Consider the following 72,089-nt stretch of genomic DNA (forward strand, 5'->3'; position numbering starts at 1 on the left):
TTGGCTCTGTTTTTCCCTGCCTGGAAGGCTCTCCCTTCAGACTGTTTCTTACAGGAACACTGAAATATTTTCTTTCCCTTTCTCCCCCGTAAGGGCAGAAAGATCATAGGTGCAGGTTTTAGCACATGAACTTCCTCAGTAAATTTGACTTATCCTTTTGACCCTTAAGCATCTGTCATTAGATACTCTTCTGAGGTTGCTTGTGTTTTTCAATAAAAGAACTGGAGAATTCATACCAGAATTCCTTCAGAATTTTTACTATGTTTAGTGAAACATAGAAGTAGTAGGAGTAGGAGTAGAACTTAATTTGAACATGGGAAAATCTAGATGGTCACTCAAGATGATTATAGTAATCACAAAGCAAGAGTAAATTGTACTTTTAATATCAGATAAGTTATTTTAAAGGAATGTAAGGATTGTCTGCATATGCATTTTAAAACTGTAATGCAACAAGGAAACTTCTCACTATAATCTGCATCAAATCTTCCTAAGGGACAATATTTCAAACAGATGTTCTTTGATATTCACAACATTTTCCCCTCATTTAAGATATTTGTAGACCAGAGGTAGGCAGCAAAGGATTAAATCAACAGTGTGTTCAGCAGCTTTTCAAAATAGCTCACAATGTATGAAGTGTCATATTTGCCCAGTGATTCAGTAAATTACTGAATGTGAGTGATTTGCTCACATTTCAAGTGAGTAAATCACTCCTTTGATTGAGTGATTTCAAGAACGGCTTTTTAATCTCTTAATCAAAATGCTTTCATTATAAGCAAAAACTCTCCACCAGGAATTGGGAGATTGCCTGTTCTAAAAGCTTAGATCATAGCTTAGATGATCTAAACCAGGGGTAGTCAATCTTTTTATACCTACCGCCTACTTTTGTATCTCTGTTAGTAGTAAAATTTTCTGACCGCCCACCGGCTCCACAGTAATGGTGATTCATAAAGTAGGGAAGTAACTTTACTTTATAAAATTTACAAAGCAGAATTACAGCAAACCCCCACCGCCCACCATGAAAGCTGGAACGCCCACTAGTGGGCGGTAGGGACCAGGTTGACTACCACTGATCTAAACTATTTCCCCCCACTTATGCCCAGATAGCTAAGGATTGATTTTGTGAGGGGTTGGTATGAGTGCTAATTGTACCCGCCCTTGGTTAAAGCAATTTTGGTCATGGCCAACTACACTTTGGTTGATCCTAATCTAATTATTGCAAGGCATGTATGTGGAATGACTTTTGAAAAGCCATTTGGAATCGCAAGTGATGAAAAGTGAGGATGAGAGTGCCCGTGTAGTTACCACTGGAAAATCCAATTTGGAATAGATTCCAGTTCTTTTCTGGATGCGATTTGAAGTGCTGATAATTACCTGTAATTTAGGGTTAGAGGTTTTGAAGGGAAATTGCCTGACATACAGTTTTGCTTGTCCACTGCCTTCAACTTCGGAGGCCTTGTTGGATTTATTGCATTTTTCCAATTTCATTCTAAGCCACTGCGGGGAGCTTCTCGGGGATACAAATGATTTTATAATTGAATTTTGGTTTTAATATCCATGCACATATTTTGGAGTATAAAGAACTTCTATATTTTATTTTATGTCTTTATTAATCAAATTTATATAGCTTGCCCATTTCACCCAAGGAAATTTTGAGCCTAACCTCTACATTCTAAACAGAGCAATGGCTTTTTATTGCACTGATATTGCTCCACAAAGCATGTTCATCTATGGGTAAAATCCTGCAGTCGTCCTCCATTCTCTGGACCAGAGTTCTCCAAAGTGGTCAACATAAACCTTCAAGGATCCCATCCAATAACATCAACAATCCATTATTGTTGATGTTATTTATAGTACTACTAGTTAAAGCAATATTTAATAAATAATTTTCATATGTTGATTTTTTGTTGAATGTTGATTTTATTTATATGCCACCCTTTTCCCCCAAAGGGGACTCAGGGCGGCTCACAACTCAACCAGGGAAGGGGGGATACAGACAAAATTAAAAACGACACAAAACAATGCATGGTTTAAAACACACAACAGTCATACCATTCGAGACGGGGGCAATGGTTCTTTAGCCCCAGGCCTGTCGGAACAGCCAGGTTTTAAGGGCTTTGCAGAAGGCCTGGAGGGTGGTGAGGGTTCAAATCTCCACGGGAAGTTCGTTCCAGAGGGTCGGAGCAGCCACAGAGAAGGCTCTCCTCCGTAATGAATGGTTATGGATTGATCATTAATCTGAAACTTCATGAAGGGCTCAATGACTTTGGGACTCAATGAAGGGCTCAATGACTTTGTGGACTTCTTCTCTAGACTATATTTTGGTTTATTCATTCAGACATCCAGCAAATGACTCTGTGCACTCTCTGAAAGGTATATTCAAGATACTGTGAGTAAAAGGTTTTAACTAAGAGTCAGTCTATATTTTGTATAGTCTATACAGTATAGGTGGTACCTTGCTCAATAGTAGTAACTGTGAGAGGGATCTTGGAGTCCTAGTGGACAACCATTTAAATATGAGCCAGCAGTTTGCTGCAGCTTCCAAAAAAGCCAACACAGTTCTAGTCTGCATAAACAGAGGGATAGAATCAAGATCACGTGAAGTGTTAATACCACTTTATAATGCCTTGGTAAGGCCACACTTGGAATACTGCATTCAGTTTTGGTTGCCACAAAGATATTGAGACTCTAGAAAAAGTGCAGAGAAGAGCAACAAAGATGATTAGGGGACTGGAGGCTAAAACCTATGAAAAATGTTTGTAGGAACTGGATATGTCTAGTTTAATGAAAAGAAGGACTAGGGGAGACATGATAGCAGTGTTCCGATATCTCAGGGCTGCCACAAAGAAAAGGGAGTCAAACTATTCTCCAAAGCCCCTGAGGGTAGGACAAGAAGCAATGTGTGGAAACTAATCAAGGAGAGAAGCAACTTAGAATTAAGGAGAAATTTCCTGACAGTTAGCACAATGGAACAACTTGCTTCTAGAAGTTGGGAATGCTCCAACACTGGAAGTTTTTAAGAAGATGTTGTATATCCATTTGTCTGAAGTAGTGTAGTGTGTCCTGCCTAAGCAGGGGGTTGGACTAGAAGACCTTCAAGGTCCCTTCCAACTCTGTTATTCTATATTCTGTTATTTGTATTATCCATGTAGCAAGGCTGCCCTTTCATTAGACAGGCCATGGACAAGCCTCTAAACCAGCCAGCTTGTAGAACAGGAGTGTTCAAACTCATGATGACATGTTGTCGTCGCATGATGTGTTGCAACTTTTTCCCCTTTGTTAAACCGGGAGGGAGGGCCTGCTCGCGAGCCATGAGTTTGACACCCCTACTGTAGAGAATTCATTTTTTTCTTCCAAATTATCTTGTCTCAATAGGCAGAAACTGTCCTTTTTGTTTGAGTCCCCCAGAACAGGGAAAACTCTGAAATAAAAGGAGCTTGGTTGGAATTAGTTTAACTTTAAACTTCCCTAATCTGTTTAAAGTAGGTCAAATCCAGATTGTGACTCTGCACAGTTCCCTTTAAGTAAAGTAAAACTAGTCATATCAGTGGTGGGTTGCAGGCGGTACGCCCCGGTATAGGCGTACTGGAGGCTGCCCGGAGCACAGGGTACCATTCTGGTACGGTGCTCCGGAGGGCCCACCCGCCCAAACTCCTTACCTGTATTTAAACTTTTTAGCACTTCTGCACATGTGCATGGTGAATACAGCACCTGTGTGACACTCCGCCGAGCAGCTGGAGCATCATGGAGGCTCACTGAGGCGTCGCTGGATGGTAAGACACATGCGCGCGCTGCACGTCATTCATGTGGCGGACGTTGGAACCCACCACTGGGTCATATCCTCTCCATCTATAATGTGTCATTTGGTCCAATATTGAACATTTTTATTTGAAATGATGTGCATGTGATCTTCTTCATCCTACTATGTTCTCTGCCTTCTCTGATGTGTTGCCTGTCCTGTGGGATAATCTCCCCCCTGAAATGTGAATAGTCCTGACCCTGTTAGCCTTTGCAAAGGCTAAGAAGACCTAGTTGTTCCATGGGTGTTGTTGGGACCAAGATATTTCTCTTCTAATGCATGACACATTATACAGTGGAGCATTATTTTATACAGTGAGCTTTGTTATTATGTTTTGGGGTTATTTTTTATGATGTCTATGAAGTTCTTCTTTGATTGTTAGATGTTGAGTCACATTTTGAGAACTGGGCAGCCATATAAAGTTTTAAACAAACAAATAAAAAACCCTTTTCTCCCATTATTCCAAAATCTGTTGTTTACAGTGTGCAAGTCTTCAAAGCTGCTAAGATATTTTTCATGTTGATTGTTTCACAAGGTCTTTTTTTTTACCTTGTTAGGCAAGTTAATCTAACGTCCTTTTCTTAGATCAGAGAATTTCTTGCAAACAAAAAAAAATCTTTAAAAACTCTTCCGGTAATTAGAGTTAATAAGATATGGCAGTAGCTCCTCAATGATGCATGGGAGCTTGTTGTGATATTTTTGGGAGAAATAGTCCTTGTCAAGGACAAGTTCAAACTCCTATAGGGAAAGCCAATTTGTAAATGTAGGAAAATGCTGAGAGTCAGCTTTCATTGGTAGTGCAATCCTAAGTCACTTAAGTAACCAATCAGTATTGGTTACCATCAGGGGTGGGTTTCTCGCCCTGTTCCAACCGGTTCGGTTGGAACGGGACCGGCAGCGTCCTCGTGCACGTGCGCGGCGCACACATGTGTACTAGCGTCTGTGCGATGCTCCAGGTGCTCCTGGAGGATCGCGCAGGCGCTGTATGCGTCCTGCGCATGCATGGAAGCGCAGAACTCGTCAAAACCGGGTAAGGAGCGCGGGCGAGTGGGCCCTTTGCCGTTCCCGGAAGTTATTTACTTCCGGGTTCACTGACCAATCGGTTCGCAGGGACCGCCACGAACCAGTTGAAACCCACCCCTGGTTACCATCCAGCACTTATAGAACACATCAGTTTCCTTGGCATAGACTTTTAGACAAAAAGGCTCCTGTTTTCTGACCTATTTCACTGAGTCATCATTTTGCTGGCAAGAAAAAAAAATATAAACCTGGACATATTGACATTCTATATGTAGAGTTTTTTTTTAGAGCAGACACATTAAATATTGTAGAACATTTCATTATTGGTCCTGCAATTTCCCTGTTTTATTACAAATATAAAAAGTGAATAATTATATTGACCGCTGTGCTTTAGATGATCCATTGATCACTGTTACTGCACCAAGGAATGGAATGCATATATCTTCTAGCATTCTGAGACATGCCATTATGCATTTTATTTTTAAATGCCAGGCTATTCCCCCCCCTTTTTTTTTGCTTCAAGTTTTTTTTATTTTCTAACATAAAAATTCCATTTTCAATTAAGCAGTGTGTTGTCTGGGTACAAATAGTTTTAGGAAATAATAATCAAAATGTTTACAACAATATTCATTACATTAGTATTGATGTGATGATGATGATGATGATGATGATGATGATGATGATGATGATGGCGACAATAACTTAACCATTTTAACACACCTTCTTTATATCATTGCTCCGTTCCACATATTTCCCTGTTTCTAACTCTTGTTTCTGTCAGCTAACCATTATAAAATAAGTCCCAGGTCAAAAAGTATTCAGTTTCTTTCTTTTCCTTAATTGTAGGTGTAAGCCTATCCATTTCTGCACATTCTAATATTTTTTAATCACATTTTCATCTGTCGGGATCTCTTCACTTTTCCATTGTTGTGCAAATACAATTCTAGTTGCTGCTAGTACATGATCAAATATGCATTCCCTTTATTATACTTATCCACTAAAATGCACATCAAGATTATTTCTGGTTTCATAGCAATATGTTGTTTTACCATTTTTTCCAACTATGTATGTAATTTTGTCCAATTTTTTTTTGTTGCTTTTGGGCATGTCCACCACATATGATAGTACAAACCTATAGCATTTTCAACATTTTGAAATGTCAGGCAACTTGATCTACTAAAAAAACCATGGAAAAATACTCAGTTGACTGGATGATTTTCAATCAAGAACTGTGATTATATTGCCACTATAGAAACATTACCTAAATTAATACTAAATCTTAAATCTTCCACTAAATCTAAATGTTGAAGTCCATCTCTCTGGCCATAACCTCTGCACGCAGGAGAATATTTCCCATATTTGAAGACTGCATCATTCTAAACCAGAGGTCCCCAAACTTGGCAACTATGCTGGCTGGAGAATTCTGGGAGTTGAAGTCCACAAGTCTTAAAGTTTTCAAGTTTGGGACCTCTATTCTAAACCCTGGGGTGTCTATTAGAGAAGAAAAGCAATATTATCTTAATTTTATTCATTCCTCTGATTTTTTTATTCTGTTCACTGCCCTGTGTAACCATTCTTTATTTCTTCATTTAACTCAGTGAACCATTGACCACCCAAGACTCTCATTGGTTAGCAAAAAAACAAATCTATTTTTAATCAAATAAAAACAGTTAAGATGAAAATTAAAAACACTATAGATGGTGTTTTTGTAAAGTAAAATAAATACTAAAAATGAACAATTGACTAACGGGCAAATCCTGTTTAAAGGGCCTTTTTAAAAGCAAATAAATGTAACAGCGTTGGAAGGTGTCATGGAGGTCTTCTATTCCAACATCTGCTCAAGCAGGAGACCTTATACCATTTCAGACAAATGGCTGTACAGTCTCTTCTTAAATGTCTCCAGTGATGGAACAAATTTTGAAGGCAAGCCACTCTACTTAACTGTTCTCAATGTCCAGCAATTTCTCCTTAGTTCTAGGTTATTTCTCTCATTGATTAGTTTCCATCCATTGTTTCTTGTCTCTTACTTCTGGTGCCTCTCAACATTGTGGATAGTGCATTCCATTGTGGAAGAGTTTTTACCATTTAATATTCAGGACATGAGGAAGGACAGAAGTACAAAAATCTGAAATTGCTAAGATTACATAATGATGGAGATATTAATATTCTTTTTGGTCACTTGGAATCATTTTTGTTTATTTGAGTCTTTGAGAATGGAGTTCAACTAAAGGGAACAAGCTAAAGTCTCTTTTTCATCCTAATTATTTATTAGATAGGCTTATGGAAACCTCACAGAATTGCCCTTAAAACCTGTCATATTCACAATCACTTTTAATATAGCAAGCCACCAATTTACAGTTTGAAACACTGTCTTATGAAATCCTACTTAATTAAATGCATCGTTGGACAACCAGATAGTACATCATTTTTATTTTAATAACTGCCTAGCCTTTATATGGCCAAAAGTGTTGTATATGTTGGACTGACTAAAAATGCTAACATGAGCATGTTCACTAGTTATATCTTTAAAATGATTACCAGCTGTCTTTCTCTGAAATAAACTATCTGCTTTTCCTCTCTCCATAGAATGTTTCTGGTTGGGTTTTTTTTCCCCTTTTAAAATATTTGAGTCTGGTGTTTTTTTTTTACAGAACACATTGCAAATTAATAATAAAATTTCATCCAACATTGGCTTGGTTAGACAAAGGTTGCATAAATATCTAGAGCGTTTCCTTCAGTATTCCAGATTATGAAATAAATATCTCAGATTTGAAACAGCTACATTAAATTTTCTATTATAGTTATCTTGGCCCTCTGTAGTGGCAGGATTAAATCAATAGGATGATGTTTCTCAATCTTGGCAACTTCAAACTATATGGACTTCAACTCCCAGAATTTCCCAGCCAACATGGAATTTTGAGAGTTGAAGTCTACACAGTTTAAAGTTGCCCAGGTTTAGAAACCACAAGATGAAAGACAATAGGTTTTAAACCTGTACTTCCATGTTCATGTTTGTCTGCATTTCTTATCTAATGAGAGACTGGGGAATGAAGATGGAAGAGACCCAGCTGCAGTCTAAGTGATACGTCATGCAGAGAGAATGTCAGTTTTCTCAATTGTTGATAAAAAAAATATATCCACAACTTGGATATATCTACTGGATTCTGCTTTGATTCAAGACATAAAACTAAATATAAGTACACAGCTTTATGGAGTTGTAAATTTGGCACTGTTTTTTTTTTTTTTTTTAAATGATAAGGAATCTTGTTCCCAGCCATGTGAATGCTTAGCAGCCAACATTTCTCTACAAAGATGCCTCGGAAAAAATCAGCCACATCATTTTATAACCAGAGAAATCATAGCATTTTCATTATGTAAGAGTCTCTATGAAAAACAAATTCATCAGCAAAGCTGTAGAACAGTGTTTCTCAACCTTGGTGACTTTAAGTCCTGTGGCGCAGTGGTTAGAGTACAGTACTGCAAGCCACTTCAGCTGACTGCTAGTTCAGCGGTTCAAATCTCACCGGCTCAAGGTTGACTCAGCCTTCCATCCTTCCGAGGTGGGTGAAATGAGGACCCAGACTGTGGGGGGCGATATGCTGACTCTGTAAACCGCTTAGAGAGGGCTGAAAGCCCTATGAAGCGGTATATAAATCTTAATTGCTATTGCTATTAGAACTCCCAGAATTCTGGAAGTTGAAGTCCATAGGACTTCAAGTCACCGAGGTTGAGAAACACTGCTGTAGAACATTGAGAGGGGGGGGAGGGAGGGAGGGAGAGAGAGAGAGATGTTGCTCATAAGCAAATCTTTCTCTTTTGCCTTTATTTATTGTATTTATTTTTTATTTATTTATTTTACTTCAGGACTTCCTGGGAGGAGCTTACTGGTGGGGGCAGCAAAAAATCAGCTGCCTCCGAATTCCTGGCTACGTACCTGTTTAGAGGATCTTCCATCTGACGTCTTATCAGGTTTTCTTATCCTTCAGGCAAGAGGGAAAGAAGAAACTGTTTTGCTGGCAAATGCTCTTCGATTTTTGCAGCTTTTGTGCTTGCAAGGAAAGGGGGGCTAGCCCAAGGCAGAACGGCTGTCCGTGCTGGGAACTTCAAACTGCCTTGTGCAGGACAAAGTAGGTCTCTCCCACTCTGCTCTAAGTTTTGTTTGATTTAATCTTATCACGAGCTGAATCCGTTTACTGCGAGGACAATAATTGCTTATCAACATTTTAGCTTCTTCTCTTTTTCTCCTCCGAAAAATTATTTACTCAGAGGCTTTTAAAATGGCGCCGAGCAGGCTGGTTTCTCCGGTAATAACGAACACTTTTTGCTAATTCTCACAAGACTTCAAAAGAATTCAAAACAAAAGAGATAGCTTATCAAATGTTTTGGTTTCACAATAGAAGAATTTTACTCCTTCATTAACTTTGCTTATTTGGAAGTTAAATGGTGATGAATCTGTTGAACGGTCTTGTTACAATGTTTACTCACTGAAAGTTTTGCCAAGCCTTAAACTTCAAAATAAAAGCCTCTTTACTTAAAGCTGCATATTTAGGCGATAGAGTTTTATTAACTGCAGGCAGACAAATTTTGAAATGGCCTCAAAACCAAATATTAACTTGAAGTCGTCACCCTCTACTTCCAGGGGCACATCCTCAGTGCCTGGCACAAAGCTGCAGCCTCCGCTTCCTACGCCCCCTGCTGGGGATGTGTTAACGAAAGAATTTTTTCTGAGTAATCTAAGCGAGGCTCTTAATGCACAGACAATTAAAATGGAAGATAAATTTAGAGATAATAGAGAGGAGAGAAAAGGGGAAATAAAAGAAATGAAAGAAGAAATTAAAAGTGAAATTAAAAGTGAAATAAAAGGACTTAAACAGGAGTTGTATGAGAAATTTGAGGCTAAGGTTGATAAAATTAGAGACGACATGCTGAGTCTTGTAACTGTATTAACAGAACATATTTCTGGAGTGGAAGATACTCTAGAGGTTCTTAATGATGCCAATGCTAACTTGACATTGAAAACAGAGGTGGTGGAACAAAAAGTGGAAAATGCTGAAAAAGAAATTATTATGATACAGTACCGACAAATGGAGCTCGCATTAAGAGTAAGGGGGCTGCGTGAGGAGAAACAGGAGAACCTGAAACAGATCCTATCGGAAGCTTTTGACCGCCTGATGGGAAGACCAGGGACCAACCAAGGCTGGCAAATTGACAAAGCTTACCGCATTAACTCCTGGCTGGCAAAGCAGAAGCAGCTTCCTCGAGACATCGTTATATATTTTACTACAAGAGAGTTCAGAAATATGGTACTGCAAGCGTCTTATAACACTAAGCTTCAAATTGGCGGTCAAGACCTGGCTGTTTTGAAAGAGATACCACCTCAAATGTTAAGAGCCAGAAGAGACTACGCTTTTTTGGTCGAAGAACAAAGAAACCGTCAGATACAGTATAGATGGGATGCACCATTCGGCATCATATTTACATTTGATAAGCAAAGGTACCGCCTCAACTCTGTATGGAAAGCCCGAGATTTTTATTATAATATATTGAAGGCCGGACACCCTGCACCATCTGGACCTAGAGAAAGACCACAAGAAGGACAGGATAGACAGCAAACTACACAACCACCAGACAAGATGGAGCATCTCTCTTCTCTAGAAGTGCAAGGTGCTATGGAACCAAGACCTAGCCGCATGACTACTAGACGTATGGAGAAACAAGCTAAGAAGCAACAGTATCAACAATCATCGGCCATCGATCAAGGAACTACAACAACAAATCTGGAAGCAGTGGGAGGAGCTAAACCTAAGGTTAAACAGGCCGTGCAGGAAGCTCTAAAAATGCTTCAACCAACCAAAGATGACAACTAAGATTTTAACATGGAATGTCAACGGACTGAAATCTCCACAGAAGAGGAAGAAAATATTTCATTATCTTAAACAGTTTAAGAACGATGTAATTTGTTTGCAAGAAACTCATATCAAGTCAACTGATCAAAAATATTTGATCAACTCAAAACTTGGTCAACATTTTGCAGCTTCTGCTATGGAAAAGAAGAATGGTATAGTTGTATACTTAAGAAAAGATATGAAAGCTGAATTAATAGAAGCAGATCCCTTCGGAAGATATATTGCTTTAGACTTAATCTTAGAAGGGAAAAAGACATTACTTTTGGGAATTTATGCACCCAATCAACAGCAAGATAGATTCTATAGAAATCTTCATGCTAAATTAGTACAGTGGGACTATAGTTCCTGTATACTATTGGGTGACTGGAATGGAGTGATAGACACTAAGAGAGATAAGAAGATTTCCCGCCTAAATACCAAGATGCGAGCAAAGTTACCCAAATCCTTCTTTGACATTATGGATGATTTTGAATTGAGAGATATCTGGCGAGAAAGAAATGCAGAGGAATATGACTTCACTTTCTTCTCGGACAGGCATCAATCCCTTTCAAGGATTGATTTTATTCTAACCACTAATGATTTGCTTTCTAGGGTCAAGAAAACAAAGATTGCAGCTAGAGTCCTTTCGGACCATAACCCAGTTTGGATGGAGTTGGGAAGGGTAGTGCAGGCAAGAAGGTTTTGGAGACTGAATGAAAATTTATTTAGATATGAAAACTATATTAATGATTGTAAAAAATTACTATCTGAATATTTTGTTTTGAATATGAATAAGGGTACATCTATGGAATTTGTATGGGATGCAAGCAAAGCGTATATGAGAGGAGTTTTGATGAATATAAATAAAACACATAGAAATAAGCAAGGGTTAAAACGAACAGAACTGGAAGAGGAAATTAAGAGAAAAGAGCTGGAGTTAACAAGGAAACCAGACGATACAAAGGTTAAGGAAACTATTAACATATTAAAATCTCAATTTGACATGTTGATCTCTGACCAGGTAGCTACTAATTTATTATATGCAAAACACAATACTTTTTGTAATGCAAACAAACCTGGCAGATGGTTAGCTTATCAGATTAGGAAAAAAAGGAAAACTCGAAATATATCTAAACTGATTTACAGAGGGAAGGAGGTGTTCCAACAGGAAGAGATTCAAAAGGCTTTCTGGGAATTTTTTACAGAACTGTATAAAGGGGATAAAATTAATGGTTTAGACATAGACAAATATTTAGACAAGGAGAAAATACCTTCAGTTAGAGAAGAACACAGGCAAAAATTGAATCAACCAATAACCTCGGGGGAAATCCTGCAGGTAATTAAGCAATTAAAGCCAGGGAAAGCACCAGGTACAGATGGCTTGACAGCGGTTTACTATAAAAACTTACAGTTAGAAATGGTAGAACCTCTTAGAGAATTATTTAATATGATTCAAACGGAAGGTAAAGTCCCTCCATCTTGGAAGACAGCGTTTATATCTTTGATACCCAAAGAAGATCAAGATACTACTCAACCCAAAAATTATAGACCCATTTCATTACTGAATGTAGATTATAAAATTTTTACTAAAATATTAGCAAATAGGTTAATGTTGGTCATTCAACAATTGATACATACGGACCAAACAGGTTTTATACAAGGGAGACAGATGAAAAGTAATGTCAGATTAATTATTAATGCATTAGAATATTTGGGAAAGAACAACCAGATCCCTGCTGCGTTTATATTTTTGGATGCTGAGAAGGCCTTTGATCGAGTTAACTGGCAATTTCTGCTGAAGATATTGCAAAAAATGCAGATAGGAGATAATTTTTTACAGTCAATTAAAGCAATATACCAACAGCAAACAGCACAAATCATAGTCAATGGAAGTTTAACAGACTCTATTCAAATTGGAAAAGGTACAAGACAGGGTTGTCCTTTGTCCCCATTATTGTTTATTATAACTTTGGAAGTATTGTTGAATAAAATACGGGGCTTGGATGGTTTAAAAGGGATCAAGATTAGGCAGCAAGAATATAGAGTCCGCGCTTTTGCGGATGATTTGGTCATAATATTGGAACAACCGCAGGAATCCAGTATGGTTTTAATGAATACGATTAATCAATATGGTCAAGTGTCTGGCTTTAAAATAAACTTAGGAAAAACCAAAACATTAGCTATAAATATGAATATTAAACAAAAGGAAGAATTAGGAGTGATGCTAGGATGTGAGGTAGTTAAAAAAGTCAAATATCTTGGAGTTAACATTTTAACTTCAAATGGGAAGTTATATAAGCATAATTATGAACCACTTTGGCATAGCATACAGACAGAGATGAAAAAATGGGAGAAATTGCACTTATCTTTGCTGGGCAGGATAGCGGCAGTGAAAATGAACATTTTACCAAAATTTTTATTTCTTTTCCAAATGTTACCTATACTTAAAAAAGATGCGAACCTTTTAGAATGGCAGAAGGGTATCAACAAATTTGTGTGGGCAGGAAAGAAGCCGAGGGTAAAGATGAAAATAATGCAAGATGTACGTGAGAGAGGAGGACTGAAACTACCTAATTTAAAACTATATTATGATGCAGTGGCATTATCTGTAATTAGTGATTGGATTCATTTAACCAATGATAGAATATTGAACATTGAGGGACACGATCTGGTATTTGGTTGGCACGCTTACCTGTTATTCAACAAAAAATTGGATAAGAACTTTAAAAGTCATATTTTAAGAAATGCTTTATTGCGGGTTTGGAAGAAATACCAATATAAATTAAATGACAAGATACCCATGTGGGCAATTCCTAGACATGCAATTGAAAATATGAATACAGCACAAAAACAGGACAGATTTACTTACAGACAGCTTCTTACCTCGGAAAGGGGGGTATTACAATTAAAATCTTTAGAGGTATTAAAAGAGGAGAAGGTAGTTCAAACATGGTTCCAGTATGGGCAATTACAGGCTAGGTGGAAAATAGATCAAAAAATTGGTTTTATTCAAGTTGAGGATAATCTGTTTAAACAAATAAGAGATCAAAGCTTAATGCATATAAAGAGGATATATAATGTATTAATACAGATGGATTCGGAAACAGAATTAGTTAAAGATTGTATGATAAAATGGGCTCAAAATATTGAGGAACCAATAATGTTGGATACATGGGAAAGAATTTGGGTAAGAAATGTGAAATTTACACAAGCTCAAAATCTGAGAGAAAATTTTTACAAGATGTTCTACAGATGGCATTTAGATCCTAAAAAGTTGGCTTCTATGTATCCGAATGTACAGCCTAAATGTTGGAGGTGTGGTTCTCTCGATGCTACATATTATCATATATGGTGGACCTGCCAAAAGGTTAAGGCATTTTGGATAAAAACATGGTGGGTCATGCAAAATGTTTTTAAAAGAAGGATAAAGTTTATTCCTCAGTTATTTTTACTAGGTATATGTACTGATTTTACAGTGGTAGAGACCAATTTGATTCTGCACCTGATAACTGCAGCAAGACTGTTGGTGGCGCAATATTGGAAGAAGGAAGACTTGCCTACAATCCAAGAATGGACATTGAAAGTAACAAACTTAGCTGAAATGGGTAAAATATCGGCATATCTCAAAGATCATTCAAATGAGAGATATAAACGAGACTGGAAAAAATGGATTGACTATATACAAAATAAATACGGGACTAAGAAATTCCAGTTAGCCTATGCTTAAGATCAGAAATGATTTAAACTGTTAAAAGTCAGTTCAGTAAGAAGAAGCTAAGTTCAATCTAGAATGTCATTAATTTCTTTATTTCTTTTTTCTCAATAGATTTTAGACTGTGTTAGTTAAAAATCCATACCGTGTACGGGTTCTGGGAAGTCAGGGGGGGAAGGAGGAGGGGGGATGGGGGGGTGGAGGGAGGGAGGGGTATACACAACAAAAAAAAATTGTACCTCAATGTCTTAATGATTGACAAATGATGACATATTTGTGTTTTTTTTTTTAAAGAAAAAATAAAAAAGTTCTCTTAAACAAGAGACCATCCAGACATATTTATTTTACTTCAGAGTTCTGAACTACCCATCTCCCTCAAAGAGGGACTCTGGACAGTATTATTCATTTATTTAGCAATAGCAATAGCAATAGCAATTAGACTTATATACCGCTTCATAGGGCTTTCAGCCCTCTCTAAGTGGTTTACAGAGTCAGCATATTGCCCCCAACAATCCGGGTCCTCATTTTACCCCCTCGGAAGGATGGAAGGCTGAGTCAACCCTGAGCCGGTGAGATTAGAACCGCTGAACTGCAGAACTGCAGTCAGCTGAAGTAGCCTGCAGTGCTGCATTTAACCACTGCGCCACCTCAGCTCTCTTAATAAATTTATTTATTTATTAAATCGATTTATAGGCCGCCCAATCCCGCAGGACTATACAAAAAACAAGATGGAAAACAATATATAAAATTAAAATGTTGAGAGTTAAAATTTTAGATCTAAAAACTTTTAAATATTTTTAAAGGAGAAAATAATAATCAAGCCCCATTAAGAAATAGTTGACAAAGGCAAAGGGAAGTTTTTCATGATACAACCAAGCACACAGGGCCATGTTTTAAGCACTTTCCAGAACACCAGAAGAGTGTTGACTGTTGACAAGATATTAGAAAGCGTGGAGTATTCTTGTTCATCTGGTTTTTAGAACCTATTTGTTTTTTATTCAACCCCTCCCACATTCTGAACTCTACAGTTTTCTTGTTAGCTAGATTTTTGACTTGCTCTCCTCAGAGTTCCCTCAAATCTATTTTTCTGGCCAATCACATTAGGACTATGCTTAAAGTTCTGTCTTTCGTGGGCGACTTTCATGTATATGTGGTACTAAAGCAATGTTTCTGTTGGGAGCGGAAGTAACAGGTCAAGGCTGTTTGTAAATGTGTTTTTATTACTTAAAAAACCATAGAGCACATACTCAGCTACATTATGCCTGCAACACATAAGAGGCATCAATGCAAACTGTGGTGGAGGAGTTTGATATAATCCTACACAAGCAGCATCTGCTTAAGACCACCATGAAAAAGATGTTTTCATTCAGTGTTACAAATCACTAATTAAGATCACCTGGGAGTCTTAGGAGAGAATTGTGCTCCTGCTGGACTGTGAGTTTTCAGCAGTGAAAACCAACATCACCTCCCACTGATCCGCACCATTTTCCTTATTTAAAAGCCCACCCCCCAAACAAGCCTGAGAACATATAAATTTTTCACAGAGGAGAAAAGTGCTTCTGCTATTTTACTACAATGTGAATAGAAGGGCTTTAATCTTGTTTTTATTTGGATAAAGTTGTATACAGGCCTAGTGTTTATTATCTCTTAACAGAAACCAGAATTAAAACAAATAAACAAAAGAAATGCATCCATTTGCACCTGCCACATGTGGGAGGTTACACATTCCTGCTCCTTGCCAAGAAGACCTTAGTAACACTTCCTGGAAAAGCCATGTGACAACACAACACTGAGAGTCCAGGACATCCTGTTGAAAAGAAATATTTTTGTGAGGAGCCCCCAAAGGTTGCCATTTTCTGCCAAAAATTTAGGAAATCAAACCATTCTTTAATAAGATTTAGCATAATGCTAAAAAAATTATGGACGTACAAAGATACATATAGATATAGATATAGATATAGATATAGATATAGATATAGATATAGATATAGATATAGATATAGATATAGATATAGATATAGATATAGATATAGATATAGATATAGATATAGATATAGATATAGATATAGATATAGATATAGATATAGATATAGATATAGATATAGATACAGATACAGATACAGATACAGATACAGATACAGATACAGAGATCTAGATCTAGATCTATCTATCATCTATCTATCTATCTATCTATCTATCTATCTATCTATCTATCTATCTATCTATCTATCTATCTATCTATCACAATTTTTACCAGATTGTAAAACATGTTATAAGTAGCTGTCCTAATTCTAGATATAGATATAGATACAGATGATATAGATATAGATATAGATATAGATATAGATATAGATATAGATATAGATATAGATATAGATATAGATATAGATATAGATATAGATATAGATATAGATATAGATATAGATATAGATATAGATATAGATATAGATATAGATATAGATTTAGATTTAGATTTAGATTTAGATTTAGATTTAGATTTAGATTTAGATTTAGATTTAGATTTAGATATATCTATCTATCTACCTATCTATCTATCTATCTATCACAATTTTTACCAGATTGTAAAACATCTTATAAGAAGCTGTCCTAATTCTACATGTAATCACGGCAGCAAGAATCACCTATGCAAAGAATTGGGAAAATAAACACATACCAACGGAAGACAACGTGATTAAAAAAAATATTGGAATGCGCCGAAATGGACAGGCTCACAAAAGAGCTACAAGACAAAGATGAATCTGAGTACTACTCAGTATGGGACTTATGGTATAGTCGACTAAAGGAAAGAGGGGAAAAGTAGGAAAGCAATGAAGAGAAGAAGAAAGATTAAGAAACTACAAAACAAACACAAAACCATAGAATGAATAAAACGGGGAAATACAAGATAGACTGTAGATAAAAAAATACTATGAAATAAGAAAGATAAGAGGATTAAAATCAGTGGTGGGATTCAGCCAGTTCGCACCTACTCAGGAGAACCGGTTGTTAACTTTCTAAGAGGCTCAGAGAACCGGTTGTTGGAAGAAATCTTATTTTGGTTTTTTTCCGCTTTACAGGGCTAATCCTGTAAGGAAGGCAGGAAGGAAACATTCTGGTGTTGTTTCTAGCTTAATCTTTATTGCCCTGCTTACAGAAACTGCCTCTCCGGTAACCCTTATTACATTGTAACAGCTAAGGCAAAGTGCCCATCGACCTGAGTAATGTTGAGTTGGCCACACCCATACGGTCACATGACCACTAAGCCCCGCCTACCCACCTGGTCATTAGGACAGAGAACCGGTTGTTAAATTATTTGAATCCCACCACTGATTAAAATGTATATAAAGGATGTTGCGTACGGAATTAATAGAAAAGATATGTAAAATAAAATATGTATATATGTATAGATATTTATATAAGACGTATACGTACTGTGAAAGGAAACACAGCAGATATGTAAATGATGTAAAATATGCTGCAAATAATGATATGATTGTATAAACAAAAATAAAAAAAGAAGTTGTCCAAATTGGAAAGCTACTCTTTTTTTCTGTACAGTAAAACATGGTACTTTGTTCATCCAAAGATATAATTTATATAAGGGTCGTTTTTTATTTATGTTAAATATATACCACATCTTTCTTCTTATTGTTCAAGGAAGGTTATAATAATAATGAAGTGATAAAACAGCAATATATAAGAAATCAACAAGGATAACTATAAAAATCCACTATAAAACCACTGCAGCAAAAGCATGAAACGTAGCTGTAAAAAAAGCTTTGTTGAAAGATTGGAAAAATACTCTCCGTCCTGCAGAGTAAAGCCAAAACTATTTGAGAACATTAAAAAGCAATGTACCATAATATTCACAATTTATTAATCATTAACACGATACAGACTGACCACTTTTCGTCTTACTTGAAAAAAGAAACCTAGTGGGGAAAAATCATCCTGTACAGCTTAAAACTGAATAAATAAAGGAATTCCGAAGCAAAATACTCCAAGATAGTGAGGATAATATTATTTTTTTCCCGAGAATGCCCACTATTTTATAAAGGGAACAAAAATGGGATGAATTAATTTGGCTTTTTATGAAGCATGATAGTTTTGTATGTTCTCACTTAAAACTCCATTCCATTCAATTTTTTCATCAGTCCATAATTAAAAACAAAACAAAAAATGTAAAAAAAAAATGTTGAAAACAGATTATGTTCCAAGAATGTCCACTATTTTATAAAGGGAACTTTATCTCATCTCCCTCTCAGACTGAGGTGGCTGAAAATAATCCGTAGTTCTGCTAAAACCTATGGTTTCATTATCGATAAGATCTGATATTGCTTCTTTGATGGAGGACACAGTCAGGAATGGGGATGTGCCTAGATTCTACTGGCTACTTGAGCTTGATGTGGACATTCCCTCTGATCACTGGGCATTGCCCTCCATGGGCATTTTGGCTCAAGCTGCAAGAAATGTTGGACTCTTCATTTTTTTGATTTGAACCAGAAAATAGAATGGTATTTACCAGCAGTATATTACTATTTCTGCAACCATCAAAAGTGGCACAGTTGTAAGAATGCAGGTTAGAATGCAATACTGCAGGCTACTTCTGCTGCCTGCTGATTGCCTTCAATTTGGCAGATCAAATCTCACCAGGGTCGGAGCGGCTACAGAGAAGGCCCTCCCCCGGGGAGCCGCCAGCCAACATTGTCTGGTCGACGGCACCTGGAGAAGGCCCACCCTGTGTGCTCTTATCGGCCATTGGGAGGTATGTGGCAGAAGACGGTCTCGCAGATAACCGGGTCCTAGGCCATGTAGGGCTTTAAAGGTAATAACCAGCATCTTGAAACACGTTCGGAGACTGATAGGAAGCCAGTGCAGCTCGCGGAGGATAGGTGTAACATGGGTGTATCTTGGTACACCCAATATCGCTCGCGCAGCCGCATTCTGGACCAATTGTAGTCTCCGAACACTTTTCAGGGGCAGCCCCATGTAGAACAATGCAAACAACCGTAAACAAACCTTACTCAGAACTTTAGTGTACAGGCATACTAATAAATAAATGTTTTATGATACTTGCTCAAAAGCACCAGTGCATTTACTGTGGTATTTTAACCATTTGCTGGTATTTTCCTTTAAAAAATAAAAAAGCAAGAAAGCAAGCAATTTTTTAAACTAATCTTTAACGAACATTCTGAATTGCAATACTCTATCAATACATCAAGATATTTTTCCCGCAGGAACTACAACAGACTACTGCTGTTTCCAGCAACAGACTGGCACCAGGGAAATAAGCAGAAAAATAAACTTAGTCAGAAATTGAGACTAGAGTACAAATAGAGGGAAGGAATTTCAAACACTGTGCCCTTCAGTCCTCAGGTTTTCTGAAGCTTTTAATGTATTACTCTGACTGATTACTCTAAATATGCTGTTCATTCACACTTCTGGGCTCCCTTTCTACTTGCGTGGGTAAAGGAATCCTTCCAGGGAACTTTGACGATAGTGGCGAATATCTGTAGCTCGGGTGTAGCGGGAGGGTGAAAGTTCGTTCCCACAAGCTTGGAGAACTTCACCCTCACCTTTGACCATGGCCAGGCTGATAAACACGTGACCCGTCAAAACCGCGGTCCACTAAAGCGTGCCTGATTAAAGCGTGTACCTGACGTCATCAGCAGCGCGACAAATACGACCGCGGAGAAAAAAGGGCGCTTTAAAAAGCGCTTTTAAAGCAAGCCAATTCACATAAAGGTAAGGGTTAGGTTTAGGGTTAGGGTTAGGGTTAGGTTAAGGGTTAGGGTTAGGTTTAGGGTTACATTAAGCGTTAGAGTTAGGTTTAGGGTTAGGTTAAGGGTTAGCGTTAGGTTTAGCGTTAGGTTAAGGGTTAGGTATAGGGTTAGGTTTAGGGTTAGGTATAGGGTTAGGTTTAGGGTTAGGTTAAGGGTTAGGCTTAGGGTTAGATTTAGAGTTAGGTTTGGGGGGTTTAGGTTTAGATTTACGCGTTAATTTTAAGTTTACCGCTCACAGCGTGCCGTTTTCGTCGCGCTGTGATGATGTCACGTACGCGCTTTCGTCGAGCACGCTTTAGTCTACCGCGGTTTTGTGGTGGAACCGATAAACAGGCTATAAGGCCGTGATGGCGAACCTATGGCACGTGTGCCACAGGTGATATGCGGAGGCATATCTGAGGGCACGCGAGGCATTGCCCTATGTCAGCTTCAGCGCACCTGGCCAGCTGATTTTTGGCTTTTCAGAGGGTGGCAGCTGTTTTCATCATCCCCAGGTTTCAGGAAAGCCTCCGGAGCCTGTGGATGGCGAAAAATGGCCCAAAAATGCACCAAATAGAGAAGGTACATGCAGAAAACCTACATTTGTGTTTGTGTGCATGCTCACACATAAATGTGCATTGTAGAAAAGCATTGAAGTCAAACACTTATTTATATAAATTACAAAAAGCTATTCTGTTCAAAACCAGACCTTCCTTCAGAGGTTGTCTGAATCTTCAGAATAGTTGTGTGCTTTCTTGAGCAGCTAGAAAGGCAACATCCTTCTGAGCACCAATCTTGACTTGCAATTTGAGACAAGCGTTATATCCTAGTGTTGCTCCTAAACCCCAAATACAAAAACAAATCCCCCTTCTCCGTTATAATCTAAGCAAAATCTGGTTTTAAAGAATCCCGGGGTTTCAATTTCTCTATTCGATGTGGGTAGTTTTAAAACCGAGGCAATTTTTAAAAGCCGTTTAAATGTAAATTTTGTTGTAGTAGTTGTTCCAAGGATACACATTCTCTAGAAAGATTCTAATAAGTGGCTCCTAAAAAGAAGAGACACTTTGCATCCAGAAATCAAACAATGGGATAAAGTGAAATCCTATATACTGTACACATTTCTGTTCCGCCAGGTACAAGGTCATGAATACAGTGAATCATCAGGACTTGTGTACTTTGAAAGCTGAGAGCCAGTTTGGTATAGTGGTGAAGGTGCTGGTGTAAAAACCAGAAGTTTGTGAGTTCTAGTCCTGTCTAAGACATGAAAGCCTGGTGACTTTCTTCTTGGTAGAATTCTTCAGAATCTTTCAGGGTATGATAGCACTGCAAACAGTGGTGGAATTCAGCCAGTTTGCACCTATTTGGGAGAACCGGTTGTTAACTTTCTAAGCAGTTCGGAGAACCAGTTGTTGGAAGAAATCTCATTTTGGTTTTTTCCCCACTTTACAGGACTAATCCTGTAAGGAAGGCAGGAAGGAAACATTCTGGTACTGTTTCTAGTCTAAATCTTTATTGTTCTGCTTACAGAAACTGCCTCTCCGGTTAACCCTTATTACATTGTAACAGCTAAGGCGAAGTGCCCATTGATTGAGTGATGCTGGGTTGGCCACACCCACCCAGTCACATGACCCCCTCCCAAACCATACCTACTCAGCTGGTCATTAGGAGAACTGGTTGTTAAATTATTTGAATCCCACCACTGACTTCAGGGATGGGTGTTTACAGCGCTGGGAGAAGAGATGGAAGTCAGATCATCCTCAGTTGCTCTTCCACTTTTCTCTATCATAAAAGAGATATAATCAAACTAATAAGGTGAGAGTTTCAAATGACAAGAAGACAGGGACAGCATGACAAATTATGGTTGCCCAAATTCTCCTTCAGCAGAAATTATGCTATTTAAACCAGAATCTTGACACAAAAGATAGATAACCTGAGCTTGCAGAATGCTAACAGATGATAAGAATCCAAAAGTGCTTTTTCAAGATGCAATGTGAAGACATTTCACCCAAAAAGCTTCTTGCTACTCATCTGACTATTTCAAGTTACTCTGAGTGGCTTACAATAATATTATATAATACTTTTATATTAAGAGGAAGTGCATAGAAATGAAAAATATAGAATAACAGAACTGGAAGGGAGCTTCGTGGTCTTCTAGTCCAACCCCTGCTCAGGGAGGAAACTATATATCATTTCAGTACTTCCTGTAAGAAATATGAGGACTGGGACAGACATTCTTCAGAACTAAAGCTGCGCTGAAAGAGACACCAAAAAGCTCATGGAGACAAAATAAATAAAGTTTGTAGTGGTAGCTCATAAACTGAAACAGCTCATATTCATCTGCAGTAGTGGCCAAAATTATGGAAACCTTTTAAGAAAAGTGTATTTTCTAAAATTAGCTAATAATGTCATTTTTTTTTGGAGTAGTGCCATAAAATTATATATCAATGGAAAGATAATTTAATCAAGAATGCAATGCAATAACATTTATGAAGGATTTGCTATAAGAATAGCAGTTATAAAGAAGAAAAGTGAAATTATCACCATGTCAGTTAATACTTAGTTGGGTAACCTTTAGCATGAATTATGGCTTTACAATGTCTTCCCATAGAGTGAACCAAGTCTTTCAGTTCTGCAGCTGTCATAATGTGAAACCAAGATTAAATGATTGCTTCTATTAACTGGGTTTTATTGCTAGGTCGCTTCTGACTAACAAGTTTCTTTAGTCGCCTCCATAGATTTTCAATTGGGTTAAAGTCTGGGCTATTCCCAAGCCATTCCAGTAGTGGAATATGATTATCTTGAAACTCCCCCCCCCCAAAAAAAAGTGGTGTTGTTAGCCATCAAACCTCAAAAATACACTTTTCCCAAAAGGTTTCCACAATTTTGGCCAGTACTGTATATGTAAACACAACCAGTTATATTCTATGAATTCTTAAAAGTTGTAATAAAAATATTAATGGGAAAATACTGGTGGCAAATTCATATCTTGAATCTATTTAACTTTTTCAAAGGATATGAAAAACCAAGGAATATAACGGTATTGTACATGATTTAATGTGAAAACTCCTCAGATTTTTTTCCAGAAATTATTAGCATATGGAATGATTATTAACAATAATCCTATCTTAGGCAATGCCTTATTTCTTTCTTTCTTATCTTGTTAGGAAAGGGAATATCTTAAATCTTTTTAGTAAATAGATAACTAATTATGTGATAACATTTCTTCTTAGGCAAATTAGATTGGAGAACTGCACCTTATTGTGAATTACTTCATTTTACAGGCATCAAAGACTAAATGTGGAATGTGAATTCAATAAATGCTTATATTTACGCCTTCTGCCAATTACCTCCCTCCGTCCCATCAGATCGCATAGAGTAGGCCTCCTCCGAATTCCATCCGCCAGTCAGTGCCGACTGGCGACTACGTGGAGGAGAGCCTTCTCAGTTGCAGCTCCGACGCTATGGAACAATCTCCCCGTGGAGATCCGCACCCTCACCACCGTCCAGGCCTTCCGCACAGCCCTCAAGATCTGGCTATCCCGTCAGGCCTGGGGATAAGACTCTACTCTCGCCCCTCCCGAATGTTGAATGAATGTTGTGTTTTTACTGCCAATTATCTTTATTCACATTTTCTTTTTGTGTTTTGTCCTGCACTCCCCTCGCCTATTATTGTAAGCCGCCCTGAGTCCCCTCAGGGAAAAGGCGACCTATAAATGTTTAATAAAACTTAAAAAAAACTAAAATATTGTAATTATAAATACATTATTTTTATATCAGAGATACATTACATATATCGTTATATGTAAACTTTCAATTAAAATAAAAGCCCTGAAATGACAATATACTTCAGGGTTACAAAATTGCATTGAAGCAATAGAAAAGGTGAAAAATAAATGCCAATATGATGTCAAACTCTGTACTGAGATGTCACTTTTATATTAGGCCCAAGTGTTTAATTAATCGGTTTCTTTTTCTAGCTTTGTGTGAAGGTTTGACTTTTGTTATAAGAAAGATTAGTACTTTGCCCTTTAGGTTTCATACAAACAAAGCAGTGGTGGGTTTCAAAAATTGTTCAAACCTAGTCTCTGGGTGTGGCCTCCTTTGTGGGAGTGGCTTGCTGCCCATGTGACCGGATATGAAGATGCCGACGACTCTTGTCAGAACCACCTTAAATTACCTCACACACAGCACTGGCATGTATAAGAATATGATGTAAACTTGTTTTTTAAAAGGCATCTTTGGTTTGTGTTAAAACAACTTCAACACACACAATGTTCTGATTGCACCACAAATGCAGCAGTCATGCTTAGCTTTCACAGAAGCACTGAGTTTTATAAATATGAGCATGATAGTGTAGAATAATCACATCCAAAGACCAGTGTGGGGTTTCAAAAAAATTTGGAACCTCTTCTGTAGGTGTGGCCTGCTTTCCGGGTCCACTGGTGGAACCTCTTCTAACCGGTTTGGTAGATTTGACGAACTGGTTCTACCGAATAGGTGTGAACTGGTAGGAACGCACCTCTGAAACAAAGGCAAGAGAAGTGATTGCTTGAAATGCCGGCTTCAGTAACAGTTTTCATCCTGGAGGTAAAATCGCTCTCTAATTACTACCCAGATTGAGACTCCCTTTGAAAGATGTGGGCAGGAGAACGAAATACTAGCTGTGTAGTCTTTTCCAAATAAAAGAAGACTACGGTTGCAGGTTTGTTCCAGGAATGAAGACTGCATTAAATTGACAACCACAATTACTCTTCTTCCATAGATTGGCCTCCTTCTCTATAATCCATTTCTCTTTGGTTGCAACATAAATATTTAAAAAGTGGTGGTTTTACAGAATGTAACTAATAAAGTGTTATAAACTGTGTTCCTCTAGAATCTATGAGGTTTTCCCCATAGCTAGTCAACCATAATAGGAAAAACTATAAAAGCGAAATTAAAATTAATAAACAGAATGAACATATAGATATCTAAGCAGAGACACGGTATTTTGTGGTTTTGTTTAACTCTACAGGGTACTTTTTTTTAAAGACGAAGATGAATCACAATTACAAGCTCACGCTAATCAAAGGAAAGACACCAGGGATGCATCAGGGAAAAGAGTTAAATTGACATTAAATATAAATGAGATGGGATGTAGGATATATGATTATTGTATATGATTTTCTCTTATAAGTGAACCATCTTTCTCAACTTGACACCTCAAATGTGCTGGAACAACTACTTCCAAAGTCCAGCTGGAGGAGGATAGGTTACAAAGGTTGCAGTTTGTTGGTTTGTTTGTTTGGCATATGACAATGCTCCATTAGATGGGAGACTACAGTGCTAATGTAGAGTAGTAATTTGGCTGCCTAAGACTACTAGCCCTGTCTGTTTCACACTCGCACACTTTCCAAGGTGTGCCACGGGGGGCAAGCTAGTTCTGCTTGCATAAATTCCATCCATGAACATAGCATTTAAAAAGTAAGATAACCCACTGTCAAAAACCATTCAAAGCTTAATTCCATCGCTTATTTCTTCTGTTCTCCAATTTAAATTAATTTTAAGTTTTTTATAGGCAGTCTCTTTTAAAACGGTAAAAATTCCTAACCAGCTGCAAACACTTTCTCTTTCCATATCCTTCCATTCTGGAGCAGCCCCGACTTCATCAGCCTTGGCTGGATTTTTTGTTGCCAGCTTGAAGAATTTCTCTTGTGTTGATCAGGGACTTTGCGATGTCCCTGAGCTCAGCAAGACGTATGCTTCCTATTTACCGTCTCTGCGGGACGGTTTAGGTCCGATTGGATCACCCAGCAGCAAAAGTATCAGCTGCAGTCTCAGAGCATCAAGACCACACGTCCGTATCGTCTCCCACTCTTCCTCCCACTCATGTTCCTATTGAAGTGATACCTATTTAACTACTCACGTATAACGTGCTTTTGAACTGTTAGATGTGCAAAAGCTGATGCAAGTGATATGAGCTCACCTTGCCACGCAGTGCTAGATCTTGAATCATAGGAGCAATGACTTCTAGTGTCACTAAATCACTGAGCCACTGTGCCTTCTCAAGGGTTGTGATAAAGTACTGGGAATGACAGTAGTCTAGGTTTCAAGGAAAGTTAAATTTGGGAAGAAATATGCCTTCAGCTATACTGAAATTTACTTAAAGAATACTCTATCTCAGCTGTTAAAGTTTGAGAAAGTAAACTCCCTTGAAAGAATTCTGAAAGCAAATTCTTTTCCATCCACTGGATGAAAACTAGTAGGAAAAATTCAGAATTTAAGAAGACTAAAATTTAGAACATTTGCATGTAAAAGAAGGTGCCCCAATTACATAATTTATTAATCTTCCTCTACAAATACCAGCCATTCTCTAAAAAGTATACACATTTTTCCTCCCTCTTTTTCTCCTTTGTCATTCCAGGGGTGGGGGGGGGACAAAAGAAAAGATTCAGGATTGAGATGTGACAACAAGAAGCTGTGCTTTCCAGCAACATCATCTTATGGTATCTGCATCAGAGGTGGTATTCAGCAGGTTCTGACCAATTCTGGAGAACCGGTAGCAGAAATTTTGAGTAGTTTGGAGAATCAGTAAACACCACCTCTGACTAGCCCCACTCCCATCTATTCTCTGCCTCCTGAGTCCCAGGAGGAAATGGGGATTTTGCAGTAACCTTCCCCTGGAGTGGGGAGGGAATGTAGATTTCATGGTATCCTTCTCCTGCCATGCCCACCAAGCCATGACACGTCCACCAAGCCACGCCCACAGAACCAGTAGTAACTTTTTTTAATCCCACCACTGATCTATATTCCTTTATTTGGCAGACAGTTGTCTGGGATAAAGGCTTGTCTTCCATTGGGTAAATGCTATCTCTGTTTTTCTGACTGCCCAGCTGTAAAAAAGATTCCCTATAAATCAATCCCACATTCAATCTTTTAAAAAAAGCATTAACTGGCCTATATGTATACGAATTTACAACCTAGATGCTGGAGATGTGATTGTCTCGATGCTACATATTACCATATATGGTGGACTTGTAAAAAGGTAAAAGCATTTTGGATAAAAATATGGTGGATTTTGCAAAATGTTCTTTAAAAAAGGATAAAGCTTCCCCCTAAGTTATTCTTGTTAGGTATAACTATTGATTGTACTGTTATAGAGACTAACTTGATTTTGTATTTAATAACAGCAGCAAGATTGTTGGTGGCGCAATACTGGAAGAAGGAAGATTTGCCTACTATTCAAGAATGGACATTAAAAGTAACAAACCTAGCAGAGATGGCTAAAATATCAGCATATCTCAAAGATCACTCAAATGAGAGATATAAACGGGAGTGGAGAAGATGGATTGACTATATTCAAAATAAATATGGGACTAAGAAATTCCAGATAGTTTACGACTGAAGAAACAAGGAATGATATAACCTGTTTAGAGTTAGCCTAGCAAAGAGGAGTTAAAGCTCAAATGAAAGATGATACTAACTTTCTTTAAGTTTACTTTAGAACATCGTTGTTAAAGATTTGTACCCTGTATTTGTTCTGGGAAGTCGGGGGTGGGGGAAGGTTGGGGGGGTGGGGTTTGGGTGGGGAGGGGAGGGGGGGAGGTAAATATTTGTAAAAGTTTTTTTTTCTAAAAATTTTCAATAAAAAAAAGGCTTTAAGTTATTATTGTGCAGCAATTGCAGTGGAAGAAATGGATTTGCCTTAGCTATACAGTGACTCCCATTTTTGAAGAACACTGTTGAGTTATGCTTTCTGAGACAAAAATCCAGTCCATCCTTGATTCGATCCCTCACAGGATTCCCACTGAAACATCATCAACAATATTTGCTGAGTGGTCTCCTCGTGTACAGTTGTGAGACAGAGAAAAATGCTCAGAGCAAAAAAAAAAATTAAAACCTGCAATTGAGTGAAAACTTGACAGGTCATCTGTGGATTCTACTATTAAACTCCTTATCATCTGTTTTTTTTTTCTGAAAAATCCTCTTCATTTTAACCAAACACCACTTGCTTTTACAAAACGCCTCTAGGGTGATCTTGAAAATTGTTTTCTTGGCAATGACTTGGACATGCTTTTTTTTAATCTACCTTTCAAGAGCTTGTCTTGGGAAACGCAGCCGCAAATGCAAGCAGCTGAAAGAAGATAACAGATGTGTAAGAAGAGAAATTTATTTTATAGAGCATTGCTTGACACTGGCTCTTATTTCATCTTTGGACACATTTTCTGCTTTTCCTTGGAAACATTTTGGGGTGAGCCATTCTATTTGGCCTTCTTTTTCAGCACTGTCTAGAAGTAAGCAAGAAGAGATCGTTCCCCAAGCCCCTCTTTTGTGGGGTGCCACAAAGTTCTGTCTCTTTTTCAACATCTACCTGAAACCACTCAGTGAGATTATCTGCTGGTTTAGAGTTCAGTACCATCAATACACTTGATCAGGAGGAAGGAGGTAATATACCATCAAGACAGCTGATTTCTTTCAATTCAATTCTGGGCTGACTAATTAAAGTTATCAAGGTTCTGCCTAGTGCGGGGGTACTGCGTCATCATGGTGGCATCACGTGACGTATCACAACTTTTTTCCCTTTGCTAAACTGGGCGTGGCCCCTGCATGACACATCTGGTCCACGGCCCGGGAACTTGACACCTCTGGCCTGGAGGCTGTGTGGGTTTGGATTGCAGAGCAACCATCTCTTCAACCCTACCAAGACCAAGAGACTATGGGTTTTTAGACTGGTCAAATGTGGGGATATTCCATTTTTGACCTTGGATGGAGTGGCATTTACCCATTTAAAGGTGATGCTCAATTTTGGGATCATCCTGAACATACAGCTCCTGCTTGTGGCAGGTGGCAACTGTGACCAGGAATGTCTTTGCACAGTTTTATCTAGTGCACCAGTTACAGTCTTCCCTAAATCAGGAAACCCTGTAGATAGTCACTCATACCTGGTCACCTCATGGCTTGACTATAGCAACAACTCTACATGGGGCTGCCACCGAAGACCACCTGGAAGCTTTGGCTGGTCCAGAATGCTGTAGTGAGGACTGAGTTGAGGCAGGCCCATGTAACACTTCTGCCTTGTGAGATGCATAGGCTGTCCTTTTTGGGTGTAAGTCAGAGTATTGGTTGCTACTGGTTTGTAGAAAGCTCTACAATTTATGTATCGAGGCTTGGGACTTGGAATGTGTTAAAGCCCCTCTTACTTGGCTTTATTATTATTATTATTTAATAATGATGTTTATACTTGTTTATACTTGTTTGTTTTGTGTATGTTTTATTACTTTAATTATTTTTTTAATTGTTTTATAATTTTAGAATTGTAACCCACCCAGAGTCATTTGGTTGAGTGGCTAGAGAAATCAAAGATAGGGAAGGAGGGTTAGGGTTAGGAAGGGGAAGCAGAAGCAGAAGGAGGGAGCAAGAGAGAAAGGAAGGCCTGATTACTTGAGTGACTGCCCACCTCCTCTAGTATCTGCCTAGTCAATCCAATCTGACAGGGTTGGCATTTCCAGGTTCCTCCAATTAAACATTGCCATCTATTGGTAGGTATGACTGAAGTCCTCTTTTCGTATTTTTCTTTGTTCAGGTTTGGATTTGTTATCTCTCCCATCTTTGTTCCTTTTTGTTTTCTTATTTTAAATGTTTTTTTTTAAATTTGTAAATTACCCAAGTTGAAAATCAAGCAACGTATAAAAGTTACTATGTCTCACATTTGATTTTTCTTCAGCCTAGTAAAATCATGACTGAGAGTTTGTAATATTCATTTGGTCATTGGGTCTCACTCTCATCTCTTGGTCTTTTTCAGAACTTCACTTTCCAATTGAGTGCTGTCTCACTAAACTGTGTTTACTTTTTGTTACAATTTCAATAGTTTTGCTTCCCGCTTCCACTCAGAATGGTTATTCTTGAAAGGCCCATTTCTGTTGGGCTCCACTTCTACTTTGTACCCAAAGAGGTAGAACATACATGAGAAAAAACAGACATAGTTACTTCTCTATGGTCCTTGGATAAAGTTAAAGATTATTTTAAAGTATAATAGCACCTTGAGCTGCAGAATGAGGATGAACTACTGAAAGTTGGTGCTATCTTTTGACGATGGCTTATCTTAAGTCAGGGGGGACAATGCTGAAGAAGGGAGATACCTAGATACAAGGGGACTGTGGGCATGTTGCAGTGGTGTCTGCTGGAAGCACAAGGTACTATTCCAGGACGGTGCTCCGGAGAGCCCACCCACCCGCCTGCTCTCCTTACCTCTATTTGAGCCAACTGGGGCATTTGTGCATGCACACAGGGTGTACGGCCCCTGTGCAGTGCTCCACTGAGCAGATGGAGCATCACAGGTGGTGGGTATGCTTCAGGGGTGGGTTTCAACCAGTTCGTGGCGGTCCCTGCGAACCGGTTGGTCGGCGAACCCGGAAGTAAGTAACTTCCAGGAACGACGAAGGGCGCACCTGCCCGCGTTCCTTACCCGGTTTTGATGAGTTCTGCACTTCCACGCATGCGCAGGATGTATACAGCACCTGTGTGATCCTCCAGGAGCAGCTGGAGCATCACACAGACGCTAGTACGCATGCGTGCGCTGCGCGTGTGCACAAGGACGCTGCCAGTCCCGTTCCAACCGAACCGGTTGGAACGGGGCGAAAAACTCACCCCTGGTATGCTTACACACACTGTGCATATGCACGTGGTGGACACCTGGCCCCGTTGTAGCGTACCGGTTGCAACGGGAGCCGGAACCCACCACTGGCATGTTGACACCGAGGAGTTGCAAGAAAATGGGAGTTAAATAAAGTTGCAATTGGCTGAAATCTACAGGATAGCAATGTGTTCTAGAAAAACTAAGGAAAGCAGGACCTGGGAGAAGGGGAGAGATTGGAGAAGAGGATATAATACAGAAAAATGATGTATTGAAGACACATGGCATCAACGTTACTGCTGAACCAAAGTCTATGCAGAGAGTAAATCCTCCCACAGCCTTTGAAAATTAAGGGAAAATACTTCCAACTTCTAGTACAGCACAGGGTGACCAAAGGAAAGAAAAAAGAGGGGAAGAAAAGAGTGGATGACCAGTGGGGTTATTACCAGTCCTCTTGGGCCCCATAAGTAGAATCAGCGCTTGTATGAAGAACAATGATAAATGACATTATCTTTGCTTCCTTCTTTTCAAATATAGCAGACAGAAGATGTTGGAAAAGCTCAATATGTTGTCCTTTCTTCCCTCCTTGGCAAAACATAAAGGTTATAAAAATAGAAAGAGCTGCTCCAGCTGCTGTTAATGGTAAGCGCTCCGCTTCTAAAATTGTTTGAATTTTTTTTCCCGTTTACAAAATATCATCCATCCAAAAAAAAATTTAAAAAAACCTCAGCGTTTTGAACTGGAATCGAGCATTGAAATATATCTTTTGCAATAGTCCTAGTTTTATTCTTATGATATTATGCTGAAGCATTAAAAAAAAACTTCTGTGTAATCTAATCACTTACATAAAATAGCTGAACCTGAGCTAAATGAGGTCCCTAGTCCATGTATCTCATAGCAAATCCAGAAATAATGAGATTACACAGAATAATCATTACAAAAATCTAACAAAATAAATGGAAATCCATTATTCCCATGTGTGCTCTTCTTTGGGCAGTTTTACATAAAATTGTACACAAAGCTAGGTGACTTTATTTCATATTGCTCAAAGAGACAGGAATTAGATTTGATTTACATATGGAGATAGGCTAAATGCGTTTCATGGCTGTACTTTGTAAAATGTATGTTTTGCCCCATTAATTCTGCCAGATGTAATATAATCAAAAAGAACAGACAGAGTTCTTATTTTTGTATGCTCTGTTGCATAATACTTTGTTGCTCTAAAACACATTATTTAAGCTTTTTTTTAAAAAAAAAATGCCTATTGTTCTTTTCAAGCACCCTTCCTAACTAAACATTCACATTTACTTAAGTTAAACAGTTAATGTACGCCAGGGGTGTTCAAGCATATTGGCTGGGGAATTCTGGGAGTCGAAGTCCACAAGTCTTAAAGTTCCCAAGTTTGGACACCCCTGATGTACGCTATTCAAGAATGATTCAGCATTCATCAAACTTCTCAGAGTGTACTAACAGAAGACAAAAAGGTGTCCACTTAGACATATCGTATTTTTCGGAGTATAAGACGCACCAAGGTTTTGAAGAAGCAAATTAAAAAAAAGGTTTTGCACTCTGTAAACCTCCCCAAAACGGCCCGTTTTTTGCGAAAACAGGCCTGTTTTTTTTCTTTCAAAAAAAGGCATGAATAGCCTTTAGGGGGCTTGCCGAGTGCTCCTGGGGGAGCCCCCACAAAAAAACGAGGAAAAAAATGGCCTGTTTTTCATTCATTTCTTCCCTCCCCTTCCCCCAGGAGCTCTCTGAAAGCCTGACCATTTTGGTGAAGGGGAGCGGGGTTTGGGGAGGCAAAAATGCTGCATTCAGTGTATAAGACCCAGATTTTCATCCTCTTTTTTGAGGGAAAAAGGTGTGTCTTATACTCTGAAAAATATGGTAGTCTTCTAGTTACGTGGCTACCCAACTCCTCACCGGGAGTCACCAGATGTGGCCGTCAGCATCTGCATGGGATTATTTCATGGAAATAAACATGGTCAAAGTGGTATCTTTGCTTTGATTAATAAGGCATATTATTATGAGGACAAATACTATAATATATACATGTGACAAGTAGCAGCCTGCTTTCCCACAAATGGAAAGCATTTAAGAAGCTTCTTGTTATTGTATGAAAGACTGTATCAAGTTTTTATATCCAGTATTATTTATACCCCTGAAGATATTTAGAGAAAAAAATGCTTGTTATCTGGTACTCTGCTGAGAACTTTACATTGTTCCGGTTTTCTATGTGACATCCTTTTCAGATGTTGTTTTGAACAGCTCATATTTTTATCTCCTTTGCAACTGAATATTTGACCTGTAGCTACTTATAGTTCAAAAGGAATCTTTACCCATCCTCATTTTATTTTTCAAAAAATTTGCTGCTGTGTTGCAATATTTTTGGGAAGGGCTTATTTTTGGGGAAGGGCTTATTTTAGCACATGCGCTCAAAAGCCTGATTGGGCTTATTATCCAGAAGATCTTATTTTGGGGAAAACAGGGTATCATCTTCCTTTCTCTTTGGACATGCCAGTAAGGCTTGCAGTCACTTGGGGTCTTTCATATGCTGGGTTTAAGGGGAGCAGGCAAGGTACAGGAATCCCTCTGGATCAAAGATGGTGGTGTCCGTCACTGCCAAGCAGTTATATCAAGACAGAAATGCAGGGCTACAGAGAGCTTCTGGGAAAGGAAACGTGAGCCTTTCAACTTCTCACTCTATGTGTTCAAAAGTTTTATTTCTTTTAAAACAAACATTTTATCATCATTCATCATTCCACAATCAGTAAGACATCGAAGTACAATTTTTTGTATGTCAAAATGATTCTAGTTTACCACCCAATTTTTGCCTAGCCTAATGCATACCCCTCCCTCCCTCCCCCCTCCCCCCAACCCCCCTCCTCCTTCCCCCCCCCCTGACTTCCCAGAACCTGTACACGGTATGGCTTTTTAACAAACACAGTCTAAAATCTATTGAAAAAAAGAAATAAAGAAATTAATGACATTCTACATTGACCTTAGCTTCTTCTTGCTGAACTAACTTTAAACAATTTAAATCATTTCTAATCTTAAGCATAGGCTAACTGGAATTTCTTGGTCCCGTATTTATTTTGTATATAGTCAATCCATTTTTTCCAGTCTCGTTTATATCTCTCATTTGAGTGATCTTTAATATATGCCGATATTTTAGCCATCTCGGCTAAGTTTGTAACTTTCAATGTCCATTCTTGAGTTGTAGGCAAGTCTTCCTTCTTCTAGTATTGCGCCACCAACAGTCTTGCTGCTGTTATTAGGTGCACCTAATAACTTCTCACTCTATGGACTCATTCCTAACTCCTTCAAGGGGTTTCATGCATGTGGCCAAAACATGTAAAAAAGTTTAGAAGACAGGAATTAATCTGAAATAGCCAAGTAAATTGTTGCTTGTAAGGCTATGTTTTCATTGAAGGAAACAGTTTAAAAAAAAATCTTGGAATGTGCTGATGGCCAATTACCTCCTTGCGACCTATTAGATCACACAGATTAGGCCTCCTCCGAGTTCCATCTGCCAGTCAGTGTCGACTGGCAACTACACGGAGGAGAGCCTTTTCAGTAGTAGCTCCGACCCTTTGGAACGATCTCCCCGTGGAGATTCGTACCCTCACCACCGTCCAGACCTTCCGCACAGCCCTCAAGACCTGGCTATCCCATCAGGCCTGGGGATAAAGATCGTAATCCGTCCCCACCCGAATGATGAATGTTGTGTACTATTTTTACTTATGTATTGTTTTATGTCTTACTGTCTTGTACTCCCCTCCCTATATATTGTAAGCCGCCCTGAGTCCCCTCAGGGAAAAGGGCGGCCTATAAATAATAAAACCAACCAACTAAACCAACAATGTCAACTTGATTGTCTAGGTGTCTATTGCATTGTTACATGCAGTTAAGGTAACACATGCTGTACCTTTATAATTTCTTATGTGTCACTTCTGCCATCTAATCACTCTGTGTCAATAACATGGAGGAGGACTGGAAACTATAATCATGAAAGAAGAATATGAAGTTGCTTTCAACAGCAAATTTAAATCTGCCATTCTGGTTTCAACATACCAGATACCCGGTCTAATTATTTCTATTCATAGTATATACTATACTCTCACTCAGCTTGATCTCCTTCTATTTATATAAAATGATGCACATGATAATCCATTTATCCTGTTGGATTCTTGTTTTTATAAAAGCCTGGCCCAAAATTTCATATAATTCTTCATAGTTTTGGTCAGTAGACACTCACCATCAAATTTATGATCTTCATAAGGCCTGGCTTTAAATACAAAGGCATTAAAATGTGCCAGCCATGTTATATAAGTGCTAATTGTTCATTACATGACAGTTCTGTATTTAATTTTTAAGGCCCTGCCTCTCCCCATCTCCTGCCCCAAGGAAAAAGACAGGAATTGGGCAGAGTATTGAAAAGAATAAATGGAGCTAATATGAATAAATGTGATGTTCCAGAAACAATGGCCCGAAAAAGATATCTTGGATTATTAAAGTAGCCTAGGACCTTATTTTTCCCTATTATGAATATCATCACAACCATATGTAACAGCCTGCTGCAATTATGCATTCATAGTCGATGCTTTGTGAATAGACCATTCTTAGGAACGGAAAATTAAACTGAAGTTGGCAGAATGAAATACGCCATTGCTTAACTGAATCAAAAGTGAATTCTTGCATTAATGGGATTAAGGCACTCAGAAGGATCTGCTCTCCCACTTGCTTCTAACTTTGATCACTGTGTTGGAGCCGTCTTGCCTCTTCATTGGAACAACTGTCCTTCTGCCAGCCAGTTGCATGTGCTGGTGAAGTCGCTTCAACTGTCCCAAATAGGAAGTTCGCAGAAATCTCTCACCAATTTCTTTTCAAAAGAAACAATTGATCTAATGAAAAATAATCCAGTATGATAGAAACAGATGCATCGTCTACGGTAAGGGTGTCAAACTCAATTTTATTGACAGCCACATCAGGGTTCTGTTTGACCTCAGGGGGGAAGGCCAGGGTGGACATGGCCAGCTTGATGTCACTCATATCGGGGGCACCTGTAGTGGCCAAGTGCTCTGCCAGTGAAAATAGGCTCCCGAGTTCCATTTTTGGCTGTGACAGCCTCCTGCAACCCTCTGGCAGCACAAATGGAGCTTGGGAGGGCTGTTCCCATCCCTCCTAAGCTTCATTTTCACTGGCAGGGACATCATGGGCCAGTCCTTTGTTGTTTCCAAGGCAACCCTGTGGGCTAGATCTAAGCACTCCACAGGCCAGATCCGGCCCCTGGGTCTTGAGTTTGAAACCCGTGATCTACAGGATAGCCTATTGCTGGTGGTGCAAGATGAAAAAATATTATGCAGAATGCATATTTGGCAGCAAAATTATATTTGGTACTGTGTTTTCCCAAAAATAAGACAGGGTCTTATTTTCTTTTGAACCCACCCACCCCCAAAAATTAGCACTTGGCCTTATTTTCAGTGAGGTCTTATTATTTTTGAGTTGCAGGAGGCAGCGAGTGTGATCACCTCATGGCTGCTGCTATGTTGCAATATTTTTGGGGAGGGCTTATTTTGGGGGGAGGTCTTGTTTTTTTTGGGAAAATGGGATAGTAAAACTGCTTGTATCTGAGGAGTTGTCTCTCCCTAATGGGACTAACCCACCTCACTCCCTCCAGTGGAAGGGCCCTGCTACAGACCCCTATCAGTAAAGGAATTATGGCTGGTGGAATGAAGGAGAAGAGCCTTTCCTGCTGTGCCCCAAACCTTACCTTGCTCCTCTCGCTCAGTCTCGTTAAAATAATTCCACTACCCCCTCCCTCGGGAAATCATTTTCCCTGTGAGTTACTGCTCACTCTTGCGAAGAAGCTGCATCCCAACACACATGTACCAGCAAAGCTATACAAAAAGGCTTAAGAGACACATACGTTGATTCCGGTGTACTCCAGCATTATCTCTCTTTTTCCAGGGAGAAACCACATATAAACCTCTGAGCTAAGCTGGACTTGGCCTGCCTTCGCTCTTTGCTGGCCGCAAAAGCCCTGCCCTCCTGACAGAAACCTCCGAGCCGCCTGCAAACTAAATTTCAGTACATCACGCTAAAAAACACTGTACGGCAATTGGAAATTGCTGTGCGGTGTTTTTTTGTCACATGCGCGGCCGTGCAGCTGTGCAGCTTAGAGGGAACATTGGTGGTGCTGTCCACCAGAGGTGGTTGATGGGGTAAGAAGAAGACCTCATAAACTCATGGGGTAATAAGAAGACCTCATCCAACCCCTTGGTTTTAGTGTTTATATAACTCTTCTTTATTTTAATTGTTTTTATACTTATTTTTTTATCATTTGTAAGCCAGCTATTTTGTGGATGGTGAATGCAGCTTCCCCAAATATATTTAATTGGGGGAAATAAATTTATAGGCTGGCTTACAAATGATTTTTTAAAAAATGCACATTAAGGAATGTTGCACACAGGCCTGTTTATTTCATTTGATATAGATATGGAATGAAACAATAACCAGATCTCTGTGTTCTTTCCCCGCCTTCAACCCTATGGTCTTTTTTTTAATCATAACACTTCCTTTAATTATGTTTCAGTAACAACAGCTTTCATATTAATGTAAAGAAACATTGCAAATTGAGATTTCTTTTTTTTTTAAAGGAACACATTGACTCAATTTTAGATTGGCAATCTTAGATCGTTTTCCTTGGAAGCAGGTTCCCCTTGGAATGAATTGGATTTCTTAATAAGCTCTCTAATTTAAAAAAAAACAGTGACTCAGTGGCTAAGACGCTGAGCTTGTCGATCAGAAAGGTTGTCAGTTTGGCAGTTTGAATCCCTAGTGCCGCATAACGGAGTGAGCTCGTGTTACCTGTCCCAGCTTCTGCCAAGCTAGCAATTCGAAAGCATGTAAAAATGCAAGTAGAAATCAGAAACACTTTGGTGGGAAGGTAATAGAGTTCCGTGTGCCTTCCGCATTTAGTCATGCCAGCCACATGACCATGAAGACATCTTCGGACAGCGCTGGCTCTTCGGCTTTGAAATGGAGATGAGCACTGCCCCCTAGAGTCGGGAATGACTAGCACATTTGTGCAAGGGGAACCTTTACCTTTAATTAAAAAACTGAAACTACCTATTTTATTTCCAGTTCCCCAACTTAGAATATGTATACTAGTGGTGGGTTCCGGCAGGGAGCAGCAGGCACCATACTGGAATGGTGCTTTGGAGAGCCCACCCACATTCCTTACCTGTGTTTGAGCCAACCGGGCTGTTTGCGCACATGACTGCAGCATGCGGCACATGCACGATGTTCCTCCAATCAGCTGGAGCGTTGCAGGGTGGTGGGTGTGCATACGTGCGCAGCATGTGTGCATTTGGTGGATGCCCAGCCCCGTCACAGCGTACTGGTTGTGACGGGATCGGGAACCCACCATTGATGTATACCTGTGTGTAATATTTGTTTATTTGATAAATACATTTATATCTCATCTTTCTTCAGCAAGTGGAGGCAGCTCAAGACAGCTTATATGGAAACATCCCTTCATTTTATCCCCACACAACGTTATGAAGTACGTTGAGAATATCTGATGCAAAGTTACTCATTTTTAAGACTCACAGCCTGTGCACACACACACACACTCATACCTCCAGCCCCTCTGCCTCTTCCCTCTTCCTGGATTCACTCCGACATTTTTAAAACTCACAAGATAGCAATCAAAACATATTATCAGTTATACAGTGATCCAGAAATTCCAGTCACTTGTCTACTTATCCCCGAAGTGCAACAAAATATAGATGTAATGTTACAGTGTTGGTCTTCTAGATCAGAACAAAGAAAAGAGCCATTCTTGTCTAATATTGTGTTTTTCCCAATGTTCATCCAAATGTGTCTTAGAAGCTCATAATCAGGCTGTGATCATCACAATCTTACTTCCAATAACAGTTGGCTTTTGAGTGGCACAAGTGTGGGGGCAACACACCCAGAGTTCATTTCAATCTACATAATACCAAGAAACTCCAAATTTTGTAACCTTTATATTCTTTGCCATCATGCTATGATCAGATCAACTAGCTGTATTAAAAGTAAACTGTTTACATGCACTTCAAGTTATGAGATATTAAAGGCCATGGAATGATCTTTACAATAAAGCAATAATGTTGATGTCCAGACTTTTACTCAATGAGCTTTTGCCTCAAGAGATTTGAATCTGAGTTTATTGTGGCTAAAGTTCAGCATTTTATTTACTTATAATAACTTTATATTTTATATCTCAATATTGTAAACATGTAACGTACCTGTGTTGCTTTTGATTATTTGTCATTTCTCTTCATAAATACATTGCAATATAGTTCATTAATTTAACTGAAACATTATTACCCGTGTGTGATTATGGTATATTTCTCTAGTGACCAAAAAGTCTTAATTTATTGAATTTTCTATCTCAACAATTATTCATACCGATATATGCTTTCCTGTGATGTGTTTCCCATTATTTAGAAATCGTGGTTTTTGAATGCCTTTAGGCAAGTTGCGCAAATGGGTAAAACAGATTTTAAATTCCAAACTTTGGAGATGGCATTTTGTGTGTGAACCTAGCAAACAAGAAAATCTTGCCAAAAATGCTTCAAATATTTTTGAAAGTTGTTGGCTATCCCAGAGGAAAATCAGACTCCATCGACTACTGTAACACTGAAACCAAGAACGCTATTTCATGGTTTTATAAAAATCAAAATAGTCTTGAATCATTGATCTAACTTATCCAATATTTGATTCACAGGGACAACATTATGGGAGCAGTGACTGTTAATTGGCCATTTGAATGCTGCCTCTAATATTCCTAAAGTAAGGGGAAAGAATGTTCATGCCACCTTGGCAGAACTACAATGAGGCTGTAAAGTCATTATTTTTACATTTTTAAGGAGATGTCAAAAATAATTCCAGCCTTTACAAGATACGTTACCATGCTCTGATTAATTATTCTGGAATTTCAAATTCCTTAAGTAAGTAAATAATATTTTAAATTCATCAAATAACTCCAATACATTCCTTAAATTTAGGATACGTTCCTAGGTCTTAGGTCTGTGCAGGCTTCATGCAAAATTACAACCGAAAGCAACAAGGGCTGCTGTGGAGAATCAGGGGAGTCATCAAAATTGTGAAGTTTTTGTTCTCAGATGATTAACCCTACTCCGATTTCCCACACACTGATTTTTCCTGGTCTTTGTCACACTCTGTTTTTCAAAGCTTGGTAGGCACTTCAAAATCTTGGTGGTCCCCTCAACCCCATACTGCCATTATGCCTTGGCGTGAACGTTGCCACTATTGAGGAATGATCAGTCACTTAAATCTCTTTGCAGCTGATAATGTTGGAGAGCTATAAACCGGGCCTCGGGCATAGGGTGACTGATTCCCACACATATTATGGTTAGATATACAAGCACCATTAGAAGCCACTTTCCTCTGACTGCAGCTTTACAGTCAAGTTGGCAAAGCCGAAGCATTTTTGAGGCTAGACCCAGAGAATGTAGAGAAAAGAGCAATGACATGGAAAATGGCCAGGGAGGGGACTGAACAAAAGCTGGCAAATTGCTTTGGAAATTAAGAGGCTCCCATTCAAACCAGGAAAACTAAATGGCAAGCAGTGCCTGGGTGGTGAAACAGTCAGCAACCTGGCAGGCTGGGATTAGTGTTAAACTATTCAGTGAAATCTGTATAAAATAATGTGCCTTATTCAGTTACTGCCCTGATTACCCATTGGCATGCTGGAAAGCCAAGGTGCTGTCATATTTTATGGTGCTGTGTTTTATTATGTGGCCCTATCAGATCTGTTTTACACATCCACTAGTTCCAATTTCCCATGTGCCAACATAGTCAGAAAGTTAAAGAACAGCTGCATTGGAGTTGGGAGGGAGGGAAAGAAAGGGAGACTTTCGCTCTTCCTTGATTCATTTTTTACAGTCTTCAGAGTTACACAAAGGATAAGTAAGGTTGGTAACCAGGAGGTTAGGACACCGTGGGAAGATGATTTAAACAAAAAGGTAGGTATAATAAGCTTTGAGTGTACATGTATTAAACCACATTTCTGTTCCCAAGCCAAAAAACAAAAAAGAAATTTCAAACTAAAGGTAAAAGTTCCCCCGCACATGCGTGCTAGTTGTTTCCAACTCTAGGGGGCAGTCCTCATCTCTGCTTTAAAGCTGAAGAGCCAGCGCTGTCCGAAGACATCTCCATGGTCATGTGGCCAGCATGACTAAACGCAGAAGGTGCACAGAGCGCTGTTACCTTCCCACCAAAGTGGTCTCTATTTTTCTACTTGCATTTTTACATGCTTTCGAACTGCTAGGTTGGCAGAAGCTGGGACAAGTAATGGGAACTCACTCCGTTACATGGCACTAGGGATTCAAACTGCTGAATTGCCGACCTTCTGATTGACAAGCTCAGGGTCTTAGCCACTGGGCCACTACAGCAGGGAAAGTATGTGCAAATGGCAATTGCATTATCAATTTGGGGACACAAATGAGAGAGAAAGAGAGAGAGAGAAAGTGGGAGGGAGAGCGGGAGGGAGAGAGATATATATATATACACACACCTTCTCTAAATTAACATGTTTATTCTGCCACTGCTTTGCGAGTAAATACTTTGTGTTTGTTTTTAATACAATGCCTTAACTCCAATATGTTGGAATGCCTTAACAAACTGCCCATACATTTTTGTACAAAGCTATTTGCAGTTTCTCAACTGGCTTTCCCTCATTCACACAGATGCTCAACAAACCATAGCTAAGCTAACTTAACGTGATTTGTAAACATAGTTCAATTGCTAGTCTATCATCTCTAACATCAAATCTAGAGATGTCTGGATCTGTCCCAGGAGAATCAGGTTGGATATAGTACATGGAGTTTTGCAAGTAATTGTGTCATTTATTGGGATTTAACTGGGGCAGAGAGTTAGAGAACTTTCTGCATATTTAGATCACTTCAGATCCAAATGCAAACACAGACGCAGTGACCTTTTTCTTTTGTTTTAATAAGGAACGGCATTTTCTTGACACTGGCTGTCCATAACTGAATGCAGCTGAGGTCAGGAAGTGCTGATTTACTTGAAATATTCTTCTTCTCATTTAATAAGCTAAACGTATAATAAAAGATGAAATACAGGGGAGAGGGGTATAGAGAAATATGGACTGTTTCCTTTTCCCTCGTTTTAAGCAGGTTTGGCTGAAAGTGGGATGAATTTAAAGTGTGTTTTCAGCGATCACTTCAGTGGTGGGTTCCTACCAGTTCGCACCTATTTGGTAGAACGGGTTTGTCAAATCTACCGAATTGGTTAGAAGAGGTTCCACCAGTGGACCCGGAAAGCAGGCCACGCCTACAGAAGAGGTTCCAAAAAATTTTGAAACCCACCACTGGTCCTTGGATATGATTATTCTACACTATCATGCTCATATTTATAAAACTCAGTGCCTCTGTGAAAGGTAAGGATGACTACTGCGTTTGTGGTGCAATCAGAACATTGCGTCTGTTGAAGTTGTTTTAACGCAAACCAAAGATGCCTTTTAAAAAACAAGTTTACATCATATTCTTATGCCTGCCAGTGCTGTGTGTGAGGTAATTTACGGTGGTTCTGACAAGTGTCGTCGGCATCTTCATATCCGGTCACATGGGCAGCAAGCCACTCCCATCAGGTCACATGGGCGGCAAGCCACTCCCACAAATGGGGCCACACCCACAGAGTAGGTCCGAACAATTTTTGAAACCCACCACTGGATCACTTGTGCTTGTGAAGAAAAAAATAAATAAAACTTTGATCTTGGTTTTGTTGCTTAGAAAGATTTGGTGTTATAGAAATGGCTCGTTATATATTAATGTGTAAAAGCAAAAAGTTGAGATTGGAGTGTATTTATCTTGTACTGTACTAGGAAGAATTGGAATTCAATGCCCCCTTTTCTTTCTTTTTCTTTTTCCCCTTACATTTCACACCTACTTTTCCCCATTCCCTTATTTTCCCATTTTCTTCTTCGTATAATAAAAATTAAAATGAAAATAAATAAATAAAGTGTTTTCAGCTGTATTCTTAAGTTTTCCAGGAGTTTAATAACAAGCCTCCAAGTACCAGTGTTATCATATTATCATAGAGATCCAAAGTCTACCTATGGATTGTAAAAAAAAAAAAAAAGCAAAGAAATTATGGGTTGAAATCCATACAATGATGCCAGAGATATTGCAGATTAACATTAAGATGAAACCAGAATTGTTTGTACTGGGTTTAAGGGACATTGAACTAGTAAATATGGGGAATTAATATGTATATAGTAACTGTGGCAAAATTACTATATGTTGAAATAAGGAAGAATAATGAAATATCCATGGTAGAAGATTGGATTTTAAACTTGACGGAGTTTGCAGAAATGATCAGAGTGACCAGTTTCATTGGGGGGGGGGGAAGCCAATGATCTTTTTAAAAGAGTAACAACCATATACGAACTTGTTGTTGAAAGAAATTAATGATATACAGATTTGGGGACTAAAAGGGGTTAAGGAAAATACAAAGTAAGAAAAAATTGAAAGGAATTGGAGTAATATGGCAATTATTCAATAGGAAAAAAAGAGTAGAAGTCATAATTCTATCAGTTGTTCCTTTTTTCTTTTTTTCTTATTTTTACTTCTACTTTCTTTCGATCCTTCATATTGTATTGTATTTAAAATTACAATAAATGTTGACGAAAGAGATAGAGATGATAGAACCAAAGACTATGTGTTCAAATTAGAAAGATGCTAGTATGAGCCGAGGTGGCGCAGTGGTTAGAGTGCAGCACTGCAGGCTACTTCAGCTGACTGCAGTTCTGCAGTTCGGCTGTTCAAATCTCACCGGCTCAGGGTTGACTCAGCCTTCCATCCTTCCGAGGTGGGTAAAATGAGGACCTGGATTGTTGTTGGGGGCAATATGCTGACTCTGTAAACTGCTTAGAGAGGGCTGAAAGCCCTATGAAGCGGTATATAAGTCTAACTGCTATTGCTATTGCTATTGCATATTTTCCAAAGCCCCCTTCAGATTTATGCAAAACATACAAGAGCCATTATTTTTTGTGAATAATTTTGTGAAGCTTCTTCTCTGGTAACACTGTACTGCAAATTAGAGGATACGAAACTTTTGCCAGACCAATTCTGGAATACAGGTTACCTGCCTGGAATCCACACTGTATTAGGACATTAATATAATTGAGTAAGTCCAGAGGTATTTCATGAGAAGAGTACTACATTTCTCTAATATAATACTTTATGCCACCAGACTTGAAATTTTGGCCTTGGACAACCTAGAACTATGCCAACTAAGACCTGACCTAAGCATAGTAAACAAAATTGTGTGCTACTACCTGTCAATGACTACTTCAGCTTCAACCACAATAATACACAGGCAAACAATAGATACAAACTAAAGGTAAACCACTCCAAACTCGATTGCAGAAAATATGACTTCAGCAACAGAGTGGTTAATGCCTGGAATGCACTACCCGACTCTATTGTTAATTCCTCAAACCCCCATAACTTTAACCTTAAACTGTCTAGCATGGACCTCACCCCTTTCCTAAGAGGTAGGGGGCATGCATAAGCACACCAGCCTACCATCCCTATCCTATTGTCCCCGTTTATTCATACCCATTTTCTGTGTTCATGTCCATGTTTATAATTATCATCACAGAATGGCACAGAATAATAAGTATAAGTCCCAAAATGGTCTGTAAGTTCTATTTCTTAATAGATATGCTAGAACAGCATTGCAATGATCTGATTTCAAATGGAAACAAGTATCAGTGCTTTAGCTTCTAACAAATCTGAAAGCTCTCTTTTCTTACCTGAAAGTCAAGCTTTGCTCCCAGATCCAAACACCTATTCTAGATATCTGCAATAGAATAAAACACAATAGAAACACGACATGCCTTTTTAACCTCATCCAATAAGGTTTCTCTTGCATTCCTAAAGTTCACTGCAGTTTTACATCTATCATGTACATCTATCTTTGCAATGCATATCTTTGTTTCCATTCCATGTCAACCACCATGAACTCACAACACAAAAGACAACAGAAAATATTATTTTATACCATAGTTTATCTTTACAATCAGATTTCTTCCCTTTATTCATCATTGCCTTTTTAAAAATACAAGATGGGAAATGTATCGTGTGCCTTTTCCTATTAGCCCATCCACCACATTTCAACTTTTTGCAGATATTTTGGAGCTTGGGGCAGATACCCCAAAATGGATTTTCCCCCCATTTTTGATGGGTCTTTCACTGGGAACCCACTGCATTCTGAGATGTTTTAAAATATAAGTGGTGAAGGCAATAAAGTGGTGAAACTGTGCAGCAAACAAGTTAATATGCTCACCATAAAAATGCTAGACAATGGTTTTCAATATTTTACGAAGCCTTCTATCTGCCTAAAGCATTTGAACTCCCTGTTTAATGTGTCCTCTTGCCTCTAGGTCTGCTTTTATTTATTTATCTATTAAATATAGACCCCATCCATGTTCAAGTGATCCTGAGTGATTTACAAATACAGCCATAAAACCTTATAAAAGAGACGTATAATTAAAATTATAAAATAGAGTGAAGAACAGAATAAAAGCAATAGCAATAGTAGCAATAGTTAGGCTTATATACCGCTTCATAGGGCTTTCAGCCCTCTCTAAGCAGTTTACAGAGTCAGCATATTGCCCCCAACAACAATCTGGGTCCTCATTTTACCCACCTCGGAAGGATGGAAGGCTGAGTCAACCCTGAGCCTGGTGGGATTTGAACAGCCAAACTGCTGAACTGCAGTCAGCTGAAGTTGCCTGCAGTGCTGCATTTAACCGCTGCGCCACCTCGGCTCTAAAGCAGAGTTTATGAAGTGAGTTAAAGGGCCACTTGAGGGTTGCATGCCAATATTCGGTTCCCACGCCAATTAGCAAAGCCAGGTCTTCACACTCTTCCAGTAGGACAGAAGAATGAGGACCAACCTCACCACTGAGGACAAGACCTAGGGAAAGGGCAGTGGCAGAGAAGGCTCTTTTCCTAGACCCCACCTTAAAATTCCTTAACCAATAGGATCCATAACATGGGCCGGGACTTTGCTAGAAAGGAATTCACTGTAAATTAAATAAAAGAGGTTTATCGGGGCAAGGACTCCACTTCGTGCTGCTGGGGAAGCCTAGGTCAGAAGACATACCTATAATATAATTCCAAACCCCTGAATTGATCTTCATTGCCAACATTAATAATGTTTCATCAAGCATTGGCTGATCCTTCATCACCAACATGGCCATCACATTGAGTTATCTCCCAATCCATTCTCTACTTATAAATGGCTTTTTGAAATCTACTTTCAGCAGATTCATGCTCTCCTATGCCAAGACGTGACTAGAAAACTGGTGAGTTCAGGACGTGAGAGAACTGTTTGTCTCCGCTTCCATGCAGACAGGGAGTGTTAAGTGCTGCACCTGTTATTCAGGTGCAGAGACTCTCTCAGCACAACTGAGGAATACTGCATGCACACAGTCCCTTTGGCTGATCAAGTGGAGCTGCCAAGCTCCGTGTTGAAGAGCTTCTCAGCCGATGTACACAAGTGTTGAACTCCTGTCGGAAATGGTGGAGAGTTTTGCTGTGCAACAAGGAATAAAGAAGAAATATTTTTTATGCCTCCTCTTTGTTAATAAACATCTGATGGACATTTGTTCAGGGGCTCCTTTTTCCTATTATAGGGGAAAATGTTTTTTCAAAGATGAAATTCTTTGGTTCTAAACAGTGAAGAGTAGCAGCCAATTCCAGAATAGCATTTGCAGCTTTGCTTACATTCCAATATTTCTGGGCTGCCCCATATTTTCTTTTGCTTCCTTCTCAGAAGCTGTCTCAATGGCCCCCATCAATAGGGCTGTTGTGTATTTGGATACATGAAAAAGGGCCAGCAACCACTCTGCTGAGCCCTGATTGGCCAGGAGGCATTGGAGGCTGTTGCTAGCCTCCATGAAACACGTAATCTCCCCTGATTGGCCAAGATACTGCATCAGCAGTTGCTGTGCAGTACCAGGCCCTGATTGGTTATTGTGTTGTTACATTTTCTATAAATACTGGGGCGCGATCTGTTACTATTTGAATCGCTGTCATCTTTACTTTATGTGTAATAAAGACCATCTTACTGGCTATCCATGGCTCCTGCGTTCCCTTCACTCCGATATTCAAAAAGGGCCAGTGATGGGCCTTCTAGCTGGGCATCCGGGAGGGCCACCCATTCCTCTCCAAGTGAACAGAAGGTTGTCCCCCCTCTCCCAGCTAGAGCTCAGCTAATGCCACTGAAGATTTTTGCCAGATCCAAAGCAAAACCTGGCTGTTTTCCCAATAGCAGATAAAACGAAGCACAGGCGAAGTGAGCCGGCAGCAACACCAGCAACAACCCACCCCTGATCTGCTCCCACCTTACTTTTGTGGATCTGAAGCAGTGGTGGGTTTCAAAAATTGTTCGAACCTACTCTATGGGTGTGGCCTCATTTGTGGGAGTGGCTTGCCGGCCATGTGACCGGATGGGAGTGGCTTGCTGCCCATGTGTCCGGATATGAAGATGCCGACGATACTTGTCAGAACCACCTTAAATTACCTCACACACAGCACTGGCATGCATAAGAATATGATGTAAACTTGTTTTTTAAAAGGCATCTTTGGTTTGCGTTAAAACAACTTCAACACACACAATGTTCTGATTGCACCACAAACGCAGTAGTCATCCTTACCTTTCACAGAGGCACTGAGTTTTATAAATATGAGCATGATAGTGTAGAATAATCATATCCAAGGACCAGTGGTGGGTTTCAAAAAAATTTGGAACCTCTTCTGTAGGTGTGGCCTGCTTTCTGGATCCACTGGTGGAACCTCTTCTAACCAGTTCGGTAGATTTGGCGAACTGGTTCTACCGAATAGGAACCCACCTCTGGTAGGAACCCACCTCTGATACAAGAGTGACTCAGCCTTCCATCCTTCCCAGGTTGGTAAAATGAAGACCCAGATTGTTGGGGGCAATATGCCGACATTGTAAGCAGCTTAGACTGCTGTAAAGTACTGTGGAGTGGTATGTAAGTCCAAATGCTATTGCTATGCTAGAGATGGCTATTGGGTGAAGAGAAAACTCCGCCTCTCCTCATGTATTTCGTGTTCCCCTCTTTTAACTTTTATTTTTTTTATTTTGTTATTATCATTGTTATTTATTGTTTTTATCATTTTAATGGGCACCCGTTTTTAACCTTTGAAAGTCAACCAGAGTTTGTAAGTCGCCCAGAGCATATACATCTAATAAATAAATAAAAAATAATTATTCATGTTTATTAAATAACTGCATTTTAATTGAACACCTAATGGGCAATCACAAAATAAAACATTTCAGTCTTTCACAGTGTCGGTTAATAGGGTAAACACGATACTTCTGAACTGGGGGGGGGGTGCTTTTCTTAGTTATGCTTCTTTTAAAACCATTCCTTATTATGAATGTATTTATTTACACCATTTTTAAAAAAAATCCAAGTCCCAGAGCTTCTCATCTTATCCCTTCACAAGAAAATTGCTGCTATTGTTCTGGCATGAAATGCTAGCATATTGATTCCTTTAGTAACCTTTTCCCGAAACAATTCTCTCCTTTTATAAAGCATATGTTAGTGGAAACCCATTCATCTATATTAAAAAGGGATGGCGAAGACGTTCACGATTAAATATGAAAAATTCCATTTTCAGCTTTTGCACATTCTAAATCGGTTTAGGAAACCCCGGGGAACAGAGAACAGATGCAGCATTTTGATTTTTTTCAGTTGAGAGAACATGGGTGTAGATTTGTGGAAGCAATCAGGAATTCTTTGGGGCAGCATCCCAGGAACTGATTTCCTGGACTTTCCTCTTACAGAGGTGTTTGAAAGGCAGAACAAACTGTCTGCCTTTACTGTAATAGTAGCTGCAAATGCAGCTGTTTTTGCCTAGTATTAAAAGAAAGGTGGTGAAGAGTTGAAAGCTAAATCAAATCGGCTATTTATTTCAAATAGTTCTATGCTTCTTTTTGAACAAAAGAACAGAGCCACACTTTCTGTTTGGAACATTGCAGGCATGAGTCCTCACCCACTGAAAGATAAAATAAAAGGTGTATATAAATAAATAAATAGATAGATAGATAGATAGATAGATAGATAGATAGATAGATAGATAGATAGATAAATAAATAAATGTGTGTGTGTTTGTGTGTGTGTGTGTGTGTGTGTGTGTGTGTGTATGTATGTATGTATGTATGTATGTATGTATGTATGTATGTATGTATGTATATGAGACCTAGGCGTCACACAGAACTCTAGAAGTGGGGCGAATAGAATAGAATAGAAGCCCTTCATGGTATTGGATCTGGGTACTTGAGAGACCGCCTACTGCCAATTACCTCCACTAGACCGATAAGATCGCATAGATTAGGCCTCCTCCGAATTCCATCAGCCAGCCAGTGTAGACTGGCAACTACCCGGAGGAGAGCCTTCTCGGTGGCTGCTCCAACCCTCTGGAACGAACTCCCCGTGGAGATCCGGACCCTCACCACCCTCCAGACCTTCCGTGCCGCACTTAAAATCTGGCTATCCCGGCTGGCCTAGGGTTAAAGACTCTAACCCCTACTCGAATTGTATGACTGTTGAGTTCTTAAATGATGTAGTGCTTTTATGTTGTAAATTGTTTGTCCTCCCCCCCCCCTTTGAACTGTGAGCCGCCCTGAGTCCCCCCAGGGAAAAGGGCGGCATACAAATAAAGTGAAACTGAAACAGAATAGAATAGAATAGAGTAACAGAGTTGGAAAGGACCTCGGAGGTCTTCTAATCCAACCCCCTGCTTAGGCAGGAAACCCTACACCACTTCAGACAAATGGCCATCCAACATCTTCTTAAAAACTTCCAGTGTTGGAGCATTCACAACTTCTGGAGGCAAGCTGTTCCACTGATTAATTGTTCTAACTGTCAGGAAATTTCTCCTCAGTTCTAAGTTGCTTCTCTCCTTGATTAGTTTCCACCCATTGCTTCTTATCCTACCCTCAGGTACTTTGGAGAATAGCCTGACTCCCTCTTCTTTGTGCCATTGTCTTGCTATCCAGTGGACATCAAACTGGTAATCTTGTTTGGCATGGATTGGGAAGGAGGACATTCCTCCATCCACTGACTCATAGCCCCAAAGCAGCTTGTGACCCACACTTTGAGAAAGTCAAGCTTATTTGTAGCATTTTTGCTTCTCTGCTTCTTTTTCACTATTGATGTTTTGGCTGCTCTATCCCGTGCTATAGGCTTTTAAGCTGCTTTCTGGTGGGGATATTTAATGTCTTGCTTTTTTAAAATATGGATTTTTTTTAAAGTAAATTGTTTTAAATTCTTACTGCTTTATCTGGTTTAAAAGGAGAGACATGATAGCAGTGTTCCAATATTTAACCGGCTGCCATAAAGAAGAGGGAGTCAGCCTATTCTCCAAAGCACCTGAAGCCAGAACAAGAAGCAGTGGTGGAAACTAATCAAGGAGAGAACCAACCTAAAATGAAGAAGAAACTTCCAGACAATGAGAACAATTAATCAGTGGAAGGGTTTGCCTCCAGAGGTTTTGAGTGCTTCAACACTGGGGTTTTTTAAGAACAGATTGGACAATCATTTGTCTGAAATGGTATAAGGTTTCCTGCTTGAACTAGAAGAACTCCAAGTTCCTTCCCAACTCTGTTATTCTGTTAAAAGGCTTAGAATATAGAAATAGCACTTAGACTAATATACCGCTTCACAGTGCTTTACAGCCCTCTCTAAGCGGTTTACAGAATCAGCACATTGCCCCCAATAATTTGGGTCCTCATTTTACCTACATTTGAAGGATGGAAGCCTGATTCAACCTTGAGCCTGGTGAAATTTGAACTGCCAAATTGCAGGCAGCCAGCAGTCAGCAGAAGTAGCCTGCAGTACTGCACTCTAACCACTGCGCCACCGTGGCTCAAATGTTATACACATATTTCCACAAAACTTAATAAATTTGTTAATTTACCGTATTTTTCGGAGTATAAGACGCACCCCTTTCCCTCAAAAAAGAGGGTGAAAATCTGGGTGCGTCTTATACACTGAATACAGCATTTTTGGCCTCCTGAAATTCCGCCTCCTTTGCAAAAATGGCCATGCATAGTTTTTAGGAGACTTCCAGAGTGCTCTTGGGAGCAGGGGCGGGCACAAATAAGCAAAAAATGACTGGTTTTTTTCCTTGCTTTTGCCCCCCAGCCTCCAGAAGCACTATAAGCCTCCTAAAGGCTATGCACGCCCCTTTTTTTGACAAAAATGGGCCTGTTTTCATGGGGAAAGGGCCATTTTGGGGAGGTCTGCAGAGTGCAAAAACTTTTTTTTTAATTTGCCTCTTTAAAATCTTGGTGCGTCTTATACTCTGGTGCATCTTATACTCTGAAAAATACAGTAATTCTTAGAAATTAACATTTCTTAAAAACATCTTGACATCGTATAGCTCTGTTACATTTATTATTTATCTCTTTACCGAAGCAAACACACAGTATCTATATATTCAGAAAGAAAGCAGAACTACATCGCTCTTATCAACGGCTACTTGGAACAATATCTCCAGTGAAGAAAAGAGAAGAAGGAAGAACATTAAAATTTAATTCATAACTCAGCTTCTTCCAACCTGATGTCCTCCAGATGTAATGAAATTAAAACGTACAGAATTTCCCACATATCTGAAGAGGGAAGCTAGGTTAAAGGGAAGCTGGGTTATGTGAAGAGCTTGTCCGGTTTCTGACATATGCTGTGGAGACAGACTTCCTTAGCCTGCAAAGTAATTTGTACAATCTGTGATTGCCGTGAGCCAAATATCCATACTGTCTATTGAAAACATCACTAGCATTTCAGAACCACATTAACCCAGCCGTATGGTGGTTTCTTCCATTTTAAAGGGAGGCCAGGAGATAAATGTTTTTGGAAAACATATGCAGCTATTTCTTCTCAAAAACACTTCACTTATCACAGGAGGAGCCGTTTCCTGATTTATATCTAGCAGTGATTCACTCCTTGCACAGTAACCAGAAAGACACTATTTAGTTGCTCATGCACGGAAAGAAAACTAATAGTTTATATTGCTTGGGGAAATGGAGGTTAAGCATCCAGGGTGAATTTTGAAGCAAGAAAAGAAAGAAAGCAAGCAGCAATATAGCTTGCCTGTTTTCATTCTCATATATAAAGGCCATTGCTTAAATGCCCTAAGAATTCCCCGCTGACACACAGACTTTGTATTAGGGCAGTGGTGGGAAATATTTAGTCTTTATGGGACCACACAGACACACAAACACAGTTGTACATGCATTCAGTAAAAGTAAAGGTTCCTCTTGAACATATGTGCTAGTCATTCCTGGCTGTAGGGGATGGTGCTCATCTCCGTTTCAAAGCCAAAGAGCCAGCGTTGTCTCCATGGCTGGTATGACTAAATGCTGAAGGCACACGGAACACATTTACCTTCCCATCAAAGGTGGCTCCTATTTTTCTACTTGCATGCTTTCGAACTGTTAGGTTGGCAAAAGCTGGGACAAGTAACAGGAGCTCACTCCATTGCGCAGCACTAGGGATTCAAACCATTGAACTGCCGACCTTTGTGATCAACAAACTCAGCATCTTAGCCACTGGGCCACCTACTATGCATGCAGTAGTGTATATTTAATTTATGCTTCTTACCTCTCACCTCATCCTGCTATCCCTCCCATTTATTAAACTTTCTTGCACCCCTCCACCCCCACCCCCAACCCAGCTGAGAACAGGAGGAAATAATCCCATTGGTTATTGAAGATAAATCTAGTTTTCCAAGGTTAGCCTTGCTGAGATTAAGGAGAACAGGTTTTTCTTCAACAGGAACAGATTAAAGTCTTTCTATTCTACAGATTAGTAATTTGGTGGACTGGAGGATCACAATCTGGGACACTGGGATGTGATTGTTAGAGGAGATAAACTGAATCCCACCTGTTGTTTTTTTTAAATTTGCTTTTGATCATGCAATCCTTTTCTCTCTGTGTCCCTTATTATCTCTTGGCCTGCAGCAAACGGAATTGAAGAGGTTGCCTTAAAAAAAAAACGGTAAAAAGCTTTCCAGCTTGTTCTTTCCTCCGTGTCTTTCTAATGTTCCTACCAGCACATTTCTTTGTTTCTTTTTTAGTTCTACATTGAAATCCCTCCTTTAGCCAATTTGCTTCATTTCTTTCATTTGTGGCTTTAACGTTCTCTCTTTGTTCAGCAACTTGGATGCTTTCCTGTGACAGCCATGTGCTTATCTTCATTGGGTTTTTGTACGCTTCGATGGGCTATTTCAATAATAAGGGCTTTTTCATGTCTTCCCATGGTTTATCTGATTGTTTCCCCATGAAGTTAAATAAATTGAATCTGGGTTGTTGTTGTTGTTTTAACCTCAACTGTATATAAAGGTGATATTTTTTTGTTCCTATATTTCCCAAGACTTACGTTCTTTTTGGGGTTGCAGAATTTGAATTGAAGACACACTTTGGCTACAAGTAATTGATGGTCCAAGTCAGGGGGTCTCCAACTTGGGCAACTTTAAGACTTTGTGGACTTCAATTCCCAGAACTCTGGGAGTTGAAGTCCACAGGCGTTAAAGTTGCCAAGGTTGGAGACCCCTGGTCCAAGTCACAGTTTGTACCAAGCAAAATTTTAGTAAAAATAAATCTGTTTTTCTATAGTTGGCTGCACAAGATGCAATCAATATTGTGTGGTACAGTCCATTTGGAGATGTCAATGTGTATAATCAACATTTGGTTGAATAAACAATGTCTTGATGAGTCTCAGCCAATTTTCTTCATAGAACTGCTCCATGCAGTCATCTGCTTCGTTCCCTTTGCCCAATCCAAGTCTGCTAACAATTTCTACTTCTGGCATTGAAATCACCCATGATATAAATTATATCTCTTTTCAGCATGTGTTGCATTATTTCTTGAATGTCGACACAGAACCTCCATTTCTTATTTAGATAGATCTGTTCGTGGTGGATATACATATCTGCAAAATTGCCACCTTCGGAAGCTTTTCTCAAGTTCTAATAGTCATGATTCTATCATTTTATGTTCAGATATTTTCAGATGATCCATTCTTCTTTGTTATCAATGATGTTCCATGTCTTCTAATATAGCAATAGCAATAGCAGTTAGACTTATATACTGCTTCATAGGGCTTTCAGCCCTCTCTAAGTGGTTTACAGAGTCAGCATATTGCCCCCAACAACAACAATCCAGGTCCTCATTTTACCCACCTCGGAAAGATGGAAGGCTAAGTCAACCCTGAGCCGGTGAGATTTGAACAGCCGAACTGCAGAACTGCAGTCAGCTGAAGTAGCCTGCAGTGCTGCATTTAACCACTGTGCCACCTCGGCTCTTGAATATTGTCATAGCAATAGCAGTTAGACTTATATACTGCTTCATAGGGCTTTCAGCCCTCTCTAAGCAGTTTACAGAGTCAGCATATCGCCCCCAACAATCCTGGTCCTCATTTCACCCACCTCGGAAGGATGGAAGGCTGAGTCAACCTTGAGCCGGTGAGATTTGAACAGCCGAACTGCAGAACTGCAGTCAGCTGAAGTGGCCTGCAGTGCTGCATTTAACCACTGCGCCACCTCGGCTCTCATTTCCAGCATAGTACATAGTAAATGCATCTGACAGGGAGTACCTGATTCCAATCAAATTAATCTCACTGATTCTGAGAATGCCTGTTTTGGTCCTTGTCATTAATTTCTTGAGGATATCCAGCTTTCTGTGTACTTGCTTTGTACTTTCCATGTATCAGTCTTGTTCATTTTTCCCCTCATAGACAATTATTTTCCTCATAGTTTTCCTCAGCTTTCAGACTTCTCAAGGAAGCTTCTCCTTTGCATCACTATTTTCCAACTTATGGGGATGTTTAAACTTCTTGCCAGAGATCCAACTTTCCAGAACCATCTTTGAACTTTTGTTTGAGAACTTTCTCATAAAGCTTGGGTAATAAGACTGGAGTAAATCACCTGGCCTTTTTCCAGTCCTGCCCATTTATAACCAGTATGGATTGAATACAGTGGTGAGTTTCAAAAATTGTTCGAACCTACTCTGTGGGTGTGGCCTCCTTTGTGGGAGTGGCTTGCCACCCTTGTGATCGGATGGGAGTGGCTTGCCACCCATGTGACCGGATATGAAGATTCCGATGACACTTGTCAGAACCACCTTAAATTACCTCACACACAGCACTGGCATGCATAAGAATATGATGTAAACTTGTTTTTTAAAAGGCATCTTTGGTTTGCGTTAAAACAACTTCAACACACGCAATGTTCTGATTGCACCACAAACGCAGTAGTCATCCTTACCTTAGCAGGAGTCTTAAATCACCACATTCAGTAATCTGGAGTCAATTTCTTTGCTTGGAGGCAAGTTGGATGACCACACTGAAGCCACGTTCCACCAAATATGATGTTGGAAATGCAACAAGGAGCTTCTTAATAACTGTCCATAGTGCAGGATAGCGATCAGAAATGTCTTTCTGTAACAAAAACTCTTGGTACAATTTCTTAAACTTTGGCTTCAGCTCAATGTCATTTTGCAGCTCCATGACTTGTTCCTCCACTACCCCATCATCCTCAGTATCTGAAAATGGATTTATCACCCAATCTGGAATTTCCATCCAAAGAAGATCCTGATATCGCTCAGACATATCTTTATGCAGCATGTCCAAATGGTCACAAAAAACCTGAAGATCATCATCTTGTATCCCACCTTTCTTTTCTAGCTCAGACAAGCTCAGAAATTGGTATAGCTCATGACAGCCTATATTGCATTTGAATAGAGTTAACTTCGAAATAAACGTAGAGATAACAGATTTGGCCTTAATAAGATTGACCTCATTTCCTTGCAACTGCAAATTCACTTCATTGAACTTTGCAAATAGTTCTGATAAATAAGCAATGTCATGCCTGATCTCAAGAGCCAAGGTGGCGCAGTGGTTAAATGCAGCACTGCAGGCTACTGCTAGATCAGCAGTTCAGCGGTTCAAATCTCACCGGCTCAGGGTTGACTCAGCCTTCCATCCTTCCGAGGTGGGTAAAATGAGGATCCAGATTGTTGGGGGCAATATGCTGACTCTCTGTAAACCGCTTAGAGAGGGCTGAAAGCCCTATGAAGCGGTATATAAGTCTACTGTTATTGCTATCTACTGCTATTTAAGTTCACCACTGAGCAAAGCATTCTTGTCTTCAAAAAACTCCACAACAGTGTCAAAAAGACTGTAAAAGCATCTCACACAGTAGCCTTTTGATAGCCAACAAACTTCTGTATGAAGCAGTAAACAATCAAAATCTTCATCATTCTCAACACAGAGCTCTCTGAATAATCGATCATTGAGAGCATGTACTTTAATTTTGTTAACTGCAGTTATGACAGTGTTTAATGACTTGTGCAAGTGATCACTGAGGTTTTTTGCAGCCAGAAGTTGGCAATGAATGACAGAGTGAATGGTAAAGACATTTGGCACTACTTTTTTCAAGTAAGCAACGCACCCACGGTAGCGACCAGTCATTGATGGTGCTCCATCAGTTGCACAAGCTAGTATGTTGGTAAGTGGAATTGCCTTGTCTTTGAAAAACTGCTCAACAACATGAAATATTGACTCCCCTTTAGTATCTGTTTTTAGTTGCCTCGCAAATAACAACTCTTGAGTCAAACTTTCATCTTTAATAAAGCGCACATAAGCAAGAAGCAAAGATTCATTGCCTGGAAACTTTGCCTGGCAAAGTTGATTTATCCAGCTGTAATGCAAAGTCTGTTGTCCGTAGTATGTTACACAATACACATTCTCAGCCAGTTCATCTATGCGTCTTTGCACTGAATTGTTGCTGAGAGGAATTGTATTAATTATATCATGTGGTGACTTATGCTCAGAACCTCATTAATGGCTGGAAAGATGAGTTCCTCACCAATTGTATTTGGCTTTCCAGACTTAGCAATCAGCAATGAAATGTTGTATGGTGCACACAAAACCATCAGTGTTTTGTTGGGAAGCATTGTAAAACATGTGCTCAGCCCTCTCTAAGCGGTTTACAGAGTCAGCATATTGCCCCCAACAACAATCCAGGTCCTCAGTTTACCCACCTCGGAAGGATGGAAGGCTGAGTCAACCCTGAGCCAGTGAGATTTGAACAGCCGAACTGCAGAACTGCAGTCAGCTGAAGTAGCCTGCAGTGCTTCATTTAATCACTGTGCCACCTCGGCTCCTCAATCTACTGTTTTAAAGATTCAATTCTAATTCTCTTGGGTTCTTATTTCATGAAAATATCATACTCAGTAGATATTATTTTACTATGTAAAACCCCACAGAGCCCTTTTCCAGTTTCATTAGAGGTTCATGACTTTGTATCAGAGCTAATTCCCTTTCCCAATTCTAACCAATATAGCACGTCATCTGCCTATAGGCTTATTTAAGCTGAGGCCTTTCATGGTTCACTTCCTTCCATATAAACCAGCCAGCTCAGGTCTTGAGCTTGTCAGCTGAAATCTTCTCTAAATGCCACCTCCAGATGAGTCAGAGAGCTTACGAGAAAGGTGGAACAGGAAACTCCTCATCATGAAATGATTGATCCAGAGAGGCTGCTTGGTTTCTGGTTTCATAGCAATTCAACACCTGGCAATGACATTTTTCCCCATCAAGGATGTTTAAATTTCCTTATATCATGGCTTGGCATAATTTTAGTTCTGTGACGTTTCTTCTTGAAGGGCTGTTGTTTAAGATGTCTTCTCTGGTTTTAAAGGAACAGTTTGATCTTATGTCTTAGCATTTTCATATTCAAGCCTGGGTTTTTGTTTTTGTTTAGCTTGCATGATATCCAGATAAATCTTGTCTGAATCTTTTCTTTTTAAAATAGTTTTTATTGAAACATTTTCACCATTAAAAACAGGGGGAGAGAAAACACAACAAAAAAACTCCAAAGAACAAAAAACAAAACATACATAACAATAACAATATAGAGTAATTGTACCACCTTCTGTATTGGCATTCATGTTTAGCCTTTATAATTCCCCATTCTCCCTTGCGTTCCTATTGATTTTACCTTCTCTAATAATATAGTAACAGTAGCACTAACACTTGTAATAATCATATAATCTTGTCTGAATCTAATCACCACCTCCCAGGGGTGGGTTGCTGCCGGCATTACTGCCAGTTCGGTGCATGTGCAATTTTGCACACATGCACAAGCTTTGCTAGCACACATGCCTGACACATGCTCCATGCGTGTGGGCAGTTGCTTATAGATAGGTCTGCACATGTACAGAACATTAAAAAATGGAAAAAAAAACCATACCACCCTGACAGTGGTGGGTTTCAAAAATTGTTTGAACCTACTCTGTGGGTGTGGCCTCCTTTGTGGGAGTGGCTTGCCGCCCATGTGACCGGATGGGAGTGGCTTGCCGCCCATGTGACCAGTTATGAAGATGCCGACACTTGTCAGAACCTTAAATTAAATTACCTTAAATTACCTCACACACAGCACTGGCATGCATAAGAATATGGTGTAAACTTGTTTTTTGAAAGGCATCTTTGGTTTGCGTTAAAACAACTTCAACACACGCAATGTTCTGATTGCACCACAAACGCAGTAGTCATCCTTGCCTTTCACAGAGGCACTGAGTTTTATAAATATGAGCATGATAGTGTAGAATAATCATATCCAAGGACCAGTGGTGGGTTTCAAAAAAATTTGGAACCTCTTCTATAGGTGTGGCCTGCTTTCCAGGTCCACTGGTGGAACCTCTTCTAACCCGTTCGGTAGATTTGACGAACCAGTTCTACTGAATAGACGCGAACTGGTAGGAACCCACCTCTGAACCCCGACCAGGGAACTGGTTCAGAGACATGGTAGGCCTGGGTCGCTGCCGGTTCCAGTGACCCAGGCCGGCATACCACTAGTCCAAACCAGTAGGAACCCACCTCTGCCAGCTCCCCTTCATGGATTATTGCCTTGTTGTGGTGAAGGGGCTTGGCTTGAGCATAGCTCAATGAAGCTATGAGCTATGCTGTGCAGGGCCATCCAAGACGGACAGGTTATTACGAAGAGCTCTGACAAAACGTGATCCATCTACTGCCATGAAGCCTTTAGCATATTATGCTCAGTGTTCAGTATTGATAAATTCAAGCGTCTCAAGATAGAATTTTTGGTTTTCAATTGTAAGTGGACACTGCTGTTTATTTAACAAAGTGTTCTGCACTTAGAAAATGAGACCGCAACCATCTTGATAATTAAGACTTATTTCTCCAATGAGCACTATGGGAATGGTTTTAACTGAGAGCTGGCAACTTGTTCGGTGGTAGGAGCCAAAATGGATATATATCTTACTTCTCAACAACCACAGATAATGTGAAAATTCTCCAGTTGTTATTTTTGAATTGTTTTCATGACTATGGTTTGAGATCAAGGTTCAACGATGCTTCGGGTAAAGCTATTCAACATTATTGTGCGTACTTTAAAAATAAAATAACATTTTATAATATTAGTCCTTACGCCAATAGCAGTAAGGGTGAGTGTCCTGGCCAAAGAATCTACATATATTCTTACAAATCATGGAGTTTGGTAAATATTAGAGAGTTGTTGATGTTAACCTACTCCCTAGAGATTGTATGGGCTTTCAAGTACTCTCTCAGGATAAATGTTGCCCAACTGAGTTTCAATTTATTCTAGATCACAATTGTGCTAAGGGCGGCTATACGACATGTATCCTGCGGAGATCCGGACCCTCACCTCTCTCCAGGCCTTCCAGAAAGCCGTCAAAACCTGGCTGTGCCAGCAGGCCTGGGGTTGATGAGTTCCCCTCCCCTCTTGACTGGTATGGCTGTGTGATTTTCGTGTATTTTAATTATGTTGTTTATGTTCCCTTTCCCCTTTGAGTTGTTCGCCGCCCTGAGTCTCTCCTGGAGAAGGGCGGCATACAAATAAACCAAAACTAAACTAAACTAACTAACTGACAATATATTGTAGCAGACTGGGAGATGTGGAAGAGGCTTTGCCTTGAGGGGAAAAAAGGAAACTTTCTATAGCCTGAATTTGGTCCAGAAGTCTCTGCTTCTTTCTTAAGCCAAGCCTCACTAGGATGAAGCCCAGTTAGATGGGGAAAGCTGAGTTTAATTAACTAGAAAATAATGAGGATGTTGATGCCTCCTATTATATGTAGCTTGTCGCTCTCCTTATAAATCAAGAATGGGAATGTCACTGCAAATCCTGTCTTCAGATTCCAGTTTAAGTTTTTGCACTTTGGCTAGTTTCTAAGGGGTTCAGCCATTCTTTCTCAACAAGAATGAGTTGAGTAAATATGGTTATTTGGTGTAATATGCCAGAATTCTCAGGGTTTATCATTGCATCTGTGCATAGACAGTGCTAGGCACATGCTAGCTGAATGAAATCAAAGTATTTCGTTCAGCTAAAGTCCTACAGAAATCAATGGAGCAAGTTAAATCATAATTGGATTAGACCCTTGTTTGCAATAAAGCTAACTCAGGGTTGACTGTATACATGACAGATGCCATGGACTTAAAAGCCTTTAAAAATGATACATACTGCACCCCACCTCACTCTAGGAACTAAACTGGGTGATTCAGTGAGCAGAACTTTTTAATCTTTTGACTAAGGGCAGCACCTCTGTGCTGTTTTAGATCACAACCAGATGCTTCAACTTATCTTAGTGTGTGGCCTAAAAGTGTAACAATATTTGTGTCTGTTGTTCAGGAATATATATACATTATATATTTATATATATAAATTCCCTGAAGAATTATCCCGGACGAAAATCTTTTTTATAAAAGGCAATCTTACCAAATTTGTTTTATGGAGTCTAATAAAAGATACTGGCGTGAATCCAGCTCTGTCTGCTGTCTGATATACATTCTCATTTGCTACAACTGCATCCAGAAGAACTATTGGGAAGCAGATGAACTGATGGGAAAAGGCTAAACACACTTGGCACACTTCTGCGTATCACACATGTGCAAATTGGAGTGATTGGGCACAGTTTGTGGCCAACCTTTGATCAATCCTGCAGTAGATAGTAGATCTAGCTAAGTAGATCAGATAGATGATTCATAGATGATAGATGATAGATGATAGATGATAGATGATAGATGATAGATGATAGATGATAGATGATAGATGATAGATGATAGATGATAGATGATAGATGATAGATGATAGATGATAGATGATAGATGATAGATGATAGATGATAGATGATAGATGATAGATGATAGATGATAGATGATAGATGATAGATGATAGATGATAGATGATAGATGATAGATGATAGATGATAGATGATAGATGATAGATGATAGATGATAGATGATAGATGATAGATGATAGATGATAGATGGGTGGGTGGGTGGATGGATGGATGGATGGATGGATGGATGGATGGATGGATGGGCAGGTGGGCGGGCGGGCGGGCGGGCGGGCGGGCGGGCGGGCAGGCAGGCAGATATTCATTTCATTTTATCTACTTCTGCCTTAGAATTTTAACTTTATGTCTTAGTTTTAGCAATAGCAATAGCAATAGCAGATTTTTATATACCGCTTCATAGGGCTTTCAGCCCTCTCTAAGCGGTTTACAGAGTCAGCATATTGCCCCCAACAACAATCCGGGTCCTCATTTTACCCACCTCGGAAGGATGGAAGGCTGAGTCAACCCTGAGCCAGTGAGATTTGAACCGCTGAACTGCTGATCTAGCAGTCAGCTGAAGTGGCCTGCAGTACTGCACTCTACCCACTGCGCCACCACGGCTCTTACAAGATATATACATAATACTCTTTTTGTTATCTGTAGAGGCATAGTTTATATTAGTAATAATAGTGGTAATAATATTCTGTATTGTCCTTTTAGCTCAGGGCTGTCAAACTCTCAGCCTGCAGGCTAGATCCGTCACATTCTGGCCACTCCCACACTTGGTTTAGTGATGGGGGAAAAGTCCTGATATGTCACATGATGCCGCCGTGACATGAGTTTGACACCCCTGTTTCAGTTTATGCTTTATACCAGGGTTCCCCAATCTTTCTGGTTTTGCAGACCAATGGGAGACATAAATAGGATGGTTACACAAGAGCAAATGGAGTGTGTACTCATGCACTTGGCCATTGTTCGTACAAGTGGGAATGCATGCTTGTGTATGCTTACCTGCTATTTCCATGGCTTGGTTCTGAACAGTTGGAGCCCTGGAGGTGGGCCATGGTCCAGGGGTTGCTTTCTATTGCACCTTCCTCTTTCACTGCTAAATAGTTGGTTAATTGTTTTCTTTGATACAGGTCTTGGACTGAAATAAACTTTGAACTGAATTGATTTTGTATTCTAGAGGCCCTGGACTTTTCACCCCATAAACCTACCTTTAATTCAGAGTATTTTTCTCTGCTGTTATGGTTGTCTGTATTTGTTAGTCTAATATTTCTTTGTGGCAAGTTACCAAAGTCCTCAGTTTTACATCAGTACAAACATCAGATCTTGCTGAATGTTCTGAGTAGCTTCTGTATACTCAAGGTCTTCATGTGCTTTTTTGAGCAAACACAAGGGCTTTGGACAAGAGCCATCCATTTTTGAAGTTTTCTCTTGAATAAATTTCAGAGGAATTTTTTTTAAAAAAACAACAACAACTATTTGCACTGTGTTTTTAGTCTTCAATGCATATATTTCTTCAATGTGCGTGCATTATTATTTACAGTGTTATTTATGGGCAAGTTTCACCAAACTCTTTGTTCAAATGGAATTCATTTTTGTGCAAGATTACAAACTTTTCTGTAACAAGCTTTTTTAAAAAAAATTGGCAAGCCTAATTGCCAAATTTGGAACAAATTTCTAATAGCTATGTATCTGTTTATATCCTGCCTCAAAAATAAAATTAAATACATTCACTTTCAAATGCGAGCCAAAATATTTTCTCTATATCTCCAGGCCTAGAAGAACAACATAAGGTTTTTGATTGGGGCAGAGTGTCTACAGGTCCTGATATCACCAAATAAAGCTAAAGAATCTAAAACCTTAGAGAACAGTTGACAGTTACTGTAGAAACTAGACAATACAGAACTATATAAACTATTTTGATGTAAGGCAGCTTCCTAAATTTCTTACAGAGGTGTTCAGTGCTTTGAACTGATTATTTTTTTAAAAAAGTATTTTGGAGCAACTGGATGGAAGCATGAAAACAACAACTTGCACCAGTGGTGGGATTCAAATTATTTTCATACCAGTTCTGTGGGCATGGTTTGGTGGGTGTGGCAGGGAAAACATACTGCAAAATCTCCATTCCTTCCCAATCAGCTGGGACTCGGGAGGCAGAGAATAGATGGGTGCGGGGCCAGTCAGAGGTGGTATTTTCAAGTTCTTCGAACTACTCAAAGTTTCCGCTACCAGAACCTGCTAAATATCACCTCTGACTTAGACAGTTGAAAGCATATTTTAGAGACAAATCTCAAATATTGCACAATCCTGGTTTCCTGCAATAAAGAATTCTATTACATTTCTGGTTGATCGTATAAAAGAGATGCAACTTTTTACTAGATATAATTTCCTAATGTAGCTTTCATTGTGTGCTCTTATATATGTACTTTATTTATTTTGGCATCTTTTATTCCACATGCCTTCGTGTGCTTCCCCTTCCTGTCAGTGGGAGTTGCAGGAAGTGGTTTGAAACTGCAAATGTCACCTCACATGATTCCAGGCTATATTTATAGCCCATTAACTGTAAGGATTTCATTAGTAATCTCTCCCCTTTTCTTCTTTCCGAAAGAGTTCGAAATAGGAATTCTATTTAGCGGTGCTATTTAAGAAAAATGTACAAATTCATTGCTTTCCAAAAGATGGTTCTGGAAAACTCATTTGATTCATTCATTCAATACTCAATTGGTTCCATCAGCCAGGAACCATGGGTCAAACAAGACAGGAAAATGTCCTTTCACTTGCCAATTGTTATTGCCATTTTATAGGTCAGGGAATTATAAACAGGTTTAAAGTATTTGCAATAACAACATTTCTTCCTCAATGCACCTTTTCATGGGATTTGCTGGCAATAACACATTTTTATTAATCAGACCCAGTTTGACCCGAATGCTTCCTGTCTAGTTGAGTGCTTCTAGATTTTATAACCACAAGTGCCTAAACTAAATTTATGATTGATTTTTGATGGTTAAATTAATGTACTAACCCAGTAAACACTGAAAAGACATTGTAAATGTCACTTTAAGAAATAAATAGTACTCTTGGGATGATCATAAGAGACTCCTTGAGATGCTTTATTATTTTATTTCCCTGAGATATTTTCTATGTTTCTTTTCTGCCCCAACTTGGTTACTACCATATATGGAATATGACTCTCTCATGATATAACTTCCCCATAGCAATAGCAATAGCAGTTAGACTTATATACCGCTTCATAGGGCTTTCAGCCCCCTCTAAGCGGTTTACAGAGTCAGCATATTGCCCCCAACAACAATCCGGGTCCTCATTTTACCCACCTCGTAAGGATGGAAGGCTGAGTCAACCCTGAGCTGGTGAGATTTGAACAGCCGAACTGCAGAACTGCAGTCAGCTGAAGTAGCCTGCAGTGCTGCATTTAACCACTGCGCCACCTCGGCTCCCATCACAAGACTCCTCATTAGACTCTCACTGATGACTCACACCTGGCCCATCACAAGATCTTCAGTTGACACACACCTGAAACCCTTATAAACAGGAACACTGACAATGACCTCCACTAAATTCCATTGAAGATGTTACCTAGCCTGGTAATGAAATGTTCAGAAACCCACAAGTTTGGAGAATGAAACTCCACTTCATCCTACACTAAAGCGACCAGACGTCCTGCTTTTGGTGGGACAGTCCCGATTTTTCACAATTTGTCCCCTGTCCCACGACATTTTTAAAAAGTCCAGTTTTTGAGGCATAAAGTATTAATTTTAATTCCTTAGTTTTTAATGTCTGGAAGGAAGGAAGGAAGGAAGGAAGGAAGGCAGGCAGGCAGGCAGGCAGGCAGGCAGGCAGGCAGGCAGGCAGGCAGGCGTCGGGTTGCAAAAATGCTTAATTTTTTAATTAATGTTTTTCACATATTTTGCTTGGGAGAAACATGTTGCGCAGGCATCCTATCCTACACCCAAGCTACAGATATTTGCCACTACAAGAATTGAGATTTAAAAAGGGAATCATTTGTTATATTTAAAGAGGTGGTAAGTTACTAAAATTGTTTATGTTTGTGAAGAATTGGGAAGTCGTTTCTTTATATATTTATTTACTATATCCTTAAATATTTTTTTCTGTTTTTTTTATTTTTGCACTTTTTATTTTTTTACAGTTATTTTTTGTTTAGTTAGTTTTTCCCTCTTTAATTTTAAAGTTACTTTATAACAGAAAAACCGGCTCCTTCAAAGGTATTTGGACATGAGTAAGATTGCATTATCTTCAAATGGTGGTGAGTACAAAAGAGTAACTGATTATAATTATAATTACATGAATTGATGTTTGCTTTTAAACTTATTACATTGACATTTAAGCCACTTGGCATTTCCATAAATTGAGTAGCATATAAGCTGCACTGATAATTAACTAAATAAATAAATGTTCTTATTAATCACTTATTTATCAGTGCTATCTAACAAAATGATGAAAAAAGTAAGATTCTACATTTAGGCAAGAAAAGCAAAAGGCACAGGTACGGTATATATGCTACCTTGTTTAATAGTAGAGAGAGGGATCTTAGAGTCCTAGTGGCCAACTATTTAAATATGAGCCAGCAGTGTGCAGCAGCTGCTAAAAAAGCCAACACAGTTCTAGGCTACATAAACAGAGGGATAGAATCAAGATCACATGAAGTGTTAATACCACTTTGGAATACTGCATTCAGTTTTGATCACCACAATGTAGAAAAGATGTGGAGATTCTGGAGAGAGTGCAGAGAAGAGCAACAAAGATGATTAGGGGACTGGAGACTAAAACATATGAAGAACGGTTGCAGGAACTGGATATGTCTAATTTAATGAAAAGAAGGAGTAGGGGTGACATGATAGCAGTGTTCCCATACCTCAGGGACTGCCACAAAGAAGAGGGAGTCAAACTATTCTCCAAAATATCTAAGGATAGGACAAGAAGCAATGGGTGAAAACTAATCAAGGAGAGAAGCAACCAAGAACTAAGAAGAAATTTCCTGACAGTTAGAACAATTAGTCAGTGGAACAACTTGCCTCCAGAAGTTGTAAATGCTCCAACATTTTAAAGAAGAGATTGGATAACCATTTGTCTGAAGGGTTTCCTGCCTAAGCAGGAGGTTGGATTAGAAGACCTCCAAGGTCCCTTCCAACTCAGTTATTCTGTTACTTCTATTCCATTTCACCATCCTTAGTTTACTTCTCTCAAATACAATGGAAACTGTGGATGTGTATTTAGATGCTTTCTATATCTACAACTATCTGTTTTAAAACAAAACATACTGAACTTCCAGAGCTACAAAATACTATTCAGTCATATTTACCAATCACCCTAGCAGCATTTTTATCTCAACAATGAAAAAGTATTTATTTGCTATAAATTCTTTAGCAGTAGGATTAATAAATCTGGTTAATTAACAGTCCTAAGTATAAAAAGAAGAAAATAAGGTCATGATACACAATTTTGTTTGTGCTTATTTTATTTCATTTGTTCTCTGTTTAATCTTCCTGCGGTTGCGGATTCACCTTCAATTTAAGGTTATCTTCCTTTTGAGTAAATAGTAATAACAATTGCTCTATCAAATTGGCCCAATTAAATTTAGAACGCCTAATGTTTTCAATGAGTTAAATGCCCCATAAAATGCTTTACAAATTGAAATGCAATCTTATTTTCTGCAGCTTGAAAGAATTCTTTGAACGTCACCTAGGCCTACAGGAGAACTAACAGATTTGGAAGGATCTTCAGTAATATTCCCTGGTGGCAGCATAGATGTCTGAAGCAAATCAAGATAATGCAAAAATAGCAAAATGTGCAGGGTGGCATCATAATCCTTTTTTTAAATGCAGTTTTTTATTGAACACAAATTAAAATATTGGACACAGTGTAACCATCCTGGCAAAGTCTTTGCCATACCTACTAAAATATAAAGTTATCCATTATAACCACCATGCTTATTTACATTTGGTCTATTCAGTATTTACAAATATAAAAATATCGTAATTCCAACCATGTTGCTTTGTTTTCATCAGATACATTTTTACTGTTATAGTTTCATATATAATTCTCTTTTTTTGAATTTTTTTTTGAATTTTTAAATAAACACAAATACAACACAAAGAATCCTCTTTCTTTACATACTATATAAAGTGTGCCAATTGGTTACAAAAAGCTTTCGTGCATCTCTTCCACAGTCATCACCTATAAGAATCCTATATAATAACACCTATATAATATCAAATTATATATTTTAAATCAAATATATTTATAGATATTACTACCATCATACCTCAATTTTCATTTGACCACAATTCTTTTAACATCCTTTTGTATAAAATATTCCAAAGTTTAAAGCATAACCACATAATGGCATTTCGTTAGCTATTTCCAATATCATCCAATAACATTAAATCCTTATAACCTATTCTAAATAAAAATCAATAATATTTAGTAACCAAGTTTCTAGTCCTCCTTTCCAAATCACTGTTTACAATTTATATCCAATTTCCTTTTATTAAGCCTGTATATATGTATGTATGTATCATTATCATTATCAAACATTTATTTGACTATGTCCATTATCATAACATTTTTTGACCTAATACTCAAAGTTTAACTAGATTCAATTCAATTTTTTATTATAAGCTTTTATGTCATAACAAAATTTCTAATCTTCCTTTCATAGTTATCATTTACCATTCATATCCAATTAATTATTATCAAACCACTACTTATGTATACATTATTATCATTGTCAATTATTTATTTAACTATATCCATTATCACTTCATTCTTTACATAATTCTCTAAATTTAACTAAGTTTAACTATTTTTTTTTATTATAAGCTTTCATATATCAACCGGTATCATTCCAGTAATAATGCAATCTTATGTCTTTTGCCATTTGTGGAATTAATCTTCTGATTATTCCCTTAATAACATTTGTGCAGACTTCTCTTCACAGCTCATTGCTTGTTGCATCTCTTATATAATCTCGATACCCTCCATCTGTTTCTTTAATCAGCATATCTTTGATCATCAACGGTGCTTCTGGTAAGATTTCTCTCCTTAAATCCATAAATTCTTCTCTTTTTTTTCTTCTTCTGTACCTTGCCATCTTGGGTAGAGTTCCTGGCCATCTAGCTCCTCTTTCCATATTCCACTCTCTGCATTTCCAACCACACTCCATTCACCGTAGATGTCAACAAATTTCTTGTTTTTGTGCTCATTTTTCTCTTCAATTTTTAGGACTCTGGCCTCCACTTTTTCCAATTGAGATTCTCCATCATATTTTGCTGTTATATGCTCTATGTTTTCCAGTTTCTCCTCAATTCTTTCCAATACTTCTAATAATTTTTGAATTTCAAACATTATCTCTTGCAATGTTAGTTTCTTTTTGATGTTGATGTTGAGCCATTCTTCTGACTGGTAAACACTGCCAATCTGGCTATCAAGGCTTCTTATTAGATTAAACACAAATTCATTTATAATCTCTCACAATAAGACCTTGTTTCACTTTTCTCCAGCTGGCAATAAGGTTCAAAAGAACACCAGCATAAACACCCCATGCTCTTCTTATCACTCTCTGTAAACAAGCTGCAAGGTCATAAAGCGCAAAGTCGGAATGATCAAAGAGAGAAGTGAAAATACGATGTTTCCAAGGCTCAAACCTCCAGCCTCCAAGTGGCAATATTGCTTCCTTTCCCTCTACTGTCACAGCTCTCTTTGTACTCCTTTTGTATCTTTTTTGTATTCCAGTTTTTTTTAAAGTAAAATTCTTAAATGAAACAAAATAGAAAAAAGGAAAAAAACTCTTATAGAAATGAAAAAAAGAATCTTAATCCATAGGTTACAAAAATAAAAAAGTAGAAGAAGAAAAACTAATCCTTTCACTTTAAAAAGCTTTGCACAAATTCTATCCATAAAATAGCATTTAAAAAGAAAGATAACACAATGTCCAATGCAATTGAATGTAGCTTAATTTCGCCACTTATTTCTTCTGTTCTCAAATTTAAATTAGCTTTAAGGTTTTTTTCGGGCAGTCTCTTTTAAAACAGTAAAGTTTCCTCACCAGCTGTACACACTTTCTCTTTCCGTTTCCTTCCATTCTGGAGCTGTCCCAACTTCATCAGCTTGTGGCTGCACTTTTGTCACCGGCTAGAAGAACTTCTCTTGGATCAATCAGGGACTTTGTGGGGTCCTTGAAATCAGCAAGACGTATTCTTCCCAATCACCATCTCTGCGGGATGGTTTAGGTCCATACGGACTGTCCAGCGGCAAAAGTATTAACTGCGATCTTGGGACTTCAAGATCGCAGGTCATGTCATCGCAACATTGGCTACTCCCTTCCTAGTTTCATATATAATTCTAATCTCCATTCTGTAAATCTTAGTCATTGCTTATTTGGGGTCTTTCCTTTTTTGTTCCAACCATCAATAAAATTTGTCCCAGATCTTATAATATTCTAATTCACCTTTATTCTTCAATTCCCATATCAATTTATCCATTTTGGCACATTCCAGTAGAACTGCCTATACTTGTTGAACTGAGTCCCATGTAAACACAGGGAACAAAAGACACCATGACACAAATTATATGATTACATAATTTATATATTGACTTGTATATTGGATATATGTCATCTCTCTTAATAATGCAATTGTGACTTGCAATGAGAACACATCTACTAGGCACCCGCTAAACCTTTATTAAATCTGTAAAGGTGTCAACTGGGGTACTTAATTTATTAGATTTGAAAGACTGCCCGTTCACATAATTAAAAATAGACAATCTAGAATAACAGGATTGGAAAGGATCTTGGAAGTCTTCTAATCCAACATCTGTTCAAGCAGGAGGCCATTCTGGACGAATGGTTGTCCAATGTCTACTTGATAACCTCAGTGAAGGAGTATCCACAACTTCTGAAGGAGAGAGAAAAAACAATAAAAAATAAAAGAACATAGGATGCAGAGGTGGATTGCTCCTGGTTCGGCCTGGTTCGGCCAAACCAGTAGTGAAATTCAGTCCTGGGTCACAGAACTGGCAGTAACCCAGGCCTGCCACGCCCCCAAACCAGTTCCCTCACCACCACTGGGCCTCTGCCATTTTGGATTTTAGTGACTGCGTGTGCACACTTCACTATAAATTATTCTGCACATGTGCAAACAACAATTTACATTGAATAGTGCATGCATGCACAGCAAGCATGAGGCATGCATAAGTTGCGAATGGTTAGTAAAACTGGCAACAACTCATCCCTGATAGGATTCAAGACAAAAACATACAATACCTTGCAAACAGACATGTTAGGAGCTCAATAGGCAACTTAATTCCTGGCCTACGAGAGAAACCATGTTTTCAAATACTTACCGAATTCCTGGCCTTGTTTGGTAGAAGGGGCTCACAGTATCCCACTCTGCCTGGCATTATGAGATGGACGCAAACAACTGGAGGTAAGTGGTTTCCTAATAAATATCGGGCGGAGGCAGAATAGTTCTCAATGAAAAAGTTGCACAGACATTTACGTCAGATTTATTGGCTTTACTGTCATTTTTTTGATTGTTGTGAACTGCCCGGAGTTGTTGGGAAACAAGGTGCTGTACAAGTTTAATAAATTATTAAGTTTTATTAATGTAAATTATTAAATTGTGCAAAAATGGTAACGGGGGGGAAGCTAACATTCGATTGGGAGAAGTAGATGTTTTAGAGAAGAGCTTAAAAAACTATTCATCTGGTTTCTATAACATGTCCATAAGCAGGGAAAAATCAGCATATTCAGATTTTATAAGGGCAGGGGAGAAGAAACTGCTTTCACAAGATTTTATTGCCCTCTTGAAAAAGTAAGAACATAATTTCGAACAAATGTATCCATAAAGAATTAAAACCTGACACATGGAATGTGCATTACAAATGCCAAAGTCAGGAGGCTAGTTTAGGACATGCTTATATATATTCTTCCACTGGAATCAAAATATTAACTTTAGCTGAGTGATGCTCCAAGTTTTAATGATATAAGGGGGGAAATCATGAAATGATAAAGGATTCATCAAAAACACAAAGAGAATTTGGCTGTTTCTCAACACCAAAAGCCTCACTAAGCAGCTATTTACAATTTGAAATGCCTAGGAAAAAAAAACCTCTTCAAAACGTTCCAACACATTTGGCTTACATATGCTCATCAATATGCTCCATTTGGCATGGTTTACTTTAAATTTTTGAGTATCTGGAACAAACAGATTTACATATTGCAACAACTCTGATAGGATTAACAAAAAAGAGAGCCAGGGACTATGAAAAGAAGGGCTTTGTTGGCACTTAGATGCTGGAACCCCATGCTGAATTCCAGTAGAACATATGCTCAGTCAGGTCATAAGCTATTAGTGCCTTATTTATATTCTTTGGAACTGTTGTACATTTAGCAATAGCAATAGCAATAGGAGTTAGACTTATATACTGCTTCATAGGGCTTTCAGCGCTCTCTAAGCGGTTTACAGAGTCAGCACATTGCCCCCAACAATCCAGCTCCTCATTTTACCCACCTCGGAAGGATGGAAGGCTGAGTCAACCCTGAGCCGGTGAGATTTGAACAGCCGAACTGCAGAACTGCAGTCAGCTGAAGTAGCCTGCAGTGCTGCATTTAACCACTGCGCCACCTCGGCTCTATATGATTATTTAGGATTATTACTGCACATTATACCATTACATAGGGACATGGTGGCTCAGTGGCTAAGGCGCTGAACTTGTCAGTCAGAAACGTCAGCAGTTTGGTGGTTCGAATCCCTAGTGCCGCGTAATGAACTGAGCTCCCGTTACTTGTCCCAGCTTCTGCCAACCTAGCAGTTTGAAAGCATGTAAAAATGCAAGTAGAAAAAAAGGGGACCACCTTTGGTGGGAAGAAGTGTTCCGCGCATCTTCTGTGTTTATCATGCCGGCCACATGACCAAAGAGATATCTTCGGACAGCGCTGGCTCTTTGACTTTGAAACAGAGATGAGCACCGCCTCCTAGAGTCGGGAACAACTAGCACATATGTGCAAGGGGAACCTTTACCGTTACCTTTTATA

This window comes from Thamnophis sirtalis, unplaced genomic scaffold, assembly GCF_051295495.1.
Source record: "Thamnophis sirtalis isolate CommonGarterSnake01/CBP01778 unplaced genomic scaffold, rThaSir2_p1.2 scaffold_6, whole genome shotgun sequence".
Lineage (NCBI taxonomy): Eukaryota > Metazoa > Chordata > Lepidosauria > Squamata > Natricidae > Thamnophis > Thamnophis sirtalis.